The 72,089-nt window shown below is 49.4% G+C and overlaps 1 long non-coding RNA gene across 1 annotated transcript; it reads left to right on the top strand.

Annotated features, from left to right (window-relative positions):
- Positions 1 to 29,301: 29,301 nt before the first annotated feature.
- On the top strand, positions 29,302 to 45,435 carry LOC128720080 (uncharacterized). Its single transcript, XR_008410761.1, has 3 exons — positions 29,302 to 29,354; positions 31,779 to 32,180; positions 45,300 to 45,435. It is a non-coding gene; the product is annotated as an uncharacterized LOC128720080 (long non-coding RNA).
- Positions 45,436 to 72,089: the final 26,654 nt, after the last annotated feature.

Here is a 72,089-nt window from a genome sequence, read left to right as displayed (position 1 = left end):
CTCGATCCATATTGATTTAGATTGATGTCGATTCACGGAGCCCACCACATGGCATGCACATACCAAGTCAGTAACGCGTTAAACTTGAATCTTTATCGTTTTTTCTGTTACGGTGAGATCACATTTCAATTTCGACCGGTAAATGGCTGAACCAACCAAAGAAAACGCACTCGTTTGGGGTCAGTAAATGGCAGCTATCACGGAGCTGGAAAGCCACTGTAATTGATGAATTGACACTTTTCTATTTTCCTACCAAACTGTCATGGGTTGTCACTCGTTACATCACCAGTTTACGAAAGAACAGATAATAGGGCTATATTTATATGAATCCCATGTGGGAATGAATTATTCAGCATTTTGACGAGTGGCAAATCCAAAAGGGCATAAGAAAAGAGTAATCATATAATAAGGCCGTTGCAGTTTATTGTTCACTTTTCTTCTATCACCTTTGTTTTACCAAAAAAGGAAACAAAACATACATATAATACTAATAAGTAGGAACATTTCTTATCACCAGATGATTTGCAATATACTCAGTAATATGTTCGATAGCTTACTACAGCAACCATCTCGCTGCAGTGACAAATTGTTTCATTTCTCTATGAATTCTATGAATTCAATGAATGTACTCATTCGTGTGCAACGTGAAGCCCTGCTGTATTATACACGATTAGAAAAACCACAACTCTTATCCACGAGACTAGCCGAAAACACAAAAACACTCGTTTCAGGTCGCCATGGAGATGCTTTACCGCGATTTAAGGCTCGTGCGTCAGAGTTTAGATTGGTGGCGCTGTTTTTCCGTTTGTGTCGTCCTCGCAACCCGACGTTTACCGTTTGCCGTTTTATTGCTCGTACATGAAAATATGACCTAGGTTGCTTTTTGCGCCACGACACGACACCGCTAAACCCCCGCACTTGACACGCCGTTACACATAATTAGATCTCGCTCTCAATCCGGAGTTCTTTAGGTGTGGGTAAACCCGACCTCCTGAGGTAGCGACACGTTAGCGGATGCTTGCTCGGCGAATGTTATCAGATTCCATGCTCTCCCGGGGTTGTACCATCTAATCCTTTGCAGCAGTTAGCGACGGCTTATCTAAACCTTCGTCCACCGCGATGAACGCGATGTCCCGCGCGCCGATGAGATCAAGACGTCAAGCCTGCCATTTTGTTTGCTTCCATCTCCTCGCGCGATCTCGCTTCCGTTCCTATCCCGGTGACTGCCGACCCAATGTCAACTGCACTGTCACAGGCGCTTAAAAAGGGGAGGTATTCACCCTGCCCAGGAACGCGTGTATGTGAATGTGTGTCGGTGTTTGTGCACCGTAGATCCCGTCGTCGTCGACGCCGGTAAATCCTTTCACTTTCTCATCCAACCACGGGTACGGAATATTCGGCTCGCGCCCATGCCACCCGACGCGGATCTGATGGCGTTAAATTTAATTACACCACATTTATGGCGGGATTTACAGCCATGCTCGCGTGCAGAGCTGTTGCTCGGTCGCGAAAACAAAACAAAAATAACCCCCCGATTTTAGGGGCTAGCTGAGGCCTAGCTAGGGCTCGCGGTTCGGAGGCTGCTTCTGATCGGCTGGTTTGCGCGTGAATACATCAAAGGCAGGAACCGGAACCGACAGCGTGTTGTCGGGGTACAAGAAACCGGGTATGCGTATTTTTCGTGTTTTTTTCTTCCGCTGCTTGAGCTTGTTTTTTCCCCCTCGTGCCGCTCTGCTTTCTGGCGGCCCTGTCCGTCGGTTTCGAACAGGAATGTGAAGCTCGGAAGGTTACACTGGAGGCTCCATTTTCCGGGTGGTTTACCTAATTCACATTTCGCCAGATAAACGCTCGCTTTAAGGACGCTCGTCTACAGACGCGCACCGTCACTTAAAAGCAGACGAAATAATGTTTCAGACGTGAGAGAAAAGCATAAATAGGGAAGCAGAGAGAAAAAAGGAAAGAATAAGAGGAAGCTGTAGAGGCGAACAAAAAAAAATATCGAAATCAATTAAGAGCGCCTACTCAATCCTTCCGCGGTCTTCGCTCCGGGAATGTTGTTTGGCATAATTTAAATGAGATTAAATTCTTTCCACATTAACCCCGTCGTCTGTACCGGCGGGACGTTGCTTTGATGAAGAGATAAACCGTGTCGGAATGCCACCGGGCTTTACACCAGCGATTTTAGCACAATTTTCACCCAGTGCTTCGACGGTCAGACGGGAGTACGACTGTGCAGCACCCGAAGTAAAAGGAAGTACATTCGAACCAGTGCCCAAACGGCTCCCACGGTGGTCATCGGTTGGTTCTACTGTCGCCGAAAAAGGACCTTCCACGATAGCACCACACGATGTCGGTCACGTCTTGAAGACGAAGCAGCTCGGGAGCGATAGAGGGCTGACGGCCCAACAAGCAGCCATCTGGTAGTGAGCCATGCGGTAAAACGCGACGACACAAGAACGCCTTCAGTTCCGGTTTGGGTCGGAATATTTGTGTGTCCTTCGTGTGGTCGCAACCGATCGTGGTGAGAACCGGAGCGTTGGATTTCGATTCGGAAAAGTGACAACGACGGGCACATACAACGAACGGCTAAATCCTTCGGCGGGGCGAGCGCTCGGTAAGCGTGGAAGTTTTAATGGATTTGCGTTTCACCCAAGAGTGTCGTTCATTGTCGGCTATAATATGAAGCTATTCCGGCGAGATAAGCCGCCGGGCCGGTGGGACGCCGGTGGGAAGAGATTGTTTTAATCGATTCCGTAAAACTACACGGCTTGGGAGGGCTTAGCCAACACACAACCCACCCACTCTTAACTCGCTTCACTTAGCGCCACTCGACTGGGCCGCTCGTTGGTGTCAAATTTGCCAAAAATTGATTCATCGGTCTCGAAACCCGGCCATGCACAGTGGATGATAAGAAGGGCGGAGGTGAAGGTGGAAGGGTGTTATTTAATCCAAGTGGGAAGAAAACTGGATCCCTTCGTGAGGGTGAAGGATACGCTTACGGAGATTATGGCTCAACCAGGGCCAGAGTTTTGCTTTTAATTCAAATTTTAAGCTAATTATACTCCTCTCTGTAGACTTTGTACGTAGACTTTTTTTATCTTTTTTTTTGTTACAGCAAGCTCACCAGGAAAAGAATAACATGAAGAAAATGCCGCACGTGATGTGCAGTTGATGGTTGAATCCCGTAGCAAGTAGATCGATTTCACGTCAACGCAGCAACGCCTTATTGCTGGAATGCTTCCCGGACAGCGAGCTGCGCGCTTGTGTCAACGTGTCCCGAAGCCGAGCCGTAACATGTATCAAAAGTTTAAGGCCCCACGCCGGTTTGCCCATTTACTCGCATTACCACAATCCTAATAATCCCATAAACGGCACTATTTTCGGTCACCCGGTCGGTTCTGGCTGTAACACCAGCAGCAACAGCAGCTCCATTAGTCTGGCATTATACGGTGGTGCTTGTCGTGCGGTTATGTTGTACACCGGTTTGCAGAACAGGCGCGGCCAGGCTGTGCGAGTCCAGGGGTGACCCGTACGTTTGTCGCTGGTGCGGGCATGGTTGTGTGAGGGTTAGTCACTTTTTGGTTTACGCTTCAATTAAAAGCGATCTGCATAATGGTCCCGGTAAGCCGATGGCTTACCAGCGCCTCAGCCCGAACCGATGCGCTGCTCTGGCGAAAACGCACCGCAGATCACTGGCAATTGTTTCGGGGGAATGGATTTAGCTTCCCCTAGAATTCGGCAAGTCGATGTAGGGCGGAGTGGAAAACATGGATGTAAAATCGATTGCAAATTAGGGACAGGAGAAAAAATTCGTTGCAAACTTTCGATGTAGAATAACATGTTGTTGGGAAGCGAGAGAGAGAGAGAAAGAAACCATCCACAGAAACCATTTCTACTGGATGGCTAGTTGGGTGGCGTTTGAAAATAAAACTACATTATGCAGCCGGAATAATTATCTCACACGCGAGGATGAAGGTTTCCAGTGAAAGTGACTCAGTTTTAAGCCGGATTTATGAAGCCTTGCGTGTTCTGCAGTCGATCGAATCGGTGGCAAACGTGTGAAAGTTGGCAAAGAAAATGGCTAGCCTCGCGTTCACTGGGTCACTCGAAGCGAGTGCGCTTGGTACGGGGTTGGACTGCTCTGATCGATAAGCAGCACTCTTGACGCATTCGCAGCACCACGGTTGCATGGTTTAAGTGAATGCATAGTTTATGGTTCCCTGAAGTGCATGTTGATGTTGTTTTTCGAAGGGAAAATGAAGAAAAAAAACTGTACTCCATACAATGGTAAAGAGCTTTCCATGAAGGGCTGTTGGAAATTTAATTTTAATTTGGAAAAATTGGATAGACCCTCAACAATACTGCTAATGGTTTAATACCACAGTTTTATTCTATTCAGTTAAAAAAAGGTGTTTCTTATCACTTGATCGTATTTTGTCAAAAACTTGTTTTCTAATAAGTTGGTTTGGGAATCCAAACTGAAATGCTCAAAAGTCAGACATCATAAGCACTAAAGTTGTTAAAATACACATTCTGCATTTATTTCTTATATTTTCTTTCGCTTCGTCATAAGGAAGATCAGTTGATGGTAACATTAACGCAGGTAGCTGGTGATAAATACCACCAAAGTGTTGAACCTGCTGAGCAGTAAGTTGGTTGTGGAGGTGTCATTTCGGAATTGAGCATTAAAGATTGGCTAAATGTGTGCCTCGGTGATTTGCTGTGGATGTAAACATGTTATACGCTGGAAGCAAAAACCATCAAATGGTCACTGCGGACTGAAATTCGTCCCAAAATCGGTCACACTACCCACAACGCCATCAAACCGAGCCAGACGGAAACCTGTACTAAATGAAACTGATTAAACTCACCACAGTGTTCTGCCTAACCAGGTTGCCTAACTACCGCAAGCGCACCGCCTCGGTATCGACAGCCGACCAGCCGACGAAACTATCGAGCGTTTTCATGCGAACCGTTCCGTTTGTGCCATATTTCCCGTTGGTTGGCTACAAATCCCTCGTTAGTGGTCTCGCGCTAATTGTTCCCCGGAACGATCAATATGGTCGCATTAGCTCGCCGCCGACTGCAATTAACTTTCCGCGTGGCGGGCGACATCCGAGGTCGGGTTGGAACCGTGTTTTGCCGAGCCGATTACTACTGGGAGCCGTAACGGAACGCTTTTCCACTCGACAATACGACAATTCCACTCGACAATTCCAGTAAAGTGTCCGTTGGGGCGTTCAGTGACGACGAGCGACGAAGTGCAGCAAATGAGAATCAAAAAGCCTTTTCCAAGCGACATCGAGCCGTGGTGCTTTTTGAGTACTACGAACTCGCGAAGGTTCCTTTTCGCCCACACGGGGTGGTTTTTGTAAACGGTTCGATGATAAATCACTCCCATCTACGCGATGGCAATTCTCGGGTGCTTGCGCAGAAATGCATCGGAAAAGTTAATCTCTCACGGCTCGCGGCATCGACGGGTGTGAATTACAATGGCACCCGCACCGAATGAGGGAGAGTTTTTCGCTCGTTTTTGAGTTCGGTTTTCAATTCACTAAAACAGCCCTATGTTTCCGAAGGCGCATCAGCTACGCTACTCATTTTGCGCGACCATTGACAGAGAATTTCCCGAATATGCGTGTACGTCCGTTTGGCTTGTGTGCGTGCGTTCACATTGTCCGCAGGAGCGAAGGACCCTACGGTGGTACACGTTGCGTGTTATTGAACGGAAATTGACCATGAACTCGCACGACGGGGACGACTGTTGGCTCGCGCAGTGGAAACACGCGTACCACTGGACCGTTCCGGCTTATCGGCGGTCCAGCGAATCGGAATGCTGCGCCAGGATTATCACGAGCGCATCCTGCACGGGAGAATGAGTCCCTCTCAACGGCAAAGGGACGGGCGTTGATATGCATATCATTTGAATAAATAAGTCATTAGCAGCAGACGTGCCGTCGTGTTCCGCGTTTTTCGCGTTTCTTCCGCAAGCGAACGCACGCTCTAGCTGACTAACGGAGGGTGGTCATTGTGCGGGACGCCATTGTCTTTGTTCGCTTGGCGTCGTGTGAACTCGTACCACTCGCACGGACTCCCGGACCGGGAAATGGTAATACTTATCGCTTTGATGCTCCCTGCTGGTGGAACGTTGTGCTGGGCGCTGGGATGCGGAAAAACGGATCAATAAGCGAGCGAGATTATTGAGCTTGGGAATGCCGCCGCTGCCATTGGGCGTGCATGTGTGAATGCGTGAAATTAATGATAACGAGCGATAAGGTTAATGGGAAACTGCATTAACAGCGCGGGATATAAATCGGGTGGGAGAAATCGGTGATTTACATGGGGGAGGCTATCACTTAGCATTCGAACCGACGCACAAAAGTGACCGGCGTTGTGTTTGATCGATCGAATTTGTTGTAAGCCTTGGATTTGTACACGACCCAATCTTCGGACCAATTATGAAGTGGAATATTAAATAAAACGAAAAATGGAATATTAAATAAAAATGAAGCTCTTAAATCATTACTGTTATTTTGTGACGATAATCCTGTTTTCAAACAATTAGGAATCGACAATCAGAATTCGATAATCAACATTCGATAGAAATTTAGCAGCTAGACGACACTTGTGTAATTGAATTTTTAAAACAGAATTCGTGAAGAAATATTATAAAACGCTTATGGTATGGCAAATAGATCAAATGAAAAAAATTCAATGTACACAATTTCGAGTGAAAAACCCTACTTTGAAGATCAGCACAAAAGACTTGAGCATGTAAAATGTGTAAAACCTTTCTTTTCGCTTTCCACATTGGTGGTGATCGACAACTGGAGTAGAGCAACCAGCCACAGGAAGCTCTGCCGCGAAGACAGACGGTTTGTTTGCATACATTCATAGTCGGCAAGGATTCGATTTTTATTTCCTTTGCCAAAGGTACCCGATGCGTCTGGAATTGGAATTCTCGTTCGGCCTGTGTGCGCGGCGTTTATTCGGTTACGGTAAATTTTCACCATTACCATCACGTACCCTCTCGGACATGAATAAGTAATATCAATTTCATAAATTTGCTCGCCCACCGCAAGGGTAGAAATCCTTGCTCGAAGCATTCCACCCGACCGGTCGGGAATGGATTAGCGGCCGTGGTGGAAATTCGCGAACCATTCGGCGTAAAGCTCCGCGTCGACGAACGCGAAAAGCTAAGCCTCGTTTGAAGGATATCCGCGAGCGAACGATTTATATGGCACCAGCTATCGGGCACCGATACAGGAAGACGTTAGCAACCGGACGTTATCGACGTGGCAGGGGAGGCGATTTTTGTTTCTAGCACAAAAAAAAGGCTCTCCCCACGCAACCGTCCCTGTTAGGGGCTCAAATTTTGTGGCATCTACCTGCCCGAGGGTCTTGCCCGCGCCATATCCCGTGCATCCGATAGTGAAAATGGTTCACCGTAATTAGGAACCGCTCGAACCAACCGTGAGGGTGCAATGGCGGTGCAGAATGATGGCCGCGCTATTTATCATTTTAATGGCCCCCTTGTGGGGGGTCGCGTTCCGACACACAAACACACTTGTGCGGGTACACCCCGACCGGGCAAAAACCACACCCGCGTTGCACTCGTTTAACCGCGAGTAGGCGTGCGCGTAGGTCTTTTTGTGCTCTTTGGCGCGCATAAAATGCGCGCTGGGCGATGAAATGCACCCGGTGGCGGTGGAATGCACCGTCGGGCCGAGTTTAGGAGGCGTAAAATCGCAATGCCAAACGGGTGCTCGGTGTGCACATAATTCGGCCACGTCTAATCGTGCCGAACGGCTGGTCGCAGAATCGGGCGATCCGCCTGGTCGAGCTTTTGCCGTCACCTGGCCGCACGATGCACGATGCGGCCCGTAATGGGATTCGCGGATGCGTTATCGGTGTCGTCGCGTCGTGGTCGTGGTGTGACGTGAACCGCGTGGTATTGCGGCCCGTCAACCATTACCGTAACATTAGGGTAAATGATTTAATGGCCGGGTGGCATCGCGATCATCTCCCAAATCGCGTGAACGGTTGCGGGGTTTGATGCAGTTGCATTTTTGTGTGGCTTTTTTTTTCGTGTCGCTTGAAAACACCACCATTTCAGCAGTATTCATTGTCACCCATCCAATGTGTTACCTAAATAGCTACAATACACGATGGTTAGTTGTTGTTTTGATTTTGCGGATTTGACAATATATTAGCTTTTTTGTTCAATGCTTGTAGGTACATTAGTAAGCTTAAATTAAGAGATCAATAGTTTCGTTCACGTAACGTTTCAAGGACGTGACGGCAAGGAGCATGTTTTTGGGACATTCCGCAATGGATTATCGTATAACAAAACAGCGTAGCGTTTACTTGTTTGCTTTGATTAGTGTTTCAAATCGTTTCTAATTTAATATTTGATGTACGGACGCCACTTCGCATAAGCTGAAATTCGGAGTGCGTCTGACGCGAACGGTACGGATTAATAAATCACTTCGCGTTTCTTCCTCGCTAGCAATGGCTATCGTGTGTATGATTTCAAAACGGTGCCCGGACGACGTTGATGAATTTAGCCTTTGAAAGCGAAGGAAAATTACCACCACGCCACCCACGGTGTCGGTCGCACCGGCACACGAAAACGATCGCTCTTGCAAAGTGCGGCAAGCATTTCACCCAACCGGATGATGTTTCATCCAATTTAATTAATCTGTAAATTAATTTTTCTCGCAGCCACCTAAACTGGAGCACGTCCGGGGCACGGTAAGGCCAAAGGCTCGATCACCACGTACCGGGTCGGGTGTGTTGGGAGGTGAACCTCGGTGAAGTTGCCAAGGACCTTCATTCTTCGCATTACACGGAAAATATCGTATGGCAAAATTGTCGCTGTTAGAGTGGCGGCCCATCCGCATGCGTCAACCCTACTGGTTCCTTTTGTGGCGTGCATTACCGCTGTAACATCAGGTCACGATACACTTGTGCACACACACACACGTACTCATGCATCCGCACCCACACCACAGTTGTCATCCGATGCCTGAAGACGTCAGGTGGCGTTCTTTGCAGCGTGCCGCATTGAATCGAAACACTTTGAAGTCATGCCGTCAGCATGAAAGGCGTCGTTCCCGTCGTTCGTGCACGAGCTGCAATCAGCGGCTCATCGTCGTCCGGGTCGCTATCTTCCGCTCCGACGTGAAACCGTGTGTCCCCTGACCCGCCCCGAGCTAAACACATCTGCCATTGTAGTCGACATCTCGGCTTCCGGTGGCGCAGGTTTTCGAGCAGGTCATGGCAGGGCACCTGGACCGGACCAACCTGGCAACGCCCATTGCCGGTAGGACGCATTCATGCTTTGGAAATTCCTTCAACAGCCCCTATCGGGTCGTGGACCCGATAGCGACTGGGTCTTCGGTTTCTCCGTAATGGCGCAATTTGCAGCGGTATCATTGCTTATCAGGTAACAATTTGCACCTTCCGATACGTTTCCGATCTACGCGTTCTTTTCACCTGCGACATCCTCGCGGCAACCAGGCGCCTCCATCGTACAACTAGACGAGCAACCAGGCGCCTCCATCGCACCACGTGATAATATTTTCCGTGTCCTTTTAGCGCTTTGACCTTACCCGGGACGGTGAAGGTGTGCTTTTTTTTTATTCATTCGTCCTATTCCAACGCTACCACGCCCCACCTACGATGCCCACGCTTTTTACACTTTCCCCAAGAAGGCAGCCAGGAGCGAGTGGTTGTATGTGGGTGCGCTTTCGCTGCTCTTATCTTACGGGCGAAGCGTTTTATTTCATTTGAGCGAAATAAAATAAACGGAATCGTTCGTGCCCGCGGTGGCAAATGGGGAAACGATCTGCGAAACGATTCCCGTGGCGGCATATGCAACCGGAACGGCAGGGAGGGCGGGCGATAGAAAGAAATCAAGGCAATAAAACAGCAAACAAAAAAAGCGAAAAAAAAAAACGTGAAAAGAAAGGAATATACGTCACTCACTATATTACCGTGCCCAGTGCTCTCGCTGGCCTAGCGTGCGGTTCAGTGGTGGAAAGTGTTAGATTTGATGTATGACCTCGCCGCAAAACACGCCGACTCGGGTACGCTTGCGAATGGCGGCCGGCATCAACAATCGCTTTACATCGTTCGGTTTCCTCGCTCAGTCTTACCGTCGCTAACGGCGCGCGCTCGAGTTCATCAGTTCGTACAGATTACTTTTTGCTGCCCCTTGCTCCCATTCGTTTTTTTTGTCCTTTGTGATCTGACACAGCTTTCCCGTGCGAGGGTGGCAAGCCAAAGATTCGTGCACATAAAAATTTTCCCTCTCGCATCGGGAAAAAGTAAATGATGAGGAAACCGCCAATCCAACCACTGACTGAGGCACCAACACTGACCAACAGCGTGTCCTGCGGGGGTGTCGGTGGTAGTGGGGCCACTTCACAACCACCAAAGCGTCCGTCTCGTCCTAAAGGCCATGTGGCACCATCGAGCCACATGCCGGGTAGCCGCAAGTCGCGAGCAAATGTTTGTTGATTTTTTTTTACTTTGCCCTACTTTCGACGTCTCGCTGACGTACTGTTCCGGCACACGCGTGCATCATATTTCGCGACACACACACACGAACATTCATCTTCTTCTCCCAACGTGCTTCTGAGTGCCCCCGTCCATCATATCCTGTCGGTGTGTTTGTGTCTGAAAGCTTTGCCCTGTTCCTTCTGTTCCTGCCGGGCGGTCGCTTACCGTGAGTGACACGCGATTTTATTTCCAGCTTGGTTTCTATTTTCTTCTAAAAACCGCCAAACGGAACGCCACCCCGGTGACGGGCGTTTGGAGGGGTCTTTTCAGTCGATCGCTTGGTCGACTGGTTCGGGGGGGGATCGTACTTATGAATGTTTGAACGTTTATGAATGGCCGGGTACGTGAAAAGAACGTGCACAAGCCGTTCTGAGCGAGCCGTTCGTCATGATGTACGGATGCATCGCAACGGAACCGCTTCAAAGCATTTCCCAAAACGATGGAAGTATGTCGCAAGAATACCAGCGCTTTAGTTTGCGGGAAAATGAACGGTGATGTTATCTTCGGCGAGATTACGTTGCTCATGGTAAACATCGCGTTTGAGGGTAGTGTGCAGAGGTTTTTTTTTCCCCAGCCCAGAATTCCGGACTAATTTGCTTGCTTGTTTATTTGTGCATTTTTTCGGTTGCGGTAAACTTCAAGCGGTAAAATTTTGACTTTATTCGATCAAACTTATCAAATTAATGTAAGATTACAACTGTACCTATCACTGGAATAATATCTGTTTAAAATGTGAGCAGGAACATAGCCACGGTATTTACATCTAATCGAAACTATGAAAGTCCTTTAAAGGCTCTTCGTTCGAACACAACTAACGACACACTGTTGTGCTACGCGATGGTTGCGATACAAACCAGCACCAATAGACCAGCACCAATCGAAAGTGAAGACGGATATTTTCTTTAATTAAATTTACAAATTAATCCGCTAACAAACCAAACTCCCGCTCCGTGCGAGAAAGCGTAGCTGAGTTTGAATAATCGAGGCTAAGAAAACAGCACCGGCGTGCAGTAGCTGTAAGAGGCCCGAGTTGGTGCGCGACACCGACGTTCTTTTATCGCTTTCCATCAGCAAACACCGCTATCGTGCGAAATTGCACTCCCTGCGCTCCGGCGCCTGTGCCCGACGCCATCGCCTTTGCACCGGGATTCGTTTCGGTTTATTTTATGGAAATGATGTTTTCAGCGTTTTTTGTGCCACAGTTCTCGCTCCCGCCAGGCTAGATCAGTCACATCGACCACCACATATGCGACGATGGTCGGAACGCATCGAGGACACTCGGCGTGGCGCCGAAGAGTCACCAAGCGCCATTAGGAAGAGGCGATAAAGAAAATATGTACGTATAAGAGGATGCAGGATATAAAAAAGAAGCACACACATACGAGCACAAACAACACTGCCCCCTCCTACCCCGGTGTCGGTCGGTTTGGTTGTTTTGCGCGTTGCTCGAATTCCCACATTCCGAACCATTACATTCTGTAACCCACATCAACCGACATCAGCGGTGCGGTTTTGAGTACCGAGTTTATTACTCAAAATGATTGTTGACAGCAAACAGCGCGAGCTCTCGGTGGTGCAATGAGGGGCGGGAGTTGCAGTGTGTGGTGGCGGATGCTCCCACACCTCATGGGTACTATGGGTACCTCGTCCTTCGGGCCGGGTGGAATGCTTTATTTACGATGATGTGTTAAATCACGCTCCATGGGGAGGGGGTGGATTCCATCTTTCCATGCTTTTTTTCCATGTTCTCTCTCAATGATCCCATCCTCGTTTTTCTTCGCTCTAAAAATTTTCCCTCGGGACCGATGCTGGCGTAAGGAAGGCGACGCTTCCGGTTCATTTTCGACGCACCTCGAAATGAAAAGCGCCCCGTCTTCTTGAGTGTCCCTTTCGCGATGGGACCGCTTTTGAGCGTTCCATTCATTAGTCAAATTTCGCACATTTTGAGGAAACATATTTTTGATGATTTATGACACGGAATGCTGCACGGAACCCGTCCGAGAATGAGTTGAGATTAAAAATAGATTCCTGCTAGCATTCGTCGCGCGCAGTCGGCTTGTTGGGGTGATTTTTCCGACGATAGCCACCAGGCACGGGTTCGAAATACTGCAAGCTGAGGGAAAAAGCGATCCGCTGGCTGCTTGAATGGACGAATCGGAAGATGAAACACCATTTCGTGCCGTGCCGTTCGCAGAACGCTACTGCCGCTGTTGCTGCAGATAATTAATCTTCAATCTATGTTCTTAATGAAACTTCGGGATTGGCACGGTACCGGATGTGCGTCGCCGGAAAAACTTTCTGGCCCACCACCCGGATGGGGCTTGGGCTGCGATGTCTTTCTGACGCCCTCTGGCGGGACACCTTCCGCGTGATGGGAAAGTTTGCGCTTTAATAACTTTGCCTGCACCTTTTTCCGGGAAGACTGCTTGTACTGCTGCTGACCACTCTGTCCTGGCGTGGCCGTGCCACAAGGATTTGCTGTGGGTGTGGGATTCGCGCTGGAAAGCTTGGGTCGGCTTCGCTTTTGTTTCTGCCCCGGGGCAGTTAGTCCCGCCGGGAGATAATGCTGCGGGTGTCGTAAAAAGAGATCCCCTCAAGGAGGGGTCGAACTGGGATGGGTAAATAAACGCAACAATGGACTGTTTGTGGCCGTTAAACTGGGAAGGATACTCTGTTGTGTAATAGTTCACACCCTAGCAAGCATAATTAAAGCTCCATGAAGCTGCTTGCGGTAATATTTCAATGGTTACATTTGGAAGGATCGTAAAAGATTTACTTTCAACTTGGGTTGCTTTGAGCGTGAATGTGTCAAATCAATTTGTACAAGCGATAGAGCGAAACCGGACATAAATCAATATAACAATTATGTTTAAACCCTTCCCAAGAGGTGTAGAAAAGTGGTAAACGCATCTTGAATCCTTTTCTTTCAGCGTCGTGTGTCGAGAATATTTGTCTTTCAGCTTCTGCTTGGAGATAGTATCATTTAATTACATTCGATATATACTTTAATGACCTAGAAACAATCCATTATCGAAAACATGCCCGTTCGCTTTCTCGAAGACGGCCGATAGGGCGTGAATTTGATTACCCGACTGGAGATTCAATGGCAGCTAATTGCTCAATTATTCACCGAAAACGAGCGAGCTTTTAATGCTGACCACAGACGCAGACAAATGCGACACAATCGGGTCAAATGGCAGCTTTTGGCACGAGATTCGTACAGTCAAACGGCGCGCTAGGTGGTGCGCGTGTTGTTGTTTTTGTTGTGCAGTATTTTGCAATCAAAGAATAGTAAGTTGAGCGGGCAGCATTCTCGGAATCAGTCAAATTTTCGCACACATTTAATCTACAACCGGCGCTCGACCATATACGTTACCGCGCCCGAAATATGGCTCTTTTTCCACACACACACACACACCTGAGTGTCGGTGTAATCCTCGCAATCCAACCGTCACAGTTGGTGTACACTTTGTGTAATTGAATTCTTAGAAAGTTTCCTGCTGCTCACCGTCATTCTGTTGATCATCCGCAGGACGCACCATGCTGTACCGTTGTCGTCCGTCTTTCGCTCGCTAATGGCCATATTGAGTTTCTGGTCGTGTGGTGGGCTTCAATGTTACTTCAATGGCTCCCATCACCTCTGGGGGCCACACACGAGTGCACGAATTGGTCACGCTTGTCATCCGGGGCCGCATCCTTGGGCTGATGTCTGCGGTTCTATGCGAAGAAGTTAGGGCAAGTTGTGGGAAAAAAGTTTGTTCCGTTTGGAAGTTTCGAGGAATAAAAACCACGGGGTGTGAGGATGGATGCACGAGAAAAGCCAATCATATTCCCTTTCCAAAAGATTCCGATATCCTTTAACCTCTTCGGTTTGTGGTGCGTAGTAGTTTTTTTTTCTCCTGGAAACGGTATTCACTTCCTGGACCACCACCGTGGTTAAGCGTTAGGACAGTTAAAGGGGAAAATTGATCGCACAAAGTTAAAGATTAAATATTGATGTTGTTTATTAGGTAAATATTAGATAATTGCAGTTGAGTTTTAATGTGGCTTAGTCCAGCGAATAAGCAATTCATGATGTTAGTTGAGGTAACTTGAAAAACAAATAACGAATGTTTCGTTTATTTTCCCACACGGTTTTGGGTTCCCACGTCAAGGGCTTCCAGCAAAAGCATAAACTGCCCACGTATTAATAAATGTTTCTCGCACTCACTAATGGTTCGTCTGGGCGAGAGCAAACTTTGCAGACCAACTCGGGAGCCTCGGGAGTGTCGCACCGAATGGCGTGTTCGTGCGCTAAAGTTCGCTGTCCGGTCCACCCCTAGACGCACTTACGCCTTCGCGTGACAACGCCAAGGACACCGTGGCACCCGCTCGCCGGGTGGTCGATTGATCGATGGTAGCGGGTACGCTTGCACGACCTGGCCTTCGCAAAGGGCTCTCGCAATATCAGCTGAATGAAGATATATTCTTTTTAATTAATCTTCAAACTTTCGCAAACGATCGGGCCGTTTCGACTCGCGAGGCGCATGCATCGCGACGTTTTCGAGTGCGAACGTTGCGGTGAGCAAATTGATTTCATCTTCAGCCTGACCCAACGTGACGAGAAGTTCTGGCGCACTTAATGATCCCCCGATCGACGCTAAATGGCCGCAATATTGGCACGTGTCGGTAAAAATTAGCCAGGGTCAATGGGGGGAAAACGATAGCAACAAAAAAAAACCTCACAATATCAGACAATGCTTAAACGCGCCGAAAAAAAAAAGCAGGTACTCTTCGACCCCTCGAGAACCGTTGCCAGAGTATTGGTGAAATTGTGCCATATTTATTGGCGATCATGGGAACGTCCGGTTGCGGTGGATGAATGGGGACCCTCCGCGGGTCGGAAGCCCGCAGACTCCCAGCCAACCCACGCACCGCGGGCAGCATGGTTCAATTAAAAGTTTCCGGCCCCGGAAGTCATACCTTTTCTTGTCCATTTTTTCTTACATTTTCTTACGCCGGCCAATCTTCGCGGTGCGTCTTCTGGTTGGTGCTTTTGTTTAAAATGAGCAACACGTCCATAAACCTAATCAAGTATTTTATTGAACAACTTTCCTCGGGTGGTGGGGGTGGGTTTTTGCTTGTACTTTTGTCTTCATATTTTCCATTCCTCGCTCGCAGCCGGCGCGGTTCGAGCGCGGCGCATATTTCACGACCGCACGCTTACGTGCGGTGGCAAATTCGCGCTAGGAAGCTGGAGCTGGCGAGAAAGGACGAATGCGCGCTAGAGGGAGAGGTGAAGATAAAGTTTTTCCAACCGTATGGCAGACCCGGTGCATACCTCCCAGCTGCCAGCCAAAAAGCCAGCCATCCCGATACCGATGATCGATGACGAGATTACGCGTCCAATCGGACGACCAGTAGGGTGGCAAGATGGCGGCATGAGACGGTGCCGGGAAAACCCTCGAGCCGCAACAAAAGCTTCGGATAACATCCATAATCAGATGCTGTCGACATGTGAGCGTTTTTGCTGCCGATAGCGTCAAGCGCGCTCGGGGAGATGAGTTTTTTTTTTCGTGCTCCTTCATTCCAAGTGCGTCACGTCGCTGCTGGGAGTAACTCCATTTGCGCGATTTATTTTACTGGTGGCTCTTTAACGTATGGAGCCGAGCTTCTTGCCAAGTGTGGGATGTGGAATAGCCTTGGAAATTGATTGCAAAACCAGATGCAAAACGAAACTACTGCGAGGCGTGGTGTGGCTACGGAATCGCTCTTCGTGTTATGGAATAAAATTAAGCTGATGAATCTGCCAAGCGAACGTCAGAAGTTAACTAGAAATTGACGAATGCACGTTAAATATTCTACGCATAGTTGAAATTTTGTTGAAAAATGTTAATACTTTGGGCAGTGTTATCTTAAGATTTTCTACATTTGAAGACACTCATTAGATAATGTTACATCAAAATGTTTAAGAATTTACGCTAGTGATAAAAAAAAAACATGCAAGAGTTATCTACACACCAATAACGATGTGTGTGACAGTCTAAATCGATGTAACATTTGACCGGAACAGTAAGCCCGGAACCGGAAGAACATGTTGAAGCCCTGGCAAGTAAACCTGAAGTGTAACGCAAAGTTCGATCGAATTCAATCAAAACTCGTCTGACACGAAGCGGGTCAAGGTGAACTGGGAATTGATTTTTCCAGCAGCCCTTTTCAAGCACCGGTGCCATTGTGTTTGCGATTGCCGGTGAACGAACAATGCCTGCCTGCCAGCTTGCCTGCTTCCAAGGATCCTGTCAAGAGTCTGGCATACCCACAAGGCAGTGCCGACGTGTGCCGAGTGAAGGAAACGTGAGCAGGCAAACTTCCCTTGTTATGCCGTTGTTTCGATTCAATTCCGTTGATCTGATGATCCGCATCCGAACGTTCCATGACGGATCTGCATTCACGAATGGATCAATAAATTATGCACACTAATGCGGCCTGCGCAGCGGAGATCCAGAGAATTGAACGCTTCGATGTTTGAGCCACACACGTGGCTTGATTTGTACAAATTTACCCAAAATGCTTCGGCTAATGGTTTCCGGTTGATCTCGGCGCATACTCAACGACCTCCTTTCGTCGTAAGCAATTATATCCTATGAGTTCGGCCACTTCCGAAACATCCAAGACCAATAAATACTGAGAATATTGGTCGATGAGATTGATTTTGGATAATTTATCGCACAAAAAATGAGAGATGGATAGGCAACTGAGGCTTTGTCGGTATTTTTTTCTCGCTCTCCTAGTGCGTACTTCCGTTTGTCTTACTGATCCTTGAAGACTAATGGGTTTTTTTTCGCTCTTCCGTTCTGCTCAAAATAATCCTTCCTATGCCATTGACCGTTCGGGCGAACGGAAAAAGCACCCAAAATCGGAAATACTTTGCTGTACCCTTTTCGCCTCCCACACCACGATTCACTCTGCGACACAACACGACTTCGATAGGTTATCAAAGGGGCTGAGTCGAGCGTTGGGGCGAAAAAAAAAAACGAAACATAAAGCATCAGATGCCAGCCAATCTGAAAGCTTGCATGGTGCCGGGCATCGCGCGCAGACCCAGGGATAAACCCTGGGAGGATATAAATTTCATTTCACTTCATTTAATTGACTATAAATGTCACATACCGAAAAGTAATACGTTGTCCCACACTGGGGTCGGTTTCCATTTGTTCGCCACGTGCCCCGTCGAGGTCCGTAGATCCGCAACGATCATTGGCGTGGCTCATACGGTAATTGGTCCTCGGGCGAGGATTCGCTTTCTCCGGGGGCGCGTACTAAAGAAGCGCTCCTGCGAGCCGGTTCCGCGTATTGGTGGGTGTTTAGGTGGAGGTAATTATTTTGCAGCTGCAGTTAGTTCTCCGCCTGCTCACCGGCGGATTCCGTGGAAAGCGATGTTCCGAGAAGACGGTTGTCGGTTGGTTTGTGTTCTTCATCTTTTTGTTGCGGCGTTTTGCACCATCCTCTGCCGCAACGTCGCCGTACGGCGAAATGAACGATTGATCGAAAGCCCACCGTTAGCGGAACCGGAAAATTACACCCCCGCTGCCACCCACAAAAACCACGTGATTGGACTCGTAATGAACCATCGGAATTAGTTCGGAACGGGCGTGGAGGGTTGCGATAAGGATGAAGCGGAAGAAGAAAAAACCCACGAACTGACCCATTGTTCGGTTTGGGGCCGGCAAATCAAAGCGAGAGGAGCCCACGGGTGTGTGTGTGTGTGTGTGTGTGCGCGCGAAAATGACACTGAAACAGGACGTAATAAAGAGTAACCTCACGAAAACTATTACGTATTGTGGTTTCGCTTCAAAGTCGGCGCACAACACAATGGTAAGGATAATTACGGGGCACGGAACGAGCGGTTGGGCCACGTTCGGGCCAGCTTCGATGGCCTGCGGGTGCCATCGTTCGGTTCGGAGTGGCACAAATAGCTGCTCCTGTCCTGGTTCTCCAACTTCAAAAGGGCATCCTGGACGCTCGAAACGGAATCGTGTAATGGGAGGCAAATCGATTTTTCGCTCCTCGCTAACGGTTTTTTTTTTCCTTCGTTCCCGATAACAATCGGGATGGTACGATTCCGACAGCTCATGAAAGCAGAGCGTGCAGCTCGACGGCAACACACTCGCTGCACTAGCTCTCGATGTTCAATTAAAGAAGAAAAAAAAAGAACTAAAGAAACATAAAATCATTGTTAAGATTTAACTACAAACAGCGTCCAATGGAGCATCGCGTTCGCCAAACGAACGCTCAGCAGTCGCGATTCATCCACTGCAGAAAAGCAACATCCGGCATGAGGCATGAGCGTCCAGCATCTTGCACCGACACACTGGACCAACAGTAGCTAACGGATTACAAGATGTTACATCGCGCCCATGACGGAGGCGTCTTCATCCGTTCGCTGGGTTCCCGACAGAATTAGTGGAAAGTTTCTCCGGAGGCAACAGGAGCAGAGATGCAGAAGAAAACGAACGAAAATAAAGGCGAACACACTTCCGGTGCACTTTGCACAAGGCTCGTTCCTTGAGCGGCCGGATGGAGCCGGTCATGCAAATTCACCCGGCGGTCCGGTGCCGGCTAGATTGCGCATACCAAATAATTAAATTTATCGCCGGATCGCCACGGCTGGCCACGCTCCCCGGTGGAGCGTTGTGCGCGTAGAATTAAGCAGAACGATTCCAGATGAAGCACGTGCACCGGACTGAGCCGGACAAGCCGGGTGGAATTAATTCAACGCATCGTAAAGTAATGATGGCGGCAGACGGTTCAGTGGAACCGTTGGTGCGGACAATTTTCGCCCATCATCGAACAGCTTCCCGGTCGTATTTTGGTCTTTTGCGTGAAACTTTGCCTGAATTATTCATGTAGACTATTGCGCTCATAATCTGCATCAAGTGAGGCACATCAGATTTTATAATATTGAAAAAAAAGGGATGCGTAATTAAACGTTTATATTGCATTGTATTTTTTGTGATAATTAGTGAAGTTTAACTAAAAATGATTAAGAAATAATGGTGCTTGAATGAGATTACATTCAACAAATTAAGCTCATTTTTAAACATGTTTGTGATGTTTTTAAAATCAGTTATAATCTCTTTACGAAGCGAAATATACATCACCGCTGGTAAATGAACTCCTGGAAAACGAGCTACTGGCAAACAGTTAATGCTTGTGAATAAACGTAAATTTTCAAAATCGCCATCCCGACGACCGGATGCAAAACTTCCTTCACATTACCAACTCAATCCCGTTGATGCGATTATTGGCCGGCGCGTTCAGCACTGGGCTCTTCGCGATGCCCCAAGTCCCATTCCCAGTAGCGCTTAATCATCCATCCGACCGGTTTCGCAGCAACACGACAAGTCCACCGAGCCGGCACCGATGCACCATAGCGCGCTTAATCCCGCCGCACTTCGGCTCTTAAAGCTCGTAACATTGCAACATTGTGCCCTCCCGGTGGCGGTGAGCTTCCAGATCAACCTTCCCATTCCGGGAGCAATCGGTGCCGACGGCAAATGCAACCGACCGGTCACTGCACACAATTAATTTAATCCTCCACGGGGAAACTGTTGCTGGCCGGGTCTTCGTTCCGTTCGCGGAGTGCATTTATCAGCGCGTCCGGTACCGGCAACTGGCTTTTGAGCGAATTAATCGAAAAGCTCGCGCGCTCGGTCCCTTTCGCAGCAACGGTCGCAGGGCACGTGTGCGTCGTAGGGTTGCTAAAATTGGGACTACTGCCACTGGCACGGGCTACGTGCCGGATGCCCACCGTGAGTCGTCCTTATTCCGCGAAAAGGCTGCACTCGTCCTTCGGCTGGCTGGTGCGACCGAGAGATCTCGCGAGTCAGCACCGGTTGGTCTCGGGATGCGCTTGGAAGCACGTTGGCTTTTTTTTTTCTCTAGCTGTTGTTGCTTGTTTCCCTGCGGGCACGGTCCTTATCGACAAAAAGGATCACACAAGGACGTGTTTATTTTATTTCGCTCTCTTAATTGCTTCTCGAAACGCGACAGCGAAAGGCGAAGAAGCGGAAATAGTAATGGCAATTAAAAAAATCGTGCTATTTTCGTGCGCAACAGCCAACCCTGCTTCCGTCGTGACGCCGGAAGATGGCTTTGCCGGTTTTCCACCTCGGCGCACCAAGTGCATCTATTTCTGTGGAATCCGCCTCGGCAAGCACGCCGGGGGAATGTTTTGTAGAAAATTTACAGCCGCTTATCTACATACGAGCTGCTGGTGGGAGAGATGCAACACCGACAAACGACGGCGCACGGTTTGACTATCTTCTGCGAAATTCAAAATCGAACAGCGTACACCTGTGTCGTGTGCTGGGCCGTCGTTGTAGCTAGCGAGCATTGTAGTATTGTTTCTGTAAAGCGTGCAGAGCACGTTAAGGGACGCGCCCTAACACCGTCCGGAACAGTGGAGGATGATAGGCTCGGGCGAAAAACAGCTCTCAGGATGTGACCGGCTGCGGAACCTCACGGGTTTGCATGGATGCAGTCTCGAATGCAACCCCACTCGTAGGGTGTTTATCCTTCCATAAAGCTTACCAGAATGTGCTGGCGGGGTGCATATTACGGAACGAGTCCTGAGACGGATATTTCCAATCTGGCTTTTCGCTGACAGGCGCTCTGGTTCTGCTGCACCATCTGCGACCACATTGTGTACGGCGAACGTAAAGTAGAAGGATAATATTAAGCTAGAAAATTGCATGCGTGGTTTTATAAACATACGAATAAACAACGTTTCTGGCGTATGTAAAGCAATATGGATGCCATGGATCTTGGTGGAAGAAAACTGGGAAAGATGATAGGTGAAATAGAAGGAAGAGAAAGAGAGTTGAATTGAGAGAGAAAGAGAGAAATTGTGAAGTGGAACATTCTGGTTGTAAGGATTTACTTATTATGGTACTTGAAAAATGAAGCCAGTGAATGAATGAACGGCCTAACGGATACGCTTTAACCAGGCCGTGTGGAGAGAATTACGCAACATGCATCGAACACATTTATGCAAGAACCAGTATCCTTCTACAGATTAACCGTAGCTGTGATCGCAAATCGCTCAAAAAAGCGAACAAAATCGAACCAACCCGAGCGGGCAGCGCATTTCCGGCAAAACGGAAGTCGACACGGAAGTTCCCTTCGGCTCTATCGCGGCTCGGATAATGAGCTTTCGCCGGAGGCTCGTTGGAAAAACCCGATGTGGCATCCGTACGGTGCACCGACGGTGCTTGCGGGCCCATTTCCACACGCGCAGGAAACGGCAAAGCAACGAACGCATTTAATCATCCCACCCTGGAGTGTCTATCGGCCGTGGGTTGCTGGGTCGCATTTCAAATGAACATATCATCTGATTGGTATGTAAAATGGAACTGAACGGACCGATAGCAGCAGCATGGTAAATGAAGAGAAAAAAAAAGCAGCGAGCGGGAAAACGAGGAAATGGGAGGGCATTTTCCGGGCGAAAAGTGTGGACGGAATTATTGGTCCATTTATCGATAAGCGCGACTGGTTGGGCGCGCTTTTGTGCGCTCCATCGCTCTCGAGCCAGCTGGCAGGTATGATTGTGCTCATTAATTGAATCGCGTAATGCAACGGGGTTGCTATCGATTTGGTTGTTTGGAAGGAAACACTCCCGAGCTGACCGTGAAGCTGATTAGCTCCATTCCGGTGCGTGTGTCCGGTTCGAGCGCATCGCGTAAACGAGTCGCCAAGCTGGATTCATAATGCTCTGCGGGCAGGATCGGTGGGTTGGAAAATGGTTCACATGTTGTTTTTTGTTTTTTGCGCATTCACCACGTCCCTCGTTTCACCACTCGACATCGATTGTGAACCGGAAAACTGCCTTTTATCGATCTAATTTAATCCAATGTGCGTGCGACACCGCGCCTAACCGCGACGCGAGGTAATCGGATACAAAGTTTGCTGTAAATTAGCCCGGCTTGGTTACGTTTGGTTGCGCTTTGAGATAATTAGCACCACGGTGGTATGATTCTGGCTCATTTGTACAAACGAGCGGCGCATTGATTGTAAATCAAACGGACGAAGCTTTCAATGCCTGCATGAATATGGTTCGAAGCAGTAAGTTTATTGATTGGTACCAGTAGGTGTACTTATCAAGCGTAGTACTGGCATAATTCATGACGTGTGGAATTCTACGGGATTGTAATTTTGTTTAGAAAAATATTCTCCTAAACCTGTTGAATGAAATTATTCGCAAATCAGCTGCCAATACTTAGCAGCTTATTGGTGTTGCTTCCAATCCATGCGTATAACAAAGTGTGATGATTGTTCATTTTGCTGAGCACTAATTGTGGTGTAAACTCTATTCGCGCAACATGAGAATATATTTACGCCCTTTCGCCACCGTGGCCCGTTTAATAGTAATGAGTAAGAACACCGACAAGACAACCGCACGTTACGCATTTTCAGACAGAGGGCCTTTTTCCCAAGCCCTTGGGAGGCACATTTGCCTGTCAGGCCGTGCTCGCCTCGAGTCGGTGCGTGCGCTCGGGTGGATTCCGTTGGGGCTGGGATCATAAATCACAAAATGGCATCCCCAAGCAAAAACCTTACGCCACCCGGTCCAAACGTCGTAGGAGCACCGCGTGCTCGCTTGCAATGGCGAGGAACTGAGCAGAAGGAATCGGACCGGGACGAGCTTTTATCGGGTGGTTCGAGCCGTCTTCGGGTCTGCCATGGTGGAACAAGCTAACAAAGGCATAATCAAACATGTCCGGAGGCTTCTGGAGTGGTAATTACAAGCCAAAGCCGCCCCACTATCCCGAGCTGGGTTGTAATTTGCTCCTGTACATTCACCATGGTTCCGGCATCGAGCCCACGCTTTAGGCAGCGGAACCGTTCCCGAGCTGTGATTTAGAACTATGGGAACCGAGCGTTCGTTTACCGGATTTAGTCCGTTCGATTCATGCATTACTTGTTAGGGATCATTTGATTGCTAATCGGCCGTGAAGCGTGTTTATTATACAGCAATAGAAGCGGATGAAATTTGTTTTTTTAGCGATCTCTAATACTCGAATTATGACTTGCTGGAAAAGGTCTGTAAAAGCCCATTACATACCATGCCAATGCATGGGAATGAATACGGCGGACCTGGAGAGGTCCAATTGGGTCCTGGAAAAACAAGCAAAACGCGTGTTTCTTACCCCATTGCACCCCATTGCGGGTCCTGCGGATGCTCAAACGAACGCTCATTAAAACGCGATGCTCGAGGCGCGCCATCATTAGCACGAAAGCTGTACTAATAACGCCCCAGTACCGCAGGCAACTGTCCTTTTGCATTCTTATTAATTTGAATTTCTATAGCTTTCGCTCTAAGCCGTGCTCACAGCGAAGTGATCAGCCAACGCGAATCGGATTGCGAATGGGATGGAGAGAGAGAGAGAGAGAGAGAGAGAGAGAGAGAAAAAAAAACCCATCTCCACCAGGACACGACTCGCGCACGTTGGCGTCCTTCCGAGCGAAGTGGCACCCTTGCCCTGCAGCAGCACGGGAAAATACCGTGGGTGATTAAGGAGTGGAAAAGGACATCGAGTTGCTTCGGGCGAGCGATGCGAACGAAACGAGCAGCTAATTATTTTCATGCCTCCGAACGTTTAGCTGCCAACCGTTCGAAGGGCCGGCCCAATAAAAGGTTTTGCGATGCTGCGCGATTTCCCACCACGACGTCACGTGCCAAATCAAAGCCGTGCTGGGAGGTGGGCAGATTTGTGGGCCATCCCGGAAATCAAGCGGACAACGAAGGACGAACCCGCCGGACCGGAGGGATGATATCCGTCATCTGGCTTGGGGCGTGTTTTCCGACGACGCGAAGCGGGATGCTGCGCCCAGGGGAAAATCAACATTATGAGTGATCGATTGGCCGACCGGTCGCAGGTTGACAGCGATGAGCTGTGGCCATCCGAAAAGAATCCGTCCCCTAAGCCGCCTGCCGTCACTCCGCGTGCCGCTGCACTCTCCGAGAAAAAAAAAGGATATTTATGTAGCCGCCAGTTATGGATAATTGATTTGATTCCCGTCCGAGAACGCCGGCAATATCGATGGATCGGTGTTAGGAGGAGGAAGTTAAAAGGCAAAAGTACGTGGAAAAAAAAGAACAAGCCACGGCGACAGGACCAAGCACGTGGAAATGCGACGGTGATGGGAAAACCCTCGACCCTGGCTGACAGACGGATGACGGGCGCCCTCGTTTGTGATTTTCCTACCGGTGCTGGGCGCGGGCTCGTGTTGGATTGTTTTTTGTTTTTGACAGTGCCCTTTCACGCTGGTACGCTTTCGTTGCACCATTTCCCTGGCATTTTCCTCAGCGTCTCCGTGGCGGAGGTTCACTCCCAAACCATCACAATGATGGAAGCGTTTCCGGTGCTTTTGTGCAAAATCGCCTAACTGTGGAACGAATTTACATACCTTCGCAAGTGAAGCCAGCGGAATTGTGTGGAGCAAGGGGCAGACTCAAACACACATACACATACCAGCACATACACCCATAGATCGGGCCTATACAGTGGGGCCCTTTAGTAAACTTGTGCTCATTAAAACTTTCTCCTGACAGCTTTTGGGACCTGCGTCATCATACGGCTGGTATTTTTCCCGCCGTGCGCGCGGACGGCGAGATCAGGAGCAAACAGACACACGCACACACAACACACACACACACACACACACACACACACCTGTGTACCAGGCACAGATGCAGCCTCCCTGGTGGGTGCGTCGAGCTGAGTAGGCTTCGCCAATCTCCCAACTGACGCACGGACGACTTTGATGACTTCGACGCCGCTACCCAAATCAAACATTTTAACAACCTGAACCCACCCCGCCGCATTTCGCGGGCCTTTTAATTCCCTTTTCGCACCCCGGAAAACCCGGGGTCGTTCTTTCCTCTGCCTCCCGCATCGCTCTAGTTATATTGGAATTCAATCATTCTGGGCACTCTGGCACCCGACCGTAATAAAGCGCACGGTGGGGTTTGAGGATGATGCGAGGGAAGCAGGAGAGGTGACGGAGGTAGAGCAGAGTGGAATGGAGCACTGAATATTTTGACTGCGGGGCACAGATTGCACACAGGCTAAACGGGAACTGGTGGCTCGATACGATTGCGGGGGCGTTCTATTTATCCTTCCTAAGCATGTCCGCCGGTCGAACGGAATCCTCAAATGATAGACACATCCTCTTTCTCTCTCTCTCTCCTTCTCTCTCTCTCTCTCTCTCTCTCTCTCTCTCTCTCTCTCTATCTCGCTCATATGTGAAGCCGGGTGGCCATAAAGACGTAAATATTCACGCGAAAAATGTCTGGTTCCGCCTCGCGGACCCCTTTCGGTGGCTCAACGGATTTTGAGGCCTCACCTGGATGGCTCCGATCTGGCCAGCTCGTGGGCCGTGGTACCTACGTCAATGCAAGGGCTCGCAAAAAAAAACGTGAAGTTCGATAAAATTCAAATTCATAACGTACTGTACCCGGGTGCGGTGTGGTGGTGTTATGAAGGGGGATGGCCGATTTGAGCGCGGCTCAAACCGGGCCCGATATCCTGATTTTGCATTCCGATCAGCAACGCTCCATCACGGCCACTTTGCATTTACTTCCCATTCGAAGCGTCAGCTTTCCGGTTCCTGACGATGATGGTTAGGGTGGCATGGCGGGCTCGACACGTGGGTGGACGAAGGGAAGGGGTTAGTGCAGGAGAAAAGAGTGTAGAGGGTGGCCACCCCGATCAGGTGGCGGTTGGTCACATTTGGAAAGCTCAGCCGCCTGCCGTTGGCTCGATAGGAAACGTGATCGATTTCTCGCTTCTGCGTGCGAAGGAAATTCGAGTGCACGCGAGGAAGCACGCGCTAGAGTGAAAAGTGGCCTCACCGTGGCCAGTCGAGTGTTACGATTGCATTGGGTGCCAGTACCCGATAGCGGTGCGTACACTGAAGTCGACGCAGTGCTGGGATTTGTACGAGGTGTTGACCTGCGATAAGCAGCTGAAACGAAAATTAACTTGATAGCGTGATATTTGACGTGTTGTTTATGTTCATGTTTAAAATTTTGATTATTTTTACCAAAATTTTGTTAATTTTCTATAATAAAAATTGTTGCAAATGTTAGCGCCTAGTTTTAGGCAATCAAAGCACGTTTTCATAGCAGCGGTTCATAGTTGATCGAACTCGTTCGAGTTATAGCAGAACAAGCGATTACTGAATGCACTGCTTATTAGTCGGTGTCTAAAACTCAGGAAAAATTTCTTTTCATGTTCTTATTGTATATGATTCTAATTGTATATGTATATGATATGAAAGTTGTATATACCGAACGTTAGAGTAGTACCGTTTTTTTTTCAATTTCTTTAGAGAAGTTCTTCAAACTAAAAATTCGCAAAAATCGCATGTATGTAACGTTCGAGTATTTTTCATTCAAGTACGGAATACAGGAATAATTAATTTAAATTTTACAAGCGTAATTAGAAACCGGTGCTCTCCAATTTCGAAGCGTAAGTCAATGTGCCCCACGGTTTACGCATGTTTCATATGAATCATGATAATTCAAAATGCTGAGCTTGCAACTGCTTTTTTGTACGGAAGGCTAAGAAAAGATTAATCAATTTCATGATTGAATGAAAATCACAGTAATATTTTAGCTCTTATACTGTCTGTAATGCCGGTAACCAATAGTTCAACGAAATAAATTACTTTTATAGACGAAAAGCAAATGAATGCTAGGAAAGAGATTTATATCACTAATTGATTTTTTCTTCGTATAGTGGGACCTTTTTCGTATTTATTCAATTCTCGAAAAAGCTTCTGTTGTTAGTGAAACAACAAAACACCCCAGGCACATTGTTTAAAAAAAATTCAAGTACTGTACCAGGAACAGGGATCAAATTGCAAGGCTTTATGGCTCTAAGGTTTTTCTAGAAATTTTACTCTGTTATCCCATAACAGATCAGAAAAATGATGGGATTCTTTGAAAGAAAAGCGTCGGGCGCGAAAAACATGGAAATTGAACGAATTGTGGTGCAAATCTAATTGAAAAAAAAAGTATTAATTTTATTTTTCAACTTTTGCACTACCTAAACTTTGAAAAAACAAGAAATTTTGCCATATTAATTAATAAGCTCTGCTTCAGAAAATACAGTACTTATATTTTTTAACTTTACTTCCTGGCGAAGAAGGAGAGAGAGAGAGGACCCTTCTCTTAAATCAGAGAATTGATGCGTTTGGTTCGTTATGTTACAGGAATTTTCACTCAGTTTCTCTCATGTTGTTTTGTGCAATAAATCTTTGTTTTCCATTCACGCGCTATCCTTCGCAGTTGTTTTCTCTGTCCTACAAGCATGTTTTTCGCCAGGATAAACACTCACACCCTGATGGAATAATATCGATGGCCGATTTTAATTAATTGGAGAGTGCTTCGACCGCGGACGTGGCGTATTAAAGGATGAACATTGACGAATGGTGAAGCCGAGGCATCCCACCGTGTATTCGAAGAATTGTGTCACTTCAGTCACGGTTCTCTTTACCTCCTAGGGAAGGACTGAATCTGCCAGGAAGGGACTGAGGTAGCGCAAACCGAAGTGAGGTGAAACACGGATCAACAGTAAAGTCGATTGCTGATGAAAAATCTCATTTGTAATACATACATTTTTTGTTCCTCTTTTGCGAAATGGTGTCGGCTAATGCAGTTCTAGCAAGGACAAGCTTGGTTTTGGATTTCGCGACAGGGCAGGATGTCATTTTTCTCAGCGCGAACGTGATCGAGCATCGATCGCTTCCTGTGAAGTGCCGGTGAAATTAGAGAAAACATCTTGAGCGGTTCCCAATGTGCCCAGCGTTCGTATTTTCTTGAACAAACGAAATGTAATTGCTTCCAGGTATTTTTACCGTTTGGATTCAACCCACGTAGAGACTGCTTGGAAATAGAAATAATAGTAACAGCACATGCTTAAATTGAAGCTTAAATATATATGATCTTTTGCTTAAACGAAGAACGTTCGTTGAATGTTGAAATTTGCAATTAATTTCTTTGCCTAACAAGAATTTCAATAATTCAAAAATTGTCATGAATTGTTTTACCATGATCCTTTACTAGACTCTTTGGTAGCTTTTACTCCTATCAAGCAAAATAACTACATGTTAAACATTTTCAAACTTTTACAAACAGTTGCCCATGTTGTTCACTCAGGTAACACATCGTTTCGTCCTGTTTATGATCGGGTATTTGTTTTTGTTTTACGATTGGCCAATCTTTCCATTACATCTCGGCAACGAACGTACATAATGCTAGTGTGTAATCAGCCAATAATCCAAAACATTTCATTCTGAGTTGAGTATTCGATGATTGGCAACGTACACACTTTCGATGCACAAATTAGCGGCGTACACACTAGAGTAAGTAGTCACTTGTGTTTTGTCGCTTACTCAATGGCTCAGATATGGATACAGTTTGGAATCACTGAAGTATTATATCACCAGCTTATATTTTCTATCTCACATGCTCACACCACACCATGCTAGATTGATCTTTGCTTATCTCTATGGCACCACGAAAACCTACCGCTACGTCTATGACTGGCCCAAACCGTTCCACTAGTGTGTACGCGCTCAATTCCTTGCTCTCTTGCGCACGCTCTCGGGTCCAACTGGAGGGCGCCTTTCAATATCGAATGTACAGTCAACACGTGCGGACGTGTTGTCGCGCGCGCACCCGTGGGTTTTACGTACTTTACGCGGCCGAAGCAGAATGTTCGTTCCGGGTTTATCGCACGGTAAGCAATCGGATAAACAGCTGAATGACGTGTGTGCAACAGACAGTGTATGTAGGAGTGTCCTTCGGAGCTTGCGTACCCTTCGATTGACGCGTAAAAAAGATTCGCTGATTCTGCGGTCGCTCCCGGCAAATGTGGTGCTTTTGTGGAGGTGTTTGACAGGATCGATAGTGGCAGCTAAACAGTGTGGGTGGGGAACGGATCACAAGCTTCCTGGGTCTTCCCGCGCTTTGTGTAGTTGTGTAGAGTGAAGTGCACATCAACACCACAACAAAAACAACCATATCAGCGAAGCTGCGTCACGGTTGTTTCCATTATGTTTCTCGGTTTATTCCAAAGGATGTGTCCGCATGGCACCTGTTCGGTGAGGGGCCAGTGGGAGGGAAACGAAAATGTGCAAAGCTCCTTCGGAATGGGTCCAAAAGAGCCCGTGTGTTGAACGCACACAAGCATCATAAGACGCACCAAATTCGTACCAACGGATCCCTCTCCTTTTAGTTCCCCTACGGAAAGCCTGTTATTAGGCGGGCTAAGCTACGCTTTGAGAAAACCGGTAAAGGGAAAGAATGAGTGAGAAGCACAGTGAGAGAGAGAGAGAGAGAGAGAGAGAGAGAGTGAGTGAAAAAGGCAGGAGCCCAATTTGGACGGTTCGTTCTTGTCTCTGCCTCTAGAGATACGGTTACACATTAGATTTCGCCCGTCAGCCGGCTTTGCTTAGAAAGTGGGTGCGTGCGCGTTCGTGTGTATGTGTGCGCGTGAGCTTTTGAAGCGGCAGAAGTCTCTGAACCCCGGGTGGAATGGGGTGACCGGCCAGGGTCATACCCCAACGGGGTGGAATTACGGCAGGGTAGAAGGTAACGCTTCCCAGCCCACCCCGTTTTTTTTTGTTGCTGCGTGACGAGCGCCGTACGGCGTGTGGTTACGAGAGACTGGGTGGAAACGAAGTAGAAACAAAAATTGCTGACACACCGGGAAAAGTGAGACAAGAGCGAAAAAAAAAGCAAAAGAATCACCGCTCGGGCACGCACGGCGCGATCCCAAAACAAAAATACAGGCGAAAACGGTAAATAAGAAACGTGATTAAAAGGGACGATGGGAAGATGAGGTAGAAAACTGGAGCACCCGGTGCAGCGAGAGCAGGACGGAGAGGATGCAGCGTACGATCGCGTTTTTCTCTGTCGCACTCACACACACACGTGCGTACACCCGTGGTTTGTTGATGGAGTAGCGTTGCCGCAAAAAAAGGGGGCGAAGAAGCGCTGAAAACGCAATGGACCAAAGAACAAAGCGAAGAGAACGCGAAGAAAACCAGCGAGAAAGGATCGAAAGAGAACGAACGCTAGCGATCGAATGCGATCAAGCGTGCACCGGCTGGCTGGTGGTGGTTCAGTTGTGCCCACGGAGTGCGTCGATGTGCTGCTACTGAACCCAGTTATCTGTGATAGGAAGAAGTTCGTTCAGTTTTCCGTGTTTCATCTTCTACCGCAATAGATAACGAAAGGTTAAACCGGCCATCGGAGCGTGTTCGAGTAGAAAACGTTAGAATGCAAGCCAGCTTGCATGCGGCCACGCACAGGCACACACACACACACACATACACAGTCAACAAACCCCCTGGCTTGCTGTGATCGCGAACCCGTGTTTAGGTACAGATTTTGTTGTTCGATTTTCGAGCAGCCGATCGCGATCACGCTCGAGCAGTGCGTCACGCACACATGCACACCGCGGGATGGAACGTTCAAGTGGAGGCTGAGCTGTTGCGCCTACTGCGCGAGGTGAACAGAAACCGTACGGCGTCGTGACCGCGGCCTACTTGATCTCATACGCGCAGACAATGGAGCTGAGACGGTGTGCGATCGTGCAACCACCATCGCGCCACGAGGAACTGGTTTCTTATTCAGTGTACGTACGCTCCAACGGAAGGTGGCACGTAAACAATTTTGCCAACGCAGAAATATCGCTCCCAAAAGCTTGAACTTTTTGTGCTACGGCTAGTTAGCGCCATTTGTGCTTGTGCTTCGGTCCCGTGAGGTGCTGATAGCGATAAAAAAGTGGCGCGTGTCGGTTGGTTTTATGTGTGTGAGAAGGAAAAAAAACAAAACAAAGCGAAGGTGCCCTCGCAAAGGTGCCCCACGGAATTGAACGGAACGGCGGGCGGGCTGATTCGCGGGTGCACCGATGCAACAGCCAGCGTTCGGTGGTGCATGCAATTTTTTTGTTTCGTGCACATGAGTGTGTGCACCCTGTGTTGTTGCACGGTTCAGTGAGGGCACATTTCGTTTCGTGATTGATCGGTGCTTGCCGTGTCGGTTATGCAGCGGTGGGTTTAGGTTGCACTAATACCCGCACTGGCACGTCCCGAACGCCACCCGTACATGGTGCTGATTTTTGTTTCCATTCCTTTCGATTTTTGTCCCCAATCAGGCATAACCCGTGCGCGATATGAGATGTAGCTGATCGTTCGGCGATCGTGTTGTAAGTGAGCGCGTGTTGTTTGTGCGAGTGCCCCCAAAAGGATCGAGTGCATACACACCCGCAAGAGTGAATAATAAATCTAAATGATCCCACTTAGTGCGATTGCGAAACCCAATCAGCAGTGAACCTGTGAAGCAATTAGTTTGCGCACACCTCAATGAGTGGTGCCATTGTTCCAGCGCTAACGACAGAAAGCGGATTTAACACACGCCTATGGCGAAAGGCCCGTTTGGTGGCAAACGTGTGCTGATCGTACCGTGAAGCCCGCCACATTCGGTAACACACACGTGCAGGGAGCTGGCTGCAACGAACGTGAGAAAAAGAAAAAAAAAACAAGCTTGCAAAAACAAGGTGAGTTGCTCGGTGAACTGTGACAATGAGTTCGATCGATCCGGCGGGCTCATTAGTGAAGCGCATCCACTCTCGCGAATGTGGGTAGCAATCAAAGGTCGTGGGTCGTTGACAATCAAGTCTCGTTGGTGACTCGTTCGGTACAATCAGCTATGGACCCCGTTTCCACCACCGACGCTGGTGCTTGTGTGTGTGTGTGCGTGGTTGCTCCATGCGTCCAGCATCCAAGCCAGCGAGCATCGCATGAGCCGATCAGTCACCAATCATCTCACCGATCGCTCACTATGGCTGGCGTTCTCATGCGTCTCACTACACCTGTGTGGTGGCGTCCCATCGCGTGAGACCCTCGGTTTCGCTGCGTCAGCAACGCCATTTAGAAGGGGCTTTCGAGCACATACACACGCGCATGGGTTTAGGGGGAGGCATTTGGAGTCCGCCCTGTGCGGAACAGGTTCTCAGCAGCAGGGTGGTTTCGAGCGCATTTCCAGTTGCATAAGTGTGCGGACACGCGCGGTTCCACGATCGTGAGGCTGTTTGTGTGTGCCGATGCCCAGCGACTGGAGCCGGACGGACGAGATCTTTATTTTGTTTTGCTTGGTGTCGTTACCTTTTTCTTCGTTTCCCAAGCGATGCTGCGATGGTACGACTCATTGGATGGTGTTGCTTGCTGCATCGCTTGCACATCACGGGGTTTGGAGTGCAAGCCCCAGACCTGCACCAGGGCGGTCGGGTGGCAGGGTGTTTGTAAACAGACGCCAAGAGTAATGCACAACAGCACCGTGGCCCGGTGGAGGCCACGGGAAGCCATCACCGTCGAGATTCGTTCCGTTCCTTGTGCCTTGTGTGTGGCTTTATTTATCTCGCTGCAGTGGTGGCTGGAGCGTCCGATCATAAAGGAAAGCAGCCATTGTTGTGCGGTGTAGTTTGATTTCTTTGCATGCTGAACGGTGCGCTGCGTTAGCTATTTTTACACATCCTTTCTTTGGCGAAGCGTGCTGGGGTGTTGGTTTTAGCCTGTTTTGTGCTCTGCTGGAGTAGCATTCGTTTTGTTTTCTCCTTTTCTAGCCATAGCTACAAGAAGGCTAAGGCACTCGTTGCGATCCAGATGAGCAGATGGGCCTGTGGTGCTTGGGTGTGAGGTGTAAAAAGATCGTAGTTTCGGATCATGTTTTACACAGGCCGAATGAAAATGTTGCCGCACATTGCTGAGCAATCTAGACACTTATCCAGAAGTCTCGTGCAAAGGCTACAAACGATACAAAAACATGCTTACACACAGTGTTCGCTGAAATTGCTTTCCGAATCGGATGTAAACATCGATTCATACTCATCCAAAATTGCCTCTAATTGTGTGTCATGTTCCTACTTCCTTTAACAACTCATCGCTGAGCTTAAGAAACCTGTTCCGGCCGCATTAGGGGTTCGTGGGAGTGTAACCTAGCAAAAACGTTTGTTACGCGAACGATAGAGAATGTTCTTTGCTTTTGTTAACTTATAAAAATGAGCTCCCTGTTCCGGACGCGCACACGTGCTCGTGGTCTGTGCAGTCGAGTGTGATTTTGTGAAAATAATACGCCTGAATCACACTATTGACCTAACGAACGATAACATTCGTGTGCTTGTTTTAGAACCGGCATGGCAAAACATGTAACCCTCGTCGAGATAAACATTCCACGGCCGCGACACGAACCACATGCCGTGGTTGTAATATGCAAAATATTTCCTTTTCCCCTTCACCGACCACAACCACCACCGAGTTCTCTAAAAATGGACAACATAAACAACGGATCTACCCAGCCGCGCGGAAGGCCGCGCATGATTGACGCATTTTTCCGGGAAAATAATGAAACGATTCATCGTTCGATTTGTGTCCGCCGGCTCGGGGTGGGCTTCCCCGGATCACATTTCTGATTCATAAAGAGCCACGGGGCACAATTTTAGTCTCCGGGGCCCTTCGGCACGAAACCGCGAACGCTAATGCTTGATGGTGGATGGGGAGCTATCGTAAAAGAAAAAAAAAACCTAGCTCCGTTGCGTGGCAGGAAACAAGCCAGGAGCATCATCATCGACACGAGTGGCCTTGGAAGCAAAGGCAAAGAAGTGCTAGGTTCCTCCTTGGGTACGCTTCGTCACACTCGTCCAAGCGGAGCCTCTTGAAAAAAGCAACCATCCCTTGCAGCAGGTGGGGTTAGACTGGAATAGGGGTTGATTCACCATTAACCTTCCCGTGCCGCCATACCCATTTTTATCCATTTGAGCGTTAAAGTTTCGTGACGCAAGAATTCAAGCCACCCGCTCAGCTCGTTGTCCCCATCCGACCGGTTCGTTCGATTTTGTAACGTGCTCCACCGGCGGCACCCACTCGGAACCGGAAGGACATGAAAGGAGGGTGGGGTGAAAGCAATCGGGGGTGGCGCAAGGAAGCGGCTCATAAAGCAGCATGACTTTTTATGGGCCTCCCCGGCGGAAACTCGCCCCGGTTGGTTGCGCTTTATCCACCTCCTTTCTCGGTCCTCTGTCGAATAGAAGCCACACACACACACACATACACACAGAATCACGTGGTCTGTTTCAGCAACAGGACGAAACAGGCGACACAAAGCTAAAAAAAATGGGCGAGCCTCAGAAAGGGCAGCGAAAAAAAAAAGGGGGATAAAATCGGAAGAAACGGAAACTATAATAGTCAATTGCAAGGGGCGCCGGCGTTGGCTCGCGCGATTCGATGGGTAGGAAGGAAACAAAACAAATCGGCCCGAATTGTTGCACACACGACGCCGGCCGGCACACGGGGAATGGAGGGTGAAAATCATTCATCGTGGGCGGAAATTGGTTTCCTCCGCGCGAAAGGGCGGAATCCAATGGCGCCCCGTCCACGGTGCCGGGCTGCGAAAGTGCCAACGAAGCCTGAACGCGCCCGGACGTGTGAAGGATCGATTTTCGAAGGACGAACCGATCACACGCCCCCACGCCTCATGCGTGAATGCCATTAGTTCGGCGGCTGGCGTGTCGGCTGGCGTTTTGTTTGCTGGCAAGGATGGTGCTGACCTTTGGTCGCCGTACTCCCACACGAGAGAAAACAGCGGCCAGTGATCTATGGCGAAATCACGAACTATTCTAGGGCAATAAATTAGATCGAGATTCGAACGCCCCCACCCCACCCAGTCCGACCGGTGAGCCTGCAAGAGCAATGGGTGCGTGTCGGGCTGAGCCGTAGAAAAGCCGTCCCCGGGAGCTCGAAAAACGGCAGCAAAACCTGCGGGTTTCCGATGGCCCCAAAGGGCGGTTTTGGCAATGTGTCGCTTCCGTGCGCTTGGGGAGTTTTCTCCGTTTCGTTTCGGGTTTTCGCCGTGTTTTCGCCGTTGAAACGTGACCGTTCGCGGCGAGATGGCTTGGCGTTTTGTGACGTTCTACGGTAGGGCACCCGGTCGATAGCCTTTCGTGGCCTGATGATCTTCGACCATGATCGAGCGTGGTGTTAGTCGACGATTTTGGCCTGTTTTTTGTGTGTGTGTCGGTGCTTTCGCATTACCAATTCGTTGCTGTCATAAATAAGTTTTATTTATGCTACGAATTGCTGATCCATTTCGCCATTCGCTTCTGCGGTGCGAGACCGTTTGGGGGTTTTGGCGCTGGAAGCCTTTTCAACAGCCCAAGGTGAGGGTGGCGCCAGTCGTGTGCAACCGCACCGGCGACGGCGGTCTATTTGAAGTCCTTCCGCCCGGTGACCCCTTTTTACCTTTTTTTTTGTTGTTGTTGGGAGAATTTAGCGCACGCTTCTGAAGAGGGAAACCGGGTTGCGTTCCTCCGCTGGGACCCGCAGTCGACTCGGGGTCGTTTATAGGTGGTAGTTAATCATTTTTATTCTCGAAAGCAATCCATTAACGGGATTCTTAATCGAGCGAAACCATTTTATGGCGGCCTGTTGTGGCCTGCCCTCTAGAGCGCGTCTCTAGAGGGCCGTATTGGACGGGGGGGGGGCGAACGAAAAAAGGACACTCAAGTGGGGGTGCAAAAAAAAAAAAACAAAACAAAACCATTCTCTTCAGACATACTCTCGTGTCGTATTTTATGCCGCATGTCGTCGCGAACGTTAAAGACGAACCCCCCCACCATCTCGGGGTGGCGGTGATCGTGTAATAATACTTTATTTTAATGCACAACCGCGCACAACCCACGGTGCCTGGGTTCGACGCAACAAAACACATCGAACAAAGCCACCCTCAAGCCCACACAGCCCATCAGTCGTACCTGATTTTTCGGCAAATGATAGGTTCGGTTCGGTCGGTTCCCCCGCATTACGCTTGGCGATGGGAAACCCGCACGGCACGGTGACCGCTCAACGAGCCGTCCAAATGGGCATGTCGGGAGGATTTTGCTTATCGATCGCCTGTGCGCTTAATGAAGCTTATCATCGGCCTTTTTCAAAGTGCGGGATGGCACTGGATGGTGCTCATCATTGGCGTTTGAAACCGGCTGAACGGGATGGAGATTAATTTTCGCTTCCCCCGGATGGGAGAAGTTTTCAGCCGAAAGGTGACCCATTTGCGCGTGGGCATAAAAATCAAATCACCGATCGGTCGTCGTCGGTTTGACCCCCATTGGGATGTGACGCCGCTGGGTTTCGAAGTGTGGCGAAATGTCGTCTCTAATGCTAGCGTGTTATGACCGCCCGAGCGAAACGTGTACCGACTGGGGTCTATCTCTGCAGGCATAAAATTAAGGATAAGTCCACTTCGATGGACGCTCCGATGGAACCTAGCCGCACGGGTGTGTGATTGCTTATTTTGATTAGGCTTTTAAGGGTGTCGTTGGCCTGTCGCTGAACGAGAACCGTTTGGGGTATGATAACACGAACTGAACACACAACCACACACACTCTGCTCAACACCACATGCCATTTTCTCACGTTACGGAGATAAGCAATCTGCTCCATCCAGTGTGGTGATTGTCCGGATAATGAATTTCATTCACCAGGACGACAACTAACAGTGGCAAACAAATAGGCCCCCGAATAGGACCCTAGACCCTCTTGGTGCTGGCTATCTTGATCTCTTTGTTCGTAGCAGCGCTCGTCTCATCGCAGCACAAGGAGTCGTTGAAGTATTCTTTTTTTTACTCTTTCTCTCTCTCACCACACGATCCGAACACAAGGACAAGAAGCAGCTTGCGCTTTGTTTGCTTTCAATCAGCGCATGCAGCCCTTTGGTTGCAGTTTCTGCCCCATCGGGAAAGTCTAGCCGGCCGAAGGTTGGATCCGGGTGGTTGTATTGTTTTTACGATTTATCTGCAACCGCATCCACTTGCTGGCCTCTTTGTGTGTGCATCGGTGCATGTGGTAAAGAACGCTGAATGGCAGAAGCGCCTCGTTTCAATCCGACCACGGGCTTCGTGTAATTGGCGAGGCCGAGCAGCCGCTTTTCTAGTCCAAGGGTTTTCACCACAAACACACACACACACGCGTGTGTCCAACCGGATGCTGGAGGTTCATCTGTTTCGTATCCGGGTGCTCTGGAGAGGGATCACGATCACGATTTGCTGGATGCTCTTGGGTTGGGCGCAACGAATGCAGTTAAGTTGTGCTGTGCTTCTTCGCACAACCTAACCAAAAAGCATGCTTCATCATTAGTCACCGAGCTGGATGGCTGGTCTGGGTGGTGCCTTTGGCCCGTGTTCGATCAACCGGACCCATGTTACCCGGCCGGGGACTCATTTTTTGAGCACATTCATTTATCATTTTTAGCCAAACCGCTTCCGCATTAAATGGAGTCGTCCGAGATTAATGGCTTCGAGGTGTAGTGCTGCTATTAACGGTACGGTTTTTTTATTTTTCATTTTTGCCGCCCTCTATCAGTGGACTTACTCGCCTGCAGGCGTTGCTATTCCGTCAACCGGGTTCCCGGGCTTTAAGCCCCCACGGGGAAATGGAAGACAAAACATTACTTCAACAGGGTGTGCAGCAATAGGGAGAAATAAAAGCCGCTCGACACACAAACATAGCGAATGCATGCGAAAGGATGCTGAGTCAGGAAGAAGCAAAGGATGTCGCGCTGAACGACAAAAGTTGCGTCCTTACAAAATGCGGTGTCCCGGTTCGGTGTGCGCCATTTGTCAAATGAACCTAGCGCTCGTGCGGCCTTCCGGAGCCGAGAGAGAATTAAAAATTCAAAATTCAATTTCTTACAACGCGAACGTGCCCTGCCCGTGGATCGGTGCCCGTGCGGCTTTTTTTGTTTGCCTTTAGGTGGTTTCCTTCGTCAGTTGTGTGTATGTTTGTGTGTCGATTTCGGTCGATTGTTGGTACGACCCCGTGGTGCACACGTTTTCGGAGTGTCCTGGTAGCTTGGTCCTTTTTTTTTTTTCACGCCCCAATTTTCTGGGTCATACAGCTCCTTACAGTTGGCCCCCTGGCGGTGGATACCGGGTAGTTACCGGAAAGGAACGTAATATTCGGCACAAAATTAAAGTTTGTATGCTTTTTGTGCTTGCCCGCAGGCACCGTTTCGCTGTAGTAGCAGCAGCAGCCGTGCGAATGAACCCGCTTGCGTCCACCGGTTGACTGGATCTCCTTCCATGGGGTTTCCAGTTTTCTAGGGTTTCCATGGTACGGGGTTTTTTGTCGCCCAGAAAGCCACCGGTGACCTTGCTTCCGTCGCCTTCGTCGCCGTTGGAAAGTTTTGTGCGCACTTTCCTTTCCGAATCCTTTCCCGAATGCTGTCACACCGGACGCCACCCATTCGGTGGCTGTTTTGCTGGGTGCCGTTTTGCTTTCCGGCTTCGAGGAGATAATTTTTGACACCCAAACAATCGAACACACGGACGTCTTTGTCGCGCGTGGGAGAAAATGCCGGGATAAGGGTTGATGTCGCCGAGGTGGGGTTTCTTTGAAAGCCTCCCCGAAAGCCCTCCCGAGCCATGGTTCGATCGCTCGATTAGGGACAGTAAACTCATTATCACACCCGCTGGTGGAAAAAGGCTCTTCAGAAGGCGAAAGCCCTAACGAAGTGTTTGCTGGCAAGGCGCGTGAGCCTTTCTTTTTTTTTTGGTGCTATATCGCATGGCTGGGTCGCGTTTGAGTTCGAGAGCCGTTTCTTGTTGACTTGCTTGCCAGCGTGCTGCCTGCCTTGGCCTGCCCTCGTCGACCGTTCCCGCGGACGATCTCGGGCAGGATCTCAACTCGATGGCAGCTGTTCCGGATCGAGTAGCACCGGACCGAAGGATAAGGGTGCCCTTTCGGTCGTTCCCTTCCCATTTACGTGCCCTTAGCTGGAGAGTAAGCGAGGTTGCGGTAGCAGCTGTTCCGACCGCCAGGAATTGGTCGAAAATGGTTCCATTTGAAATTCGTATCCTTCGGTACGGCTTTTTTTTTTCTTTCACCCCTCTTGCGCATTTCCGCCAGCGGATCAACACCAAGGGAAACGCACGCTTTTTCCTTCGTTGTTTGCGTGTGTGTGCGCGCGCGCGTGCGTGCGCTTGTGTACGTCACGTCAGCTGTGCAGAGTTGCATAGGGATTGCGTTGCAGTTGATTTTATTTCCCATTCTCTCCCATTCACGTTCTGTAACCCCGGGGAAATTGTGTCCCAATCGTTGTTGCTGGCCCACACCCTGGCCGCTTATCGATATTCGATGCATTTGCGCTGTCGAGTTTCATTTTATCAATGTCCACATTTTTTTGCTGCACCCTCCATTTCTACCAGCGAAATAAGACCGCTGTGTTGGAGGGTACATTTTCTCCCGGCTTGAAGAGTGTGTCCATTGCAGCATTCGTCTAGCTCGGCGTATCTTGTCGTGCTATCAGTGCCGGTGGTTGCGTGATAAGGAGTGCTTCTTCCTACACGTACACCACGGCTTGTTATTACAACTGAGCGAGGTTTCCCATCGCTAATCGTTTCTTCTCGCTGTCGTTTTCAAACCCTCGCTTTTCAAAGAGCAAATAGAATGCAAAACGGTGTTACGGCTGTGCCTTCGAATACAGCTGGCGTTGCTGGCAAGCTGTATAAACACCGCGCTTGCCCGATCGTTTCCGGGGCGTATCGATTAGGACGGTTCGTGGGCTGACGCTGCTGCTTTCCCACCGCCAGGTATTATCCCTTACACACGCCCTTTTGCGTGCCGGCAAACGAGAACGGCGCGCTTGCGATTACGCCCAGGAGAGCCCATTCGCCAGGATCAGCCACCGTCGATGCTGAAGGGCGCGAAGGCTAATGGCAATGCTTGATTGCACTTCCGTCTGGTGTCGCGTTTCGTGGGCCGCGTTTTTAGCAAAATGCTAGGGCGCGCGCTCGAGCAAGGTAAGCGACCGGAAGTGGGCCGATAATCGGTGTGCAGCACGCCGCTTCGTGTTTACGCACATTTATGTCCGCTTCGGTCGAGAGCGTCTTCAGTGCGCGGTTCATCCGCCTGGGAGCGGTGGGTTTTTGTGCTTTTTAATTAGATTATGCATGATTGATGGAGCACCCTTACCGGCACCCGTGTACGCTTCATTGGGCCCTTCGGTTGGATTCCGGTTCCAGGGTTCGTTCTAGGGGCTAGAATGCGCTCGGCAGCTCGGTAACATACATTCCTGCACGTTCGTTGGATGTGGTTCTCGCTGAAAGAGAAAAAAAAATGCGTTCCGAGGTTCTGTTGAAACGAGCGTGCGTACGCCAGTTTTGGTGTGAAATCTTGGCCTCAATCCATTTTAAGAAAGAGCTGCTATGCCGGCGTAAAACAACAACATGATTTGACGGTGTACTTAAAAGAATTCATCGTCAAATAAAAAGAAAACGCGTTGCTAAAATCTGTCCCCGTAGATGTAAAAATAGTCAGCGGATGAAATTTCAGCTCCACTGTACATCTTTATTGAATTGAATGCGCCACCAGATTCTTGGGAATCAATACTTGAAACACAACGGTTCATTAGTGTTCAATGCGACGTTTTTTTTATCCTCGTATCAACGAACGGCAAGGATCGGCAGTCTCGCTTGAGTGAGTAAATTAAATTCTTTTGATGAACATTTTTGGGATTTTATCCTAAAACTTGATATGAACGGTTTCCGGTATCGATGGCGTACCAGATGCGTACGCTGAAGTACGCGTTTCAAAAAGCCATTTTCAATCACCAAATCCTATTTCATTCGATCTTATTTTACTTGCTGAACTTATGTAGGCACTATTACTTAATATGTGTTTTGTTCATCGATCAGAAATAAACATTTGTTCATTGCAGCTCATGTTTGTTCTTGGAAATGCGATAAGATAAAACGCTTTCATCGCAAATAAGCCATGTCTTGTTTATTCGATTAGGAAGTAGAAAAAAATCTAATACGATAAGCAGCCACACAGGCGTTGGTGATATTGTGATATATTTTTTTTTTTCGCATGAATTACAAAAATAAAATATCGTGAATCTCCCACAGCGATGACTGCGTCAACGAGCTACGGAATAATGCAGCACCGAATGCCTGTTCCGACCTACCAACCAGAACATGAGCCTCAGGCAATGAAGCTCGAGTATGCCGTGGAGTATCAATATCCCCTCCATGGAGGCTGAATTTGAGAGCCCGGTACGGCAAAAGGGCTTCATGGGGCGGAAACGTTCAATTTGCAACAGAACCATGCGCACGTCTCTCGTACTAATCGCACCCTTCGGAGAACCGTTCCTTAGCTGCCGGCGTCAGGCCGCTTTGTTTGGTTTCTCTGGCCGTTCGATCAGAGAACCGGTGACTGGAAATGGACCATTCATTCGTTTGTGCGTTCGTTATTTTTTTGTTTGTTTGTTTGCGAGTCGCCTGGCTCGACGGCACGGCGCAAGAGCAACGTCATTCAATCGGCTTCGTTAAGCTCGATATTTGCTGCCGAAGGAATTAGCCATCGCTCCGCACCCTCTAATGAACAGAAAAGATCTCTTACAATCAGTACGGGGGAAATGGAAATGGAGCGACGTGCTGGAAATGGACAACCCCCTCGAACGTGTAATCCGTCAAGCACGGAAAGTCATGCGAAGAGAGCCACTCAATGTCGACGGGTTCGGTTTCCGACGACTAATTTAGGGGGTTCGCTAAGATGCTTCACTGTGTCTTGGCGCTTCGATTGGTATTGAAGGGGCTCGAAAGTGGTCTGCATTATATACAACGCCTATGTATGGCGTCTTCAGCTGCGTTGTATAATGAGCGTTTGATTTATTCATGTGAAGCTTCATGGGCGATACGAAATACGAAAAATATGACAAAATAATGCATATCATTCGTTCACAATAATTTCATTCTGACTCCTTCTTATGCTTACACTCCAATGGTGTTGTTCTGCACCAGTACATCACGAGATCTTGCTCTCGTGTCGATGGATGAAGCTGGTGAATATGGAACCAGTTTGGTGTGGATGTCAGCATAGGTTTTTCCACCCATTCGACCGAACACGTAGCTGCGGCATCCCGGGGGAAAAATTGGCTTGCGTCCGTCACGCGACTGGGACCACGTTGTGGGCATGAAATGATGGACAGGTCGTACGCGGCACATCGTTTCGCAATGGCGTCTTCCTCTCGGCGTCCCATTTTGTCAGGTGCAAAGTGGTTCGAACCGCTCGACTGGCTGATTGGCACGCAACTCCCCTTGCGGTCGGTCATGGCAAGAAGTGACGGTCGCACGGACGCACGGACGCTTACCGAAGCCGCACAATTCGTCGAAATATCGACCGACATCGTGTCCGGCCGTGAGTCTGGTGGTAGCGAGAAGTCCTGCAATGCCCCTACTGGCAAGCCGGCTATTGTATTGGCAGGAAGAAAAAAAAAACATTCTATGGAATGATGATCGGATTTTCCATTTTCTCACTCGATTGGTTTTTGATTAAACCGGAAGCTCGCCTGAAGGCATGGGTGGATCTTGCGTGATCGTGCGCCTTGCATGTGCCGTTTGATGCCAATGTGGTTGAGGTTGTACTGATCGCACCGGTTGAGCAATTTAGCGCAGACACTCGCAGTGGATTACGAGGCAGTGCTTGTAGTGGCAATGCCTTCTAGGGATTTAATTTGTCTACAGCAGAGCAGAATTTTTCAATTGGTCGACGGCAGAGCAGAAACAAAGCAAAGTCAGATGTAAGCAGTATGATGCTGATACATGAATGTTTTTTTTTCGATGAACCTTTTTATTATTTTCCAATTTTAAGTTAAAGCTCAAGTTTTATCTCTTTATTTTTGGTTCATGTTGACAATATACACCATAATAAGTAAAATGAAGACGTAATTTCCAATTTGAATCCTTTTTCTTGTCACTGTATACGTTTGCTAGTACCCAAAAACGATGCCAGTTGCTTTCTAATCAAACCATGCACGTGACAAATTGCAACATGCCGAATTCGCGTCGTTCTGTCGGAAATGTCAAACTCGACGAAACGTACACGCACCAGCATGGTTTGACATTTATTGGTATTGATTTTGGCACGGTCACCGCATGCACATCGGGAAACATCAAAAGGAAAGATTAAAAACACGTCCCGAGAGGTGGGCGAAGCGAAGAGATAATTGAACCCCCACAGGACAAGACGCCGCCCCACGTGGCAGTTCCTTAACTTTGTTGTCACATCAATTCTTGCGCGCACCTCCTTGTACCCATCGATTGAGTCATTTTCCGTTTCTGCACGGTTTCACCGTAAGCAGCCGTGCCCTGGTTCCTCATTCCGGTTGGCTTCTCGAGCCCTCCACAATCACATTCACCCACCCACCCACACACACACACGTACGAAAAGGACTTTGATGTTTCGGGGCAGGATTCGCGCAATTGAAATTTCAAAAGCGCACAAATTCCTACAGCCGGCTTCCATCGCACGTGGGCTGGTGGCGGATTATGTTCGCGCTTCCTTCGTCGATCGGGGTCGAACGGTGCGTGCATGCGTGCGTACGTGTGTGTAGGTGGGTCGACACCCGAGTCGACATTCAACTTCCCCCGGGAGCGGTGGGCGCCATTCGTTAATCAAGGGAATTTATTTTATCTACGTGCCTTTCCCCGGATGTGCTCCGGCCGCACCGGTGCCGGAACCGGAAGCGCCTGTTTTATGCAAAAACTTCTCAAAGGCTGGTAGGTGGCCGTGTTTTGTGTGTGTGTGTGTCGTCACGTTTCATCCCCCTTCGGTGGGGTAGCAGTGCCACACCGGGACGGGCCTGCCACGGATGACAAGTTTTTGGCGCTCTCATTCTTGCAGAGTTTGCCAACCTTGACGGCTCACGGGAGATTGGCGCGAATAAGTGGGTGCTTCGTTTTATTTTATTTTTTTCGTGGCGCCGATGTGCGCCTGTGTTCGGCATTCGGGATGGATTGATGACGGCTTAAAGCCTGCCTCCCACCGGTTGCCAGTGGGAGTAGTTTTCGCAGGGGGTTTCCGAGAGCGTGTGGTTTTTGCACCACACAGGCCGCAACGCGCCGCAGGATAAAATGTTTCGTTTTCTTCGCATCGTCAAACGCGGCACTATTTTACGGCGAACAGTGCGGTGGAATGTGCGATCGCGTCGTGGCTTTTGGAATGTGTTTGCATTTTCGCGCAAAAGTGCTCCAGGGCGCGCGCCACGTAATCTCTCGCTCGCTCCTGGGGGTGCATCAGCGGGTGCTGGTTTGCAATGAAAAGCCGTAGGAAAAATAAACTAACGAATGATTCTCGAAGCGCGGTGGAAAAAATGTACTCAAAAAATAAAAGAAAAGAAGATAAACAAACACTAAACGCGATCCATTCAGCCATCGAGCATAAAAGCTGAGCGAAACAATGGCGTCACAACATTTTTCTGCTTTATGCTTTTTTTTGTTGCTCACTCATCCTCTCTCTCTCTCTCTCTCTCTTTCTCTCTCGCCCTTTTTGCCACGCACTTGCACCAGTACGGTGAGTTTCCGACGGTTCCTGGATTCGATTTTTCCGACCGTACTAGCGCACGAGAATTGCGGAATGAATGCGTGTTTCCTTTCGACTGTCTTCTTCTGCTTTTTTTTGTTGTTTTGTTGCTGTGTTGCGCACATCCACCCGAGGTCCTCGCATATTTGAAGAGCGCCCACTTTTAAGTGCCATTGTTGGGTGGCAAACAATTCCTGCATTTGCCATTGTCGTGAGCTCTCTGTCGGTTGGTCCTTAACCGTGTACGTGTGTTTCTTTTCTTTCCACAGGCGCCACGTGAACCTTGGAACTGCGCTTAGTGCTGTTTCGTGTGCGTCCTTCTCCGGTGGTAGCCTTGGGCGGCGTAGACGTGGCGAACGAGTAAACCCGATCGGTGGTGAAAATTTCATCAATTTTCGTGCTCCCGCGGTGTCGCTGGGCTTTTTTTTTCTCCCGGAAGGGCGCTGCGTGCGTCCAAGTGACCGTTGTGTAAGGGGTCGAACGAGAAAAGCCATCTCGGCCGGAATGTGAGTGTGGGGAAGTGTTTGCCTGTGGGACGGGGAAAACCCCGGAAAATGCCTACGGTTAGCAGGCAAGCAGGGTTAGAGTGATTTATTCATTGCCCGGAAGGTGTATGGGGCTCTCGAGACAACGATCGAGGCAGCCGAGTGCGTGCGTGTGTGTGTGTGTGCTCGAGCACGTGAAGGAAAATTATCTTGCGTCCGCATCCCGTGAAAGCCACCGTGAAGATTGAGACGTGAGCATCGTGTAAGTGTGTGTGCGCGCGCGTGTGTGTGTGGCAGCAAAAGCGCAAAGGTGAAAAGTTATTGGATTATGTATCAATCACGCGTGCCTGCGGTGGTGGTACGGCGATGAATAGCTTTCCCTTTTTTTTTTATTAGTGCATTATTTTATCTCCCGTATCAATCCCGGTTCCGGCTACCGAAGGCCATCGACTCGCGAGTGTAGTGTGTAAGGGTGCAGTTTGCGTTGAGTGTACGTGTGAAAGAGTCCGTTTCTGTTGCGGTGGAAGTTAAAGGACATCGATGCGAGTGCCGAATCGTCAGTCGGAACTCTGCGAATTGCGGCGAAAGACTTCAAGGTAAGTGAGTGAGCAAACTGTGAGCGTACTGTGAGCAAACAGCACATCGTGCGCCAGCATAAACAAGCGCCAGAGTATCGCTTTCGATCTGCATGGGGAACGCTATTCATTATGTTTGTACAATGAGCCATTTAAGCTAGGTTGGAAAAAAACACAGGGACACATTCAGCTCGGATTAGTCGCTTTTGGGCAAAATATTTATGACCTCGGCACGCTTCCGATAGCCGGAACGGTACGATGGAATGAGATGTGGCCAGCAAACAAGCAGCGTGTATTCGGGACTATGCGATTTTTTTTTCGCTTTTCGAAACTTAAAGCATCGACCCAAGACCCCTCTTCTTTTTACACACGATCGAGAGAGAGAAAAAAGGAAATTGGTGCCGGCCAGGGGTATAAAACAAAACTCCCATAAAATGGAATAATTGAATTATTGATGAGAAATCGCACCGGTCCCTTTCAAACGCCCCAACTGACACGTTTCGTGTGTGTGTATGTGTGTAGTTTTTTCTTCATTTTTTCCGGCTCATTCGATGCCACTTTCGCCCCACGGAATGCCTGCACCAGCGACGGCCGGCAATGATCGGGGTCAAAATTCTAAATGTGAAACGATTCCCGGCATATCGTCATCATCTACGGTATCGTTGTGCGATCGAGGCCAGCCTTTTGGGAGGCCCTCCCGTGTTTCCTCGGACACGATTTGATTCGACGATTATTGGAATTGCAGCACCCGGCTGGGCGTCCTTTTCCCGTCCGGTAACCGGTCTGAGCCTCCTCGGGCTCCGTGGCATGGGTTCTGCCCGGTCGGTAGGGTCTGCCTGTTTGATTGGGACCCGTGTTTGGAGTTATTAATATTTATGACAACTAGGTGTTGCCGCGCTGCTCGCCTGCTGCGTGAACCCTCGGAAGACGTGAACCTTCCCCCGAAAATCGAGCCAAACTGGAGCACAATTTGGGCTTCTCGGTTCATCCGAACGGGCGGGCCGAGTGTATCAATGTTGGATTATACACCGATCCGGTGGCGTGTTTCCTCCTGCACGCCGTCACGTGAGCCCGAGCGAAATTGAGTTGAGAAAAGCGTCCCAAAATATGGTGTGAATTATTTCGCATCTTACCTCGCAGGAGGGGTTGATTGACAGCGTCGGAACCGGAGTGGCGAGTCCACCGAGAAGAGAGCCGTATCGGCGTTGCGCATGGATGGATTCGTAAGTGGGATTTATTCCACCCTGATTTGCGCCACTCAGCAATGTGCTTGAAAGGGGGCGTGTGTTTGTCGTATATGAGAGAAAAAAAAAGCCTTGGAAGGACTCGGAATCTCGCTAAAGGATAAACGCTATGCAGTCGGCAATCATTGGAGATGGTTTGCAACGACTCGATTCGCTTCTCGCGTCCTTAATTCGCTTAATCACGGTGAGCTTCCGTTAAAGTAGTAGTTTACGTACACATTTTCCCTGTCACGGGTGCTACGCTCGCTTTCCCAGCGGAAAAGCTTGCGTGGAAAACTCTACACATGTTCCCGCACACTCTGGCCGTTAAGCGGAACCGCTTCTTTGGTGCTAAATGAAAAATCACGCTGCTCGCATCGCGCACGGGAACGCAACCGCACAAAAGGTCCACACCACCTCTGGGGGATGTGCGCTTCTTCGGGGTGACTTTGCCTTAGGGGTCACCGTGTAGTCGTCGCTCTTTTCGACCCTTTGCTTCCTGCTCATGCTCCCGTTGTCGGTGGTCGGCGATAAAAGTTTTCGGAAGCACACCACCACCACCCACGGAGGTGAAACTTTTGATTTATGCTGACGGTTGTAACCGGTTGCATGTTGGATCTGGTGATGTTTTTTTTTTTTTTGCTGTGTGGGTATTTGCCCGAGCTTCTCGTCCTCTCGTCGGTGTGGCGTTTTTCGGAGCAACTTTTTTGACCATATTAAGTACTTCTGCTTTTCTTTTGCGTCCCTCTCTGGCCGAGTTGCGGGTTTACTTTATTGGATTAACATAAGTGTGGCCAAGGAACGGGCCTTCGCCGCAAGCACACGTACGGGATTCGGCGGGGAGGGAAATTTAATAGAATTCCGAATAAAAATGCGGCATAATGATGCCGGGGCGATGGCATCCTGTTTTTTTTTCTTTCGTTCGTGCCTTACTCCTCTGGTTTACTCTACGCTTGAGATAATTAAAAACACATAGTACTCAACAAAAATAAAGCGCTCCAAGCCGCCCTTTGCGCTTACATCACACAATGGAGCCAAATTCCGGTCATCGATCGAAGACCGCTGCACCGAAGGGTTGAGATTTTTATGCTCTCGCCCATTTGTACTGGAAGTTATTTGTCATCATTCCTCTGTGCAGCAGGTCCCGCTTCGCTTGCCGTTGTTTCGTGCAACCGAACTCGATCCATCAACAGGCGCATTTTCGTCGCCATTCCAATGGTCGTTAACCAGCCGGCGACCAGGTCCAATGGTCGGAAAGTGGCGGGCGAAAGAATGGGAAGCCAATAAAATAAGCAGAAAAGAAAACCAACCCCAAACGAGCGCTGGTTTGAGGACGCCGTTTCGCGTGAGATGTAATTTCCTCGTGCCCGGGGCTGGCGCGGATGACGAATCGTTCGAATGGTAAATGAATTTTTATGCCAACTTCTGCTCGTCTCCTCCGTTTACGTCCCACACGGCACAGCCCCCGGCCAGGTCAATGAGAAGAGCCGAACGACAACGACAACGACGACGACGGTGACGGCGTTATTCAATTGATTCGAACTTTCTGATCTGCGGACGGTTCGTGACATCTTTTTGATCGTTCCTCGCTGTGTTGTTCGCCATCTCGCGCGTTCCCATTTTTGCTGTCTCGGTGGCCATTCTTCGCGCTCGAGTGTACTCGAACGAGCGTTTGCGGAATCATCCCACGCGACCGGCCGGAGCCCTGACCGAGCGAACCTTCTCAGCCTCGCAGCGGGCAGTGCCGTCAATTTAAAGGCAAAACGAGAGAGAGAAAAAAAAAACAGAAAACAACCAAAGGCAGCCGGTGGGTGAAAACAGCTCCATCCACGGAAAGATTGACTCGTAAAAAATTCGCTTAACATGCCAAAATGAAACTCACGAGAACGAGAAAAGCGATTTCACGTTTCTGGTAGGTGTGGTGGTTGTGTACCGTGGTTTGGCCCTTCGCTCGCCTTTTTCGGCATTCACAGTTTCATTCGGTTTATCTGCTTTGAGCACAGTGCGCCCTGGAAATCGGAATGCGTAGGAATTTTCTCCAGTCCAGCACCGGCTGGACGCAATACACAGGCGGTCCGAAACTGGTCAACGCTTTTCACTGGTAGCGCCCTGCTTAATATGGTCACTTTTTGGTTCGTGTGTGTGTGTGTGTATGTGTACATATTTTGTTACCTCAGTGGTGCTTTCCAGCAGCCAGTGCGTGAAACGACCCAAGCGATGAGTCATTTTAATGAGAAAAGTTTGAGTGCAGCACGCGGGAGTCCTAGGAGGGTGAATATTTCATGCAAATTGGCACCCATCCTCGATGCCCAATGGGAGACGAAAAACAATTCACAGGCAACGGCGGATCGCACATTAGCATTAGCACCCCGGGAGAAGAATGTTCCCATCGATCGGTGTTCTGGTGTTCGAAAGGCTCGTTTCGAATGCTGCGCCCATCTTCCGGCTTGGGGTGGTAAATCGTGACCGCGAGCCGTCGCGCCACCCGGTGTTTGGATTATGCTTCAAAATCTTTGAACCCCCTGCGAGGAAACTCACGAGGCAAACAAACGACGGGCCCTGCGCTGTACCATTTTGCGCGCTCATTTTGCAGGATGGTGAGCCGAGAAGAGTGTGAAGAAACATTATTAAACAAAGTATGAAGAAAGTGCCTGCTTCTACAGCGCCTCGTGAAAGGGCGTTACGTTTTCCTTTCGCGGGCACCATTCGCATGCCAGTCACGACGAACGCCATTCTTCGACCAGTGATTCGGGAGTGATTTGATCGGGTCCCGTTTTTGCGAGATCGCTCGCTTTCCTCTATCGGGCCTTCGATTATGCTTGCGACCATTGGTGGGGATTTTTCTTTTCGCGACTCGATTCAGCATTCCACCCGACACAGCGCCCGTGATCCTGGCACGGCGCAGAACGCAAACTCCGGTCCGGTACGGGATGCTGACGATGATGAATTGCCAGCACAAATCGCCGCCGAATCGACACCGTGCGATTGTTCGCATCGATGAGTTTGATTGCGCTGACCCATCTGTATTTTTCTCTGCCCCTTTTCGGTTGGCGAAAGCGACCGAGACCCGGTAGCTTGCCGAGTAGTAAATGAGCTACGATAAGCGAACTCGTCGTTTGCTTTTTTACCGTTTGTACATGATAAAATACCGCGCTGATAAGCAAATTACACGAAACGGGCACGCATGGTAAGCACATTCTGGCAACCGCTTCCGGGCGTCCCTGTTCGAGTCTTTTGCTCCCGGTTTCCGGCACGTTTGGTTAGCTCCCCTGGGCGAAGGATGGAACAGGAATGGTTTCGTTTCCTGTTTATCTTTCAACTCAGCGTTTCCCACCGGGAAACTGGTTTAGCTTTAACGACCGGGGAGAAAAAACGGGCAAAACGGGTTGGGGGGGAGCTGTTTGCTCGCGTAAACATCCAATTCGCAGAAAGGGCTATCGATGCTTTGGTGGCTGAGAGTGAAGCAACCGCAACCGCGGCTAAACCTAACCTTGCGAGCGTGTGCAAAATCGGTACCCGCGTCATGGCACGAAAAACGTCCCACAAAACTACTGGTCTTATCAGTCACCGTGCGCGTACGTGCCGCTGATAGTGGGGTAGGATTTTTTTAATTCTTTTTCATTATCGCTTAATGGGCTAAGGGTTTGCGGAACTCGCTCTAGCGCTGGTGGGAAGGCAAAATGCTGCGCAAAATTTAATAATACCTAATTTACCTCGCTTCACATCGTCGTCGTCTCGGTCTTGGTTGTTTGTTCCGGGGTGGTTTATTTGCGGTTACACACACATACACCCTGCGATGTATGCAATGGCCGTGGAAACAGGAATACGCCACATATGCCAATGGGAAGCTTGGGAACGCGCTGCGCACATACCGACGAAGCCTTTCCACAAATGTTAGCTGATTTATTATTGCATACAATTCCCGATTGATTCAAGGATGCACATTTGTTGGCATACCAGCGCTATCTGTGGCGTTAGATCGATCAGTCCTACTTTATCATCTGACGCGCGCTTTCGCGAGAGAACGATGAGAAACCCAATCACCGAAGCTTCGAGCCATTCCGGGCACTGAGCTGTGGGAAATAGAATTTTCCACACATTGCGCAATTACCGGCACATCCCACGCGTAAAGCACTCTCGCGAGGCAGGCAGGGCCCACGGCGTTAGCAGGCTCCGGAGTTGCATCACCACCAGCTCTTCTGGTGGTTTCGCGCGAGATCCCGCGACGCGCCCGGAAGGGTGAGCGCAAACGGTTAATTACCGCCACGGCGTTATTGGAAACCACCACTGGATTCGGTTCGGTGGCAGCTGGCAGCGGTAGTGAAGGGTTGAAAGGGCTGCACACACCCTGCACAGCTGTGTTTTCATCACTCGGCCCCCCTCCAGCTAGGGCGGCAACAAAAAAGGCGTTCGGCAGTGTGATGTTACCGGCAGTCAATTTTAGCGAAGGTTTGCCCTCACAGTTTGCTTAAGTTAAAGTTTTGCAAGCAAGCAGCAGGCTGGAGATAAAAAGAAAACGAAGCAACCGTCATAAAGTTCGCCACAGCCCAAGTCAAGTCCAGGGGGAGGTTTAGCTTTAGCCAGCCCGGCGTGCCTCTCTCGTTATGCGATATCTTGTGCGAAACGGGTCTCTTAAATTATCTCAAATTACTCGATGATATCATCACCATCGTCGTCGTCGTCGTCGTCGTCGTCGACATAGTGGTTTAACTGCTGCTTGGCTGCTACCGTGGGATGGGTGCAGCCAGTCCCGGGGGGTTCGCATTCGGTTGCTCGATGCAAATTGGCTTATATCACGTGACATCCGATCCGGGCAGCAGCAGGGCGATATCTTATACCATCGACCGACGTGCATCGCCAGCAGACGAGCCATCACTTCATTTCGTTCGTTAATAATTAGCCCGCTTGCTTGCGGTTCCCTCGTGGTGCCATTTACGAGCCATGCCTCCTCTGATGGGCGATATGCAAAGTGCTTTCTAGAGGATTGATCGGATTTTTTTTCCATTTTTTTTGTGCCGTCTGAACTCATCTCTTGCTTGCGTTTTAATTTAATCCCCTCGTGAAGATGCTCGTCGGACGTCGGGTAATTGATGGACGACCGGGGTAAAAGCTTTCGCTGGTGCTCGGCTTCCAGATCGTGCTTCCAGCTGGCAAGTAATTAGTACCCGTTGACTGTGTAAGTTAGCGCTTCGGTGGCCTGATATTGACAAGTACATGTCCACGCGCGCCCGCTCGCTTCTGTAAAAGGATCGAGAACACATTTGCCAGAGTGATCCTTTCGCGGGCCGGCGTGGAAACAGTCGCTCAACCCGAATATTGATTAATTGCTCAGCTAGCATCGTGGTGATGGGCGTTGAAATTTTGTGGAAGTGCCGTTCCGAGCCTAAAATAACCCACCCCGGGGGTTGAGTGGCCCTTGCGTGGGTATAGCGCGTGAAAGGCGCACGTGCATCATGTCCCTTCCGGCGCTGTTAATCATGTCGCGCCGATGTCGGAAAAGGAACCGTGTTTAGCTGGAAAGAGGATGTCATCGCCGTTGTCGTCGCGTTTCGACCGTGACAGAAACATTATCCCTTGGAGTCTGGATCGGGACGCAATACGGTTGCGTGCCGTCGATCTCTCTCTCTCCAGAGTGAAGGGATTCTTTCGTGCAATAGTGGGGACGCTTTTCCGTTGTGTTTTGCTGGAAAGAAATTAGTCAGCATCCTGCCGGTGTTGGCGTGCAGGAGGGATTTCTGAAGAACCCACTCATCTAGCAGATAGGTTTCTTTTTGGCAGCGAGCTGTGGAGCGAAACTAAATCCCAGCAAGAATAAAACCGGACGGGACGGGAAATTAAAACATTCCCTAGCCACCAGGGAAAGCACGCACCGCTTGGAAAGAACACCGATCGGCTTGCGTGAATGTTTAAAGCGTTCTCCCGCGGGGAGCCCATTTTTCTCCGTATCCACGAGACGGAAGATGGCTCACCTTTAAATTTATGCCACAGCTTATCGTGTACCCTTTTTTTTCCGAGCCCCATATCCATCCGCAGCATAATCCCCATTAGACGCGATAGCCACGGGACTGTGGGAGCCATTTCGGGGAATCAAAACCGTTCAGGATCTCCTTTTGGGATCACCTTTGAGTGTGTGCGTGTTATTTTTCATCTACTCTTCTCTGGTTCTGGTTCAGGTTCGGGCTCTCCTCGAGCGCTACATTGGCGGAAAAGTATTTTCCGTGCTTTCCGGACATTCCTTTGGCATTTCCATACCGGCAGAGACAATCCGGCCAAGCGCGGAACCCTGCCATGCGAGCCAAGGGCTGGGGGCATTATCCAAAAAGGGGCCAGTAATCTCGTCCGGTACGCGCCGACGGATAGAAATTGAATATAATAAAATCAATAACTTCAGGCCTTTGGGGAGTTTGCTGTAGGCGTGGATTTAACGTATTTTTTTCTCTCTCTCTCTCTCCAGTTCCTCGGTTATCCATCGAACTGGATCCGAATTGGAGTGGTGGCGCAAAGTTGTTGAAGAATTTAATTAAAATCAATCCCGCCCGACCGACCCTTTTTGGCGTTCTGTGGGTGCGCGTGTGCCTTGGGACACGGGGTTCGTTTTCCCTCCACGGGGAGACTTGAAACCCGCCGGTTCTCGGGCTGAATTCGTCGAAATCGGCGGATCACTCAACCCGGTGTGGGTGTACAGAAAAAATATTATTGAAATATCCCCCGTGCTCATTTTCGTGTTTATTTTCGTTCGAATTACCGCGCACGGCGGGAAATGTCTTTCCCGTGTTATACCCACCCCCCTCCCCCCCCTGCATGGCATACCACCGTCCCGATCCCGGCCGGCGCTTGCGAGAAATGATGAATCGGAGTGTGACGAACTCGCGGAAAGATCCGAAACAGCTGGGCCGTCCCACCGTGGCTAGGGACAAAACAAAACGTCCAGCCTTCGGGAGGAAGCGCGAGAGTTGAAACGGAATGCCACCGCGGTGGAAGCCCCTTCCGAGCAGCAGAACGGCAATAACAAAGGCAACGGGTGGGCAAAAATAGAAGTGATGATTTATGGCTTACCTTACGCCCTTTGCAACACCATCCATGTGCCCCGTCTTGGCGCGTTTCCGGCCGTGGAGTCCCAAATAATCATTAACGTAATGCGCTACTTGGGCAATTTTCATCAAACCCCCCCCCACGCTGCACGATCGCGCCACGATCGATTTCTGCGTTTTGCGTGGTGCGAAGAAATGACGAAGTCGCTCCTTTTTTTTTCTCTCTCTCTCTCTCTCTCTCTCGATTTGTTTCATTCTTTATTTCAAGGGGCCAGTCACAAAGCAAAACGAGCGGAAAAAAACTCCCCGTCATACGGCAGTTGAGTAATGAACACCGTTTTTCACACCTTCGCAATGAGCACACGCGAGCACGGAAAAGGGCACCCAGGACTCCGTCACGTCTCCATTTGAATAAACAACGGGCTGCACGGAAGATGGGCTTTCCCGTCCCGTTCAACCCACCCGGTGTCTTTTCCGGGTCAGTTTTAATATTGGCTTTGCTGGAAAACTCCCTCTAAGTACAACCGCGCGGACCCATTTCTCGATCCGCTGTGAAATCGAACGCGCGAAAAACTCCTCACCCTACGATGCGTGTACCCGATAGCGTCCGACGGGAGAAATACAGGGAATGGGGAATGGCGCACGGAACGCGAGATGCCGTGAAAGCTGGCACTAAAACCGACCGTCCACGCCAAGGTTGCGTTTGCGTAGCCCGCGGTAGGAGGAGAAAATTATGAGCTTCGCTATTGGGCCGTGATTGAAGGTTATCGCTCTCTTGATAATGATCTGGCGAAAAATTACGAACGAAAAGCGCGATGCGCGGTGGAAGGCGCAAAGGCTTTTGGGGGCTGAAGGGCTCCCGGTTGTGGTCGGACCAGATCGATCGTGCGCTTGGCTTGTGAGGGAAGCAAAAATTTGAGCGCTCACATTTTCCGACCACACCGTCTATGGTGGCTCGTTTTGTGGTCTAGGCAATGGCGCCCGTGTAATCATGTTGTGTTCTGTTTCATCATCTGTACTTTGCAGGTCTCGTTACTAATGAAATATTTTGTTTTTTTCGCTATGCGCACAGTAGGCGGTTAAACATGATGGCTCGCTCTGTAGAATGCTCCAGGGAAACTCAACTAACTAACATTTACGTTTATTAAATGCAGTTGTTTTATGTTTTCAATAATACCTTTTGAAAGCCTCAACAGATGCAACTCGATGATTAAGGTTTAAGTGTTTCAATAATCTTTTCAATAAACAACAGCATGGTTGCCTTTTGAGCGAAACACAACCACGGGCTTTATTGACCCGGGTGCATTACACATGCTCGTCTGGCTTCGAAACCTTTCCAATCGAGAACGTGTCCTTTCTTCGTCTGCTTGATCCGGCTTGTCGCTTGTTGCATCGAGCAAAGGCGTCGGCCTACGCCAGCCTTTCATCTTTCTCTCTGTCTCCGTAGTGCGGCATGCATTTTTTTTCTTTCAAAGGACAATGCAGATCCGAATGTGTGTATGCGAATCGTGGTCTTGGACGAGCGATATGAGCTTGTTTTGTGGTATGTACCGATTGCATCCCGTAGCACTTCGCTCCAGGCCATTGGAACGTTGCGTCGCACGTTCACATGTTCCGGTCATAACCGCATAATGGACGGTTCCGAGCGCTTCTGCTCCTGCGATTGCTGGCACGCTGTCGGGTGGCATGCGTGCCACAGAACCGGCTGCAGCCCGTGCTCGTTGCAGAATATGGCATTGGCGAGGCGACGAGATAGGAATTGTCAGCCTCAGATTAAATTCAATCTCGTGCTGGTACCGGCACCCAGAGGATGCTTGGGATTTTGAAATACACACTACCATCCGTGTGCGGTTCGGTCCGGTTAGCTCGGGCTCCTCGAGCTATAGACCGCAGGATTCGGTTTCGTCCCATTGACTACGGTTCGTTTACTTGCCTTCATGCAAACCCCGATCGGGGCGAGAGACGATGAGCCGAGAACACGGCGAATTAACACCACCCGGAGGTTTTCCTCGCACACCAGCGTGGTTTAATTATCGCCCCCGGAGTATGGAACTTCTGTTTTTTTGTGTGCTATTTTTAGCCCCACCACACCCGAGAAGCCCAAGTAATTATATCCAGTGCATCAGCAGCACGCGTGCGGTGCATCCCCCAACACACACACACACACGCACCAACAGTGGCGGCGTATTCGTGGTTAATAAGCCACATTCCGCTGCTGGGAGCCAGAGTGGCAGAAGATAAGATAACTCATGGCGCGCACCCTTGTTCGCTCCCTATCTTGGTGTGTGGTTTTCGTTGGGCTCAGAAATGCACCCTCAGTGCGCCCGGCGAATTCTTTCAGAGCATCTACATTAACTTTCGGAAGATATTCCCCCCCCGTGTGGTATGATTCTTCGTCACGAGAATCCCGGTCGGAAAATTGGACTGCTTCAACATTCCATTCGGCCCGAGCGGGCGCCCGAGTGTGTGTGTGCACCACTCCCGAGCATGGAACGATAAATTTGAACCATCCGCATGCACGCGGCCGTTCCAACCCGCGAGTGCATTCCATGCGCGCCCGAACGATGCACCGCCCAAGTAAAGCGCTACATAAGTCACCGCGTGCACTTCTAGCTCGAGTGCACCGACGGCTCAAGACGGTTTTGCCTCAGCCTCCCGACGATGCTCGTGGGGTACCGCGCGACAGCTAGGGGCCGAATGAATAGCGCACGGTTTTTGGTTTGCCTGACCTTTGCCGCGCGGTTTCGACTTTGCTGCGGTGCGCGACTGGCACGTCTGGGTGAAGAATGATGGCCCGAGAGCAGCATGGGAGATTTTTAGAACGAAGGCCACGTGGTGCACGACGGGAAAGGGCCTTCGATTCGTTTCGTGCAGTTGAGGGAGTGGAACAAAAAAGTACCACGACTCGTCAGCGTCATTGCGAAGGTTTCGAGCTGGTCGGATGTGTGCCCGCTGGGTGTCCTGAAACCCGTGGCGCACTTTACACTCGCGCACCCAGCCAGGTCACGCGGGAGCTTAAGCAGCTGTAAACAGCTACAATGAAAAGGAAATGTCTCACATCGTCTGAACCGCGTGGTCTCATCCGCCGAAGCTAACCTTTCATGGAGCCCCGTGGTCGTTGTCGTTTTCTTGTTTTTTTTTCGATGACACCCTCTGCTTTCCTGACACTTGTGAAACGAGGTTTTTTTGTTTCATCCTTTCCACGAAACGAGAAGAAACACTGATGTTCGCCTCAAGTGGTGTATGTACGTGGAGCTGCTTGTCCCTGCGGCATTTATCATGGCGTCTAATTGGTTGGTTAGATGGCTTGCCAAGGGGATGGACTTTTACGCTTACGCCTGTTGGTGCACACTCGAGAGCCTTGGCATGATAGCGATAGATATGACGCCCTGTTTGCGACGAATCCGTAGTGGGAAAATTGGTACAAGTGCACCAATTGACAGTTCATTATGAATAGAGCTCACACACCCACCCACCCACACACACACGCGTAGGTTTCGAATAGGAAAAAGGCTTGTTATGAGATTTTAATTACGTCGAATACGCCCGGCCGAGCGCAGAAGAACAATAATTATTTCTTTTCAAGTGACATGCTACGGAGCGTTGGAGACGATGATGTGTGAGAAACGATGTTTTTTTGGGCATTTCTTCGCGCGCATGGATCGCTCGAAGCGATTGCCACAGCAGAATGCATAGGCTTTAATGCCGCAGAAAGGTGCTCTTTATCAATGAAGGATTATTTATGAATTTTATGTTTTTTTTTGTATTCAAGTATGCTGTTGAATATTTTTTGAGAATATCGACCTTCAGCCTAAATACAGTTCTAAAAAGGGTTTCTGTTTTTCACTTGCGTGCTATGATTAGCATCCCTGTTTCCGTGCGTTTTTTCTTACCGTGTTTTGCTTATGGATTTATGAGAATGCCGATTTAATAAAGTGAATATTGTGTCGCTCTCATATAATTGATTCGAAAAGGAATATTTTTTTTGTTCAAGAACCAAATGGTCTTGCTCCAAAAACACCTAAAACTTGAAGCGTTTGCATCATTACCTGCTCGTAAATAATGTCTTTCCACGATGATATCAACCTACAGCATGCGCTGTTTCATCACGCTTCTTAGTGCCAATTTCAGAATGCAGCTCAGTTGCCTTCGGAACACGGAGAAAGTTGCGCTGTTGAGTCACGTTGGGCCCGTTAGCCTAAAGCCTAATCGTGCATTGTCGGCATAAGCCTCCAGCGCGATAACGCAACGGATAGGCCATGGGCAGAAGCTCAATAGATCCGCTGCCCGTTGCATTCGAACCGTCAGAGCTGCATTTGTACCGCATTCAAGCGACGGAAACCGACACTTTAGAGGGAGTGGCGATATCGTATAGAACGAGCCTCTGCCAATCGGAAAAGTCATCCCCGACTTCCAGGTGCTTCGAGGAGCTTTTGGTGTCACAGAGCACAACACTTCCTAGGGCTGGGCCGGCCGTTCAAGTGCACCTGACGTAGCACCCCGAGCGTGGGGCAAAGAATTATGATAGCAGGCACAAAACCCACGCAAACGACTCGACGGAAGATTCTCCCCATCCCGGTGGGTTCCAGCGTCTCCGAAACCACCTCCTCTTGGATTCGCTCCCGGTAAACAAATAGCTGAATCCACTTCCGCTTGGTACCCGGTGATAAGGAAAAGCTAGCCGAGCGAGAAAGCGCTCCAGCCGCCGTCGAGCTCGGTCGCTCGCTTTTATCAACTTTTATGCCGTTAAATTGTTCTACGGCGACCAGCCGCTTGGCTCCGGGTGCTGTTGGCGCAGTGTTTGTTGATTCGAGTGCCAGTGAGCTGGATCGGAAGCTCGCGTGGGGAAGGCACAAAACGCGCATTGGTGCGCGAACGTTAGCCCCGTCCGGCTCGGTCGGTCGTTTGTCGTGAAAGTTGGAAGCAATTATTGAAATTCGATTATCGCCGCCGGATCGGTTTTCATTCGAGCGTGTTTGAACGATCGCAATGTTTGTAGCCGGGCTAATGTGTGTGGATGCTTTTGGTGTGTGTGTGTGCGCTCGAAGCTTTGCCAGCTTACCGCGGGACGGGATTCGCCGTTCCGTGTTGTTTGCTTTCATTTATTGAGCGGTTTTCCAGGCTTTCTTCACTTGCCAAAAGTACGATGAAAACAAAAAAAAAACAACAACAACATCCCACTCCATAAAGGACCGTCGCCAGCGTAGGTGGGTCGTATTTGCTGCAAACGACATCCGTGGTGGTGCGGAGAAGCTTTTCTTTCCATGTAGAGGCAAGTGGACGGGGGAGAAAACAAAATATATATATAAAAACATGTCGCCACAGAAGCCGCAAGAATGAATTTCGTTAGGGTGCGGCCACCTATCAACTGCCGTGGAAGAGATGGAAGCGAAATGCTCCCGTCCATTTCCCCGAAATATGCGGTCGCGTTCGTTCGTTCGAGTTTCGGGAGAAAGCCGGCCCCGGTGGGTGATCGATTTTTCGTAGCATTGTCTTTTTTTTGTTGTTGTTTGCTTCACCTCCCTTTATCTCCTCCCAGCTGGATTGAAAATTGGAACCGAAGGGCTGTTTGCTTTCATCTCGTTTTCATCTCAATCCAAGCCTGTCGCTGCTCAAGCATATTATCCATTTCGTTCGGTTTAATGATTTTCCTGCTTTCTCTGCCCGCGCTCGCGGTTTTCCTGGACAGGCAGGTTACGGATGTGCCAGAAGCGTCCCCCAAATGTGGGCCCCTTCTGCGATTGGGTGTAGATTTCCAGGGCTGGGCCAGAGCGCGTTGGTGTTGTGCCCTTTTTCTGTCGTTCGTTTTCCCGTGCCGGGGAAGAAAAGCGCCAGATTCATTGACAGCTTCTATGGAAGGGATTTGCCAGGATGCTCCGAGGAACCGGTTTGGCCGATAGCACAATGGGTTGCTCTGGTTCCCCATCATCAAAAGGATAATGGAATGGATCAAACGATTCCCAAATGGGGAAGCTTTTCTAACCAAAAGAAGTAGGGGTAGAGAAGAAAAAAAAACACTCACGAAAAACACGGGACGGAAAAATGAGACGAAACACGCAAAATACGAACCAAATCGGTGGAAAATATGATCGATCCCCCGCTAAGAGGATGAGTTTCTCCGGGTTCTCCGGGCGCAGGTGTAACGAATGCGGCACGCACCGTTTCCGGCTCGACCGGGATGACGAATGTTTCCCTATTTCCGATCAGCCGATGGCCGTAGGGTATGCAGGATGTGCCGCGCGCGCAGATCCCGGAAGTTTTCCCTTCATCCACCACTGGGCTTTCTTTTCTTTCTCTCGCTCGGCTCGAGCTTCTTTTGATGCCGCACGCATAAAAATGGGCCCCCGTGAATGAGCACGTGCATGAGATTGCTTATCAATTCAAGTTGCTTTGATTTGAGCGACGTTTCTTTTTTTTTTCTCTCGTTCGTTTGTTTGCGGGTAGCTCTCTGTATCTTCCTATTTTCTATCCGATTACAGGTGTGATCTGGGTGGGTGATTTGATAAATGGGGCTGAGTCCCATTTAGAAACATGCGCCTCGGCAAAAGATCGAATGATGGGGCAAGAAGCAGTGCTTTTGCAAAAGAATATTGTCGTTTTTTTTGTGTGTGGGAAATTTAATCCTTTTTGGTATTCCATTCACCGTAGTGCGTTGAATCCTGCATTGAGAAGAGACTACCATAAATAAAAAAAATGGCGGCGTGCGAATGATGTGTGCATACCACCCACACTTAAAAGCCCGATCAAAAGGGGAAGCAAAAAAGTAGGAAAACCGAGATGGCCACCAATTAAGCACAATCAATATTTGCTCGCATGCCGTGTGCTAACTGCGGGTGGCATCCGAACGGAATCGAAGCAGGGATCCGCAGGCAGGGCACAAAAGGACACAAAACAAGCGCGAGGGCATGGCGCATATGCACACAAACTCGAAAATGCAGGCCAGTATGATGCAACGGGTGCATATGAAGTACCGCAGCGATTATCCGACGAGAGTCTCGTTTCCACTACACCGCCATTTCGTGTAAACGTGCTACGGCAATAAGGACGAGCGCATCTGTGCGTTGCTCTTTGACCTAATGTCACCGGTCGGTTGACCTGTGGCGCACGGTTTAAAGTGTAGCAAGAGAAACACGTCAACAAAACGAGATGCTGGTTGCGCTGTATTGCGAAAATGAAGAGCATCTCGTTTAAATCACGGCTTGATTAACACAATTAAATGAATTCACAGCTGCGTGTCCACCTTCCGGTCACCGGGGGGATGGTTGATGGGCGAAGTTGGCAGGCGACTGTTGGTTGATAGGCGATGTGGCTTTCTGTGCGGAATTAAAGCATCAAAAATCCCTCCCACGCGCTAGAGGGATATGGCGTTAATCGTTCGCACTTCAATATGAAGTGTCGCATTTTAAATTTTCAACAGCGTCCGGTCGCGCTGCAAAAAGTAAAAATGCACCAAAGTGTGTTGAATAGTGGTGCCGTATCCGCGCGACACCCAAAGTGTTCGTTTATGGGCAGGAATAAAAACGTTTAACGTGAGCGAGGAAATTAACAATGTTTAATTTTTGCTCCATTTTCCCTCCCATTTGCTAAATCCGCGCGGTTCTATGCATGTTGTTTCTCCGTTCGCGTGCTGATGTTGCGCTGGCTGCCAGATGCAATGAATTTTCATTAGTGTCCGTCAGCGTGACTCGTTGGTTTTGCAATCGTTTGCCTGGAGGGTCGGAGAGTGTGTGGTTGCCCGTAAAACAGTGCCTGTATGTTCACACTGCTGTTGGTCGCAGCCGTAACCGCATTGCGCCTGGCTGCGCGCGAAACGACGATTGGTGTTTGATTAAAATGACATTGAACGTCCGGCTGATTGTACGCATTTTAACGATATGTATGGCTTCATGCTCCCGACGATGCACCCGATGCAGGATTGAGTGCCGAAAGACAAAACGCGGTAATTGGATCTGCTTTATGACGAAGGGTGTCGATGGTACTCGATGTTTTCTCGTTATTAGCATTCGTTTCTGATCATTTCCGCTAAACATTTGTGATCTTAAAAGTCAGTCTCATTTATTAGCACAAAACCATTGTTGACAGTTGATAAACTATTTCATGATCAAGTACTTTTTTCTATTCGATGGGATTTATAGCTCGAGTGGGCAGTTATTTAAGTTTGATTCATTCATTCGCCAAACTGCTGGTTTTGGTTATTTTACAAAATTCGATTTAAGCATTTGAAAAAAGCTTAAAGCATATGATTGGTTTTGATCATGACAAGCTGCAACAGGGAGGATTTTGAGGCAATGCTGAAGTGCTATTTGTGAGTATATCCGTTGCATTTGACTAGAAAATGCGCTCATGCACAAATCTGGGTCATATGGGCTGAACAAAAAAACACACTTGAATGCTCAAAATCGCTAATATTGATAAAACGTAAGCCGCATGCTGTCCCGCATCCAATCAAATCGCAGTCACTATTTTTCAATTCACATATGTCTCTTTTGGGATGCGGGAAACAAAAAAAAACAGTATTGAAAAAAGACGGACAATTAAATTCCGAATATTGCAAATTCCGCACAAGTGATAGCTAAAATCCGTACGAAAACAAACAACCCCCGAACTGAGCTCCCTAATTCCGTTACCGCGAACGGAAGAACGAGCTGAAACAAACCGTCGAACAGTGTGTGTGACCCAATTGCCCGCCCTAGGGAGGCTCCAATTCCGCGTGGACCGGTTGCAGCCGCGTTTGCTTACGCAATTGTTACAGTAATTCCCTAGCACGCGCGACCAACCTCGGCGTTGGGCGTTGGATGGGGTCGTAAAGCTTGATTTGCAAACCGTGCGAAAAAATTCCCGTCCTTGCGAACAAACGAAAAAAAAAAGCAAAACAAACGGCGGAAGAAATAAAAATGCATCGCTATCAGAACCAAAATCGCGAATCGGCAAACGGAGTTTTTATCGTGCCGGCTTTGGTGTGTCCTGCGTTGGTACCGATGGTCGTATTTTGTGTACGTTTTCAATTAGTGACGGCAAATTTTGAGCAAATAATCGACCGACCGATCGTCTGGTGGGAAGGTGTAGTGTAGTCTACTTTTTTAGTCTCAGTTTTTAAAGGCACTAAAAGAACTCCTGCAGCGCGAGGGAGAACAAACGTCGAACCCATCCGAAAACGGAAAGGATAAATCCATTACGTGAGGCGCGCGAGAGATACAGAGAATGAAATAAAAAAGAAGCAAAAGCAGATGACAGGTAAACAAATGATTTTTCCACCATCAAATACGCAGGGTCCTTGCAGGGCGCATGGGTGGCGGAAAATTGGGGTGGCCGTATTTTATCCCACCTCTTCGGAGCGGGAGCACAACTCCGAAAGGTAAATAATAGGCATGCATTTCCGGGGCAGGTTTACGTTTGCCGGCTGGTCTGCTTGTCGGTTTCGCTGGTATTGCGGCTTTACCTCCGGGGCTGGGCATTGGCGTGAGCCGTGCTTGAGAGAAACAGGAGAAAAGTTGGAAAGCAAATAGTCAATATTCACCGTCCCACCGGGGATGGGCATTTTCTTTCGTTTTTCCTCCGAAATCCCACCGGTACGGTGCTGGGCGTGACAATGCGCACGGCGGGGGCAAAGAAAACGTAAATAATGGGTAATTCGAACCCCGTAAAACCCAACTTTTTGACCGGCTTTCCCAGGGTGTGTTTGTGGGTTTTTCTCGCATACCCAGCCTGGGTTTTTCTCCCGTGTACGACAGGTAGGCTCCCGGTTTTTTTTTCCGGTAGGTCCCTGGTGCTGATGGGTGCGCTATACCCGTACGGTATTCATTTATTTCATTGGCACGCTGTGAAGGTGGCCGGGATGATGCTACCTTTCACCACGCGGAATTGTGGTTGGCTTTGTGGTCGAAAACATTCGCGAGCTTCTCGCTACGGTTTGGTTTTGTGGTTCCTTTATCCACCGGCGCGTGGCAAGCGCCATTTCTGTTGCTTTGTGCAGGGAAAGGGATTTGGTTCAATTTTGCCTGATTCGCCGGGAACGGGTTGTCCTTTGAGCGAATGCTGAATGCGGATTGCCGGAAAGCCCGATCCCTAAGGTGCAGATTTGTAGGGTAAGCAGTGCTAGAAGCATATATTTCGATCGGGCTCGAACTCGGCCACACCCGATAAATAAGCATAAACTACGGACAGAAGGGCGGATCGCATCGCAACACTAAATACTCGTTTTTGTGCCCATATCAAACATGTGGTGATTTGTATTTTTGTTTCACGCACATTTTCAGATCACCCCAATCGGCCGAGAATTCACCGGTAGAGCGTCAAAGATCAGTCAGGTAAGCCAACACACACAAGAACCTTATGAGACCTTCTGCTTCACCAGTCCGCGTTATGCTGTTTTTTTCCCTCCATCTGAGGTCAATTCGGGTGGAAGGAATCAATTCTTCCATCACCCGTGATCCATCCCTCTGGGAGGTTCTTGATGGTGAAAGACCGAAAGCGATTGAATGGATCACCCGTCGGCAAACAATCCCGAGTAAGATTACGGGGCACAAAGCTGCGCACGTGAGGTAAAGGATAGTCGACAAAAAAAAGGCCGGTCGCGGGTCGCGTCCCCGTGGCCGCTGGGACAACCGACTCGACCCGAGACCCGAGGATGTGTGCAGTTTATTGAAAATCAATTTCGCCTAAAATCCTTCCCGTTGTCAAGAGAGTTGTCGCGAGTTGCCGTTGCTGGTCTCTGCCCGGGTGAAGGTGGTTTTCCCCAGTGGTCGAACATTTCCATCCGGTTGGCGCTTTTCGCTCACGAACACGAGCTCACACAAGCGAACACAGCTTTTTCCGGGTGCTTTTCCGACCATCCTGGCTGGTTTTGCCGGAATGCGCTCCTGGGGACTTATTTTAGGGCTCTCAGCGATGGTGACCGAGATGAAAAATAAACAAACGAGCCAGCGAGCAAGGATAAGCGGAAAAAGAGAAGACGCCAAAAAAAGTGTAAATCTTCTTTCGCCTCGAACAACACCCGGAAAGCTTCACGGTGCGATGCGGTTCGATCACTCGGTCTGCCGTTTTGGTCGGTTTTTCCGACGCCGAGCGCCGCGAGACAGCAACCCTCGGGAGAGGGTGGCTGTTGCGAAATCTTTCGGTAGGGTTTTTGCGCCAAGAAATGAATCGGAACATATCATGGCGCTTGTGAGGCGCGATACAAAAACGTTCCGCGGGGCAAGGGAGCGAATTCCCTACATCCCCCGACATATTCGCCTGTCGAAAGCCGGCTTTACGCTTTTGGGGGTGGGCGTTTGGCTGCTAATGCTGCAGAAATTTTCCGTTCTTCCACTTCATTCACGCACAGCCATTGCCGGGAGATGCGTTATTTTTTGTCATCTCGCTTCGACAGTTTCTCTCTCTCTCTCTATCTCTTTCTCTCTCTTGCTCTCTCGCATCCTCAAATCCACTCCCACGATCCGTCGAACATCGCGCGCGGGCTTTTATATTTTCAGATCGCGTCATCACTCCACCGGCTTCAAGAGAGAGAGCGAGTGGTGATGGGTTCGATAGGGACGCGGTCTAAAAGGAGAGAAAAAAGCATGGAAAAAGGTAAAGAAACAAATTTTCCCACTATATCTAGGCCAGGGAAGAAACGCAACTGTCGTTTGTCCGGTGGCAGCCGTGGTGATGGTGGAAGCATTTCAGCGAGATTGACGCTTTGTTAGATGCGAGGCTGCGGCCCTCGACAGACCCGATGATGGCAGAGGTTGGCCAAATTTGACGCCACTTCGAAGAGGCTGCAAATGGTTGCCGGGCGTGGTACGACGCGGCGCTGCTGCCAACTGCTGGCGCACCGAGGGTAGATTAATTTGGAACACATTCAATTTCCTTCCGCGCTTGGAGCCAACTCGGCTATTTCGGTGGCTCGCTTGGGTGCGGGAGTTTTTCCTCGGTATTCCCCATCGGTCGGTTTGTCGTGCCGGTCGGTCGGCTGGAGTATAAATTTTATCCAACCATTCGTGGCCAGGCGCTTTTCGCGCGAAAGCAAAACAATCGTCGGAAGTCGCCCAGCGAGAGAGGAAAAAACGCCACCGAAGCAGAGCAAAATCGATCCATTCATTCCGATAAATGTTTACCGAAGCAATGACAGATTGACTGTAGCTTTTTACTTCCGAGATAACGGCGAACAACGAGGGGGCGGACGCTTTCGTCAGCCGATTTCGTTGCTTGCGGTGCAAGTGAGGGTGTGTAAGCGTTTTCTCGGTGGGTAGGGATTGCCAATTTTTTATCCCCGTTTTTCGCCGACGTATTATTATGGCGATCGTTTTGCGGCTCCCTTTTTCGTGATGGTACTGGGCTGGGATGGGTTCCTTGGCGAGGGTTGTCGGAAAGTTTTTGCCCCTTCGCTTGGGGGTGGAAATAATGAATTAGATTTGCGTCCCGTTAGCGCCTGAACGGAGCCGATCGGCTTCTGATGGACACCCGTGCGTTTGTGGGAGGGTGACGAGCGTTAATAGGCTTTCGTTAATTGCTTTCCCGGTCTCGATTGGGATTTGCCGTTATCATCGCTTGCCCTATGGCGGTGCTGTCGCGTTGGTTGGCATTCGTGTGGCAAGAAGAACTGTCCTCCATTTCAGGTAACGGTTGCGTATGAGCTAATGGAAACGCTTTTGCGCTTGGTTTTACCCATAAAATAGTGAAACAATAAATGGGCCTCAAATTGGTTGGTTGATTGAGAGATGAACAACACTATTTGCATATTATTTTGCTACCAACTGCCACACTGGTTTTGCAGCGCAGATTATTTCAAACAAAAATTGCATCCATTGTTTTGTAATTCTTAGCCTTCTAATGCTACTAGTTGGATGGAGTTTCTCGCTCATGTGCGGAAGTTAGAGAAACCTTTGCGCTCATCCCTCGAGGCAAACGACTTGCTCGAGCTTCGGTGCAGTTGTGATGTAGTGTTACGTCGAACATTGGTGTAACTGTAACGCGTTGGCGTAGAATGTAACGTCAAGGACTGTGGCACGATTACGTGAACGGTTGTTTAAAATTAATTCCTCACCCGCACGATCGCACCACCGTTCGTCGCCGCTGATGGCTGATACGGCTGATGAAAAAGCCGCCCCCTCCCACAATTTCACGAACCCGCTTGTGAGCTTTCGGGTAACAGTTCCGAAAACTTTTCACCAACAGCGCGTCACTGCCGCCGACTGCCATGGAAAGCAGTGATGGCGAACGTTTCTGCATTTATTGCACAGGGAGGTTTTTTTTTATTAATTCGACCAGCAATGGATTGTAATCATAATTTACGACGAGACTCGCGCATCATGCCCACCCGGCCATGGGGGTGGTAAATTAATAAATGCTTTCTATGTCGACGTCCTCCTCATCGCTCCTTCCTCAGCCTTTACACAAATCAGAGCGCATGGGGTTTTTGCCCATCGGCAGTAAAACGCGGAGCGCCTGTTTTGTCAATAGTTTCCGCGTGTTTCGGTGATTAAAACTCGTGCCTAGGCACGCTCGCGCATGTGAGTGTGTGTAACGATTTTTGCGAGCTCGGTTGAGGGACGGCCTAGCGAGCTTGCGTTTTCCTCCAACAAGGATCTCTCTCTTTGTGCACGCCATCACGTTTGGTTGCCGGTTACGGTTTAAAATCATCGCTCGAAATCGCTCGCCTGTTCGTGGTCGCGCTTGTTGGCGGCATTTGCTTGGCCGCCGTAATAAAATGGCCGTATAATTTTTAGCAGTCTCTGTGTGTGCCGCAACGCCGCCGCCGCCGCCGCTTTCCACTGTTGCGAGCGAATTCCGTTGTTTGGTCGGTGTGTATTATTATTTGGGCTGCCGCCGTTTTTTTTCTCCCTCCCGTTCCTTCTTGTTTTTTCAACGATGGCCCCCTGTTTCGCGTCCGTAGCCTCTTCAACCGCTTCAACGACCGGAAAAACCCTCGGCCCTTTCGGCCGGTTGGCATCAGACGTCGCTCGCATCGCTCGAATCGGGCTGCGGCGCAATCTTACCACGCAGAAAAGAAATTTCAAACCCAATCAAAAAGTTCCGCACGAGCCGCGGCCCAGTTCGCGTGGCTCAAGGTGCCCGGTTTTTTTTTTTTTTAGCAAAGGGTAGGACAAACATAGAGACACTGGTTCTAGTAAAAATTCAAGAAAAAAATTCCTTTTCACTGCCACACACACACACACACATATACACGAGAGCGTCGGCTTCGAAACCTTCGGCGTGGCGCCTGTAAAGAAAAGCTGTCATCTGGTGTGTGTGTGTGTATTATTTTTTGTTTTTCGTGAGAAACCAAAATAAGTGCACCAATCGCCATCAGTGGGGAAAAAGTTTATTGAATGGATTTTTCTGTTTACCTACCCACGAATTCCCCGTGATCATGTCGGATGTGGGTTGATGAGCGATCGTAATCTAACTGTCTTTCAGCGCCCTCTGGAACTCGTGGGCAAGTGTTGAGATGGCTGATGTGGTCGCATTTTCAAAAATCAAAAAAAAAATAGTGGAAACCCACCACCGGCACACAGCGCAAAAATGCTCAAAGAAACTGCACCCAATCTGGCCCTCGCTGGTGTACGTTCCCGCAGGTTGGATGTTAATCGAGGAGGCCAAAAAATAAGTCATCACTGAGGTGACGCTGGGTAAGCGGCTCGTGCATTGACGCGCCCGAACACCCGGTGTCAACACCTTCCACGCGGGAAACCGGAACCGGGGAGGTGTAGGCGTATAAAAATAAAGTCATGCCCGGATCGTTAATTTTCCGGCGCGCTCCTTCCGGAATTTACGGTCAATTTATAGTTGACACGCGGGGTGAGTGGGGAGAGCATTGAAAAAAAAGTATAAGGAAGAAAAACGCTCCCTCGTCACACGGCGACAGTCTCACACCACCTCCCACACTCAATTCACGCGATCCACCTTCCAGAAGAAGAGTCAGCCACGCGAAGGCGGACGCTTTAAGGGCGGCACTTCAGCCCAAGACACTTCCCGTTCCTTGTTGTGGCCTCAGCACTCTGACCCGGGCAAGAAACAGCCCGGGGTCATCAGCAATAATAAAAACCGTTATCCTGTGCTCTCGGTTTCGTGCGGCCGCGACAATGCGGCGGATGTGCTGGCGACGTGCGTACGTCAGCAATAAAGCCTCACCGACCAAATCCGTGACCCACCGGCCTGCCGGATGCCTTTACGTTATCCTTCCGGGGGTGCTTCTTCTATCCTGGGAGGCATGGGATGAGGGTGTGTCCTTTTTTTCACAGCGTGCTTTCTTGCGCACCCAACGCAGCAACACCCATCAAACTGGGCTGTCATGGCGGCGCGTTCGTGGGATTGATTACGCCTGTGTGTTTGCGCGAGTTTCGGTGACTTTTGGAACGACGGAAGCAAAAGCGTTTGGGTGTGGATCCAAAGCGGCGAAGGACTACTACGACCGGGCACAGGTAATGATGCACGGAAACGACGCCCTGGGGCACTTGGGGCCGATTAGGTGCGTAACATGTGTTTAATATTTTCGATAAGCTTCTTCAAGCACCCATGCTGCCAATCGACTGCCGTGTCGCTCGAAGCGCATACTTTATGAATGTGAACGGGCTCCTTTTCTACATCTCGGAACGACAATTTCCGTTCCCTCTCGAGTGTTTTGTGTCGAATCGAGTGCTGCTCGCTTATCTCCACCGCTGGTGTAACATTTTCACAACGTTTACGCACACACTGGGGCGAGCTTTCCCGAGCTGTTCGTTTTCCCCTATGGTGACCACACCGGGGTGGTTTATCTAAGTTGTCACCATATCTACGACACGTAGCCCGTAGCAAACCCGTGCCCGCTGATAAGATGCACCTTTCGAACCGTGCACGATCCATATCTTTATCTGTGCGGCACTGTCTGGACCGAGCGGTTACTGGAAATCGAATGTATTACAACCACCTCAAAGTGAACTGCAGAGTGACGAAATGCAATTAGTTTGCTGTCAGTGCAATCGCTACGTGCGTTGAGTGGGGTGCATTTTTTTGTTTCTGGCCTATTTCTGATATCAAGATCAGGGAACGATTGTAAGCAGCGCGATTATTATCACTGACAGGTGCCAAAATGGGTAATTTTTTATTTCTACCCAAAAGCCGGAGATATGATTCGCTTGTTTCCACTGTTTAGGGAAGTAATGGGCATTATTGTGTTGGTATTTGTGCTAATCTAATTATAATAATGATAAGTGCATGAATAATCGGGTTGAGATTATTTTTAAAAACCTGTTCAAATACGTGATTAAAGATTATGGTTTCATATTCTACTGAAGCAGACAATTGTTTGTGCTATTATCACTTTATCGATTTTTTTTTACACGAATGCTTTCTACGATGCCTAGTGTCGCCACGAAAGTGATTCACAAAACGTTCATACGCTTCCCTGTGTAATAAGCAACAATATGCTGCTTCGACACACAAACACATAACTCGCCCAGGATGACATGCACTGGCGGACGCGTTTTGGTTGTGATCGATTCACTCGCTCGTAAAATGTCGGCTGGCTTCCTTTCGATGCAACGAAACGCGAGGACCATTACCGTTCGCAAACGAGTGTACTTGACTTCATGATAAATCAAGCGACCACGCTCTGCTCGCATTCAAGCTTCATCCTGCCAGACTGGAGCATGCAGCAAACGTTAATTTCCGAGCTTTCTTCATATTTTATGTTGACGTAGGACACCCCCCCCCCAACCCTACACTAACCTCTCCCCGTGGCTGACCAACAGGCGAACAGGCCCTGTGAAGTTATAACGCAAATCAACCCAAAGGGAACGGTGCAATCCTTGGCACAACCCCGAACGGCGGTACAGCAACAGAGCGGCCGGCACTCGGGATGGAAATGAATGAAGCAGAAGTGTGTTCGGGTACATCATTCAGAAATTCTAATTCCGACCAGTGGGTGGTAGTTTCTGCATGCACACACACGCACACCCAGTCATACGTGTGCGAAAAAGCGGAGGAAAAAATATGAACCTCGATCTCCCTCTCTCTCTCTCTCGATGTACTGCTGCTGCACAATCGGTGCATATATGCATGAGTGAATAAATAAAAACGTGTTTCGTTCCGTACTTCACCGGTGGGTGGTGGTTGATGGAGAGTTACCCACGCGTTGGTGAACCATTCATCCGGATAGTTCGAGCCAGAAATCGAGCATCGACCGGCTGGTGGCGTGTGGGTGAAGCACTGGACGAGAGCGGGCTCATGCAAGGATAATTTATTACGCTCTCCTTTCAAGCCTTCGAGCGGCGCCTCTGAACGCCACAGGGACGAAAACGAAAATAACCACAGAAAAGCCCGGGCATCGCTACTTCTCCACACCAAGCGACCACCACCACCCGCGTTGATTGCATGCATAAATTGAATATTACTGCCACCGGAAGTGCCTTTTTCTTCGGGACTCTCCACCCCTCCTCCATCGAGAGGGGGCCTTGGCCGATCCCGACCCAGGATGCAGAAGTTGTTTTACGTTTTCCCATTTCCATTGCCACCCGTCGATTGGCGCTGTGGGCCACGGTGTCCCGCCTCGTTACACGTCCGCCACCACCCAACCGGAAGCAACGACGGTGGCAGTCAGGGCGAGAAATGGATGGCAATGCATTTGTCTTGGCTCCGGGAGTGGCAGCGTTTTTCTCCGTCGGGGGTTGGTTTTGTAATTTCATCATTCTCGGCGCACCCCCCCCCCCCCCCCCCCCCTTGATGTCACGGGGGTAATCCGGTCCGCGTGACCGGCGGGAAGATTGAACCCGGCAGCGAACTGAGGCC

This window comes from Anopheles nili, chromosome 2, assembly GCF_943737925.1.
Source record: "Anopheles nili chromosome 2, idAnoNiliSN_F5_01, whole genome shotgun sequence".
Lineage (NCBI taxonomy): Eukaryota > Metazoa > Arthropoda > Insecta > Diptera > Culicidae > Anopheles > Anopheles nili.
Note: the sequence above shows the minus strand (reverse complement) of the source record. Positions and strands in the feature narration are given on the sequence as shown.